This window comes from Syzygium oleosum, unplaced genomic scaffold, assembly GCF_021117445.2.
Source record: "Syzygium oleosum isolate NSW1041296 unplaced genomic scaffold, Sole_v2.1 Sole_v2.01, whole genome shotgun sequence".
In the NCBI taxonomy this organism is placed as follows: domain Eukaryota; kingdom Viridiplantae; phylum Streptophyta; class Magnoliopsida; order Myrtales; family Myrtaceae; genus Syzygium; species Syzygium oleosum.
In genome coordinates, this window is record NW_026607485.1 from 14,768,012 (window position 1) to 14,840,100 (window position 72,089).

At 36.9% G+C, this 72,089-nt stretch overlaps 3 protein-coding genes and 1 pseudogene across 9 annotated transcripts; 3 read left to right on the forward strand and 1 right to left on the reverse strand.

Annotated features, from left to right (window-relative positions):
• The first annotated feature begins 6,574 nt into the window (after positions 1–6,574).
• Positions 6,575–8,041, forward strand: LOC115694111 (membrane protein PM19L-like; annotated as a pseudogene).
• An 18,949-nt stretch (positions 8,042–26,990) lies between these two features.
• LOC115694117 (transcription factor MYB48) lies at positions 26,991–28,473 on the forward strand. The gene is made up of 3 exons (XM_030621240.2): positions 26,991–27,150; positions 27,689–27,818; positions 27,927–28,473. The coding sequence occupies exons 1-3, from the start codon at positions 26,991–26,993 to the stop codon at positions 28,471–28,473; spliced, it is 837 nt and encodes a 278-aa protein (XP_030477100.1).
• Positions 28,474–36,639: 8,166 nt separating this feature from the next.
• On the forward strand, positions 36,640–41,092 carry LOC115694109 (pentatricopeptide repeat-containing protein At3g12770-like). Of its 6 annotated transcripts, XM_056302531.1 has the most exons (4): positions 36,640–38,755; positions 38,854–38,968; positions 39,389–40,024; positions 40,121–41,092. In XM_056302531.1, exon 1 carries the CDS (start codon positions 36,758–36,760, stop codon positions 38,651–38,653), a length of 1,896 nt encoding a protein of 631 aa, XP_056158506.1. In that variant the 5' UTR covers positions 36,640–36,757; the 3' UTR covers positions 38,654–38,755; positions 38,854–38,968; positions 39,389–40,024; positions 40,121–41,092. The 6 variants fall into 6 exon arrangements, with proteins under 6 accessions (XP_056158506.1, XP_056158500.1, XP_030477092.1 ...); XM_056302525.1 differs by lacking the exon at positions 38,854–38,968; XM_030621232.2 differs by lacking the exon at positions 38,854–38,968 and having other exon boundaries at positions 39,422–40,024.
• Positions 41,093–42,691: 1,599 nt separating this feature from the next.
• LOC115694115 (probable folate-biopterin transporter 8, chloroplastic) lies at positions 42,692–46,030 on the reverse strand. 2 transcript variants are annotated; one of them, XM_030621236.2, is made up of 2 exons: positions 45,181–46,030; positions 42,692–44,647 (listed from the first exon to the last, which is right to left on the reverse strand). In XM_030621236.2, exons 1-2 carry the CDS (start codon positions 45,680–45,682, stop codon positions 43,509–43,511), a joined length of 1,641 nt encoding a protein of 546 aa, XP_030477096.1. In that variant the 5' UTR covers positions 45,683–46,030; the 3' UTR covers positions 42,692–43,508. The 2 variants fall into 2 exon arrangements, with proteins under 2 accessions (XP_030477096.1, XP_030477097.1); XM_030621237.2 differs by having other exon boundaries at positions 42,692–44,636; positions 45,181–45,393.
• Between the last annotated feature and the right edge of the window lie 26,059 nt (positions 46,031–72,089).

The window sequence follows — 72,089 nt, forward strand, 5'->3', positions numbered from 1 at the left end:
TAACAGCCTTAATGGAAATTATGATCGCAATCAATTTGCAACAGCTTTGTCACGTTTGATTTGATTTATTTCTTTATTAACTCTATCCTTTATTTGCCTATAGAGAGAATCTCTAAATCACACTAAAAACATATCAAAAATAAGAAATTCTCTTTTTGTTCATGTTCCCTCTATTTAATCAGTGTGGAGTATAGAGGAAAATCTATTGTATCATGGGAAGATAACCGAGTTTCGTACTTCAAGGGGCGGAATTATCCTTAAGAACAATCATTACACGCCTTAGATAATTTCATTATTTTTTTATTTTTTCCAACATACTTTCCTAAGAAGGAGATGATGGATAACTAGTTAAAGCTAGTGGATAGAGAGGGAAAAGAGTCCATAAAACTACCTCCCATAGTCCTAAAAAAAAAATCTGACCAAAAAAAATAGTCCTAAAAAAAAAGGAAATTTGGGAAAATAAACTCAAAAGTCAAACTACGTCGTTTTCTATCCATATCATACGCTAGCTATGTCACATAGGACAAGCGACGCTAACTGAATGTCCACATAAGAATTTCCCAGCCTAAATTAGTTTTAAACATTTTCATGATTTTCCAGTATAGTTTATCTTACTAATTTATGCTCCATTAATTTTAAATTTTTCAGGTTTTTTTACTACAAAAAACCCCAAACTGATATATCTATGACAAATTTACCCTCCATTAGTTTTCGTAAAATTTTACCGTCAAATTGATGAGTTGGATGACACGTAGAAGTTGACCGGTGTACTAATTTGGTGTTTTCCCGCAATTATATCAGTTTGTGATTTTTCATGGTATTAATCAAATTTAACGGAAATTAACGAAGGATAAATTTGTCACAATTGTACCAGTTTTGGATTTTTTGTGGTCAAAAAATTAGTTTGGGGTTAATTTATCACAGGTGTACTAGTTTGAGATTTTTATTGATAAAAAAATTTATTTTGGGTAAATTTATTATAAGTGTATTAGTTTACGGTTTTTTGTGATATTAACCCAAAGGGTAATAATGGTTTTCAAATCCCACTCAAAACCAAATCAACAAATCTTATTCTTGGATTAAACGGACCTACTTGCCCTCCCAACATTAGTGTCATCAAGAAATTTCACGATCTTCATTAAATTTTTGTAATAAGCATATCTCATAGAGCATGGAACTTTTGGAAGATCCAAACAACCCATAGTTATATAGGACATTAGATAGAAGAAGAAGAATTATGTTTTCTCCATCACCAATAGGAGGAAAGTCTTCAATTAGGGAATTACAAGGATAAACATCATTTCTCCGTGTCGATGTTACCCCACGGAGATGATTTTTTTTTCTTGAAGTTCGTACATTCAATTCAATGCTTTTAATTAGTCATCGACCAGCGAATTTTGGGTTTGACCCCAGTCCAATTAATTTGATGTCAATTTTTAGATATAGAACCAGGAGGGATCTTTGTGGAAAAATTAACGATAGAAGAAAAGGACTCAGCAATAAAAATTTCCTAATTTCACAAAGTTGTCAACTATTCTTTTCCACTTTAGGCATTTTTGCCCAAGTAACTCCTCGCTTTTTCTTTTTCCATGTTTTGCCAAAAAAAGAAAGAAAGAAAAGAAAACACTTGTATGGATGTATATGCATATGCAAGGAAAAAATGGAAATTCATAAAGAGATGGAATTACACGAAAAGCATATCGAATATTCATAATTACAATTCTCGTAGAAAATGGTCAAAGGATGCCCAGAATTGGGGGAAGGACACTAGAAGTGCCAAAAGTTGTGTACGGCGCTCACTTTGGTGCCAAAAGTTTCATTTGGATCATTTAAGTGCCAAAATTTTTGAAAAATGATCACTTAAATGCCAACTCCGATCAGTTTGGCTGGAAATCCGATGTGGCATTTTTTTATTAATTTCTGAAGCCGATGTGACTCGCCAGAGATACAGTCAGCACGTACAGTTAGCATTTTTTATTTTAAATAAATTTTTTTATTTTTTCCTTTTTTTTTCTTTTCTTTCTTTTTTCCTTCTTTTCTTTTTTTCTTTTCTTTCTTCTCCCTTTGGTCACCGCCGGTGACCGGAGGCCGGCCACCAGCCGCCTAGCCTCGCCCGGACGAGGCCGCCGCCGGTGGCCGGAGGCCGGCCACCGGCGGTGACCAAAGGGAGAAGAAAGAAAAGAAAAAAAAGAAAAAAATTCAGAAAAGTATTTAAAAAATCGAAATATATACGTGGAAATGCCACGTAGACTAATTTTTTTATAAAAAAAATCCAACTAAGATTAAAAATTTAATTATAAATGCCACGTATTAATTTGGCCAGAATCTCTCGCCGTTGCACCAAAGTGATCATTTTTCCTCTGATTTGGCACTTAAGTGATCCAAATGAAATTTTTGGCACCAAAGTAAGCTCCGTACACAACTTTTTGCACTTCTGCTGTTCTTCCCCCCCCCCAGAATTCGATCCGAAAAATACAAAAAGAGAGGCCGCAAAAGAGAGCCCGTCCTTTCATTTTTTAGGCCAGGCCATCCTTTCATTTGACAAGATATTCATGCGCAATAAAGATAAATATTTAAGAAATTCTTTGAGTCGCACCAAATTTTGAGTGCATCTAGTGCAATCACCTAGCTCTTATACCAAGATAAGAATAAGCGATAGAATTGTGTTGGTGCGACTCAAAATCTTCTCAAGATCGCCTAACTTTGATACCAAGATAAGAATATGCAGAAAATAAAACTGTGTACTGCATGAGGTAATTATAGGTTTTAAAGATGATTATCTAAGGTAACATAATATTACAATATCAATTATAATCAATCATAGATATGCACAATTAAAGAGAATTTATGTACAATCTTGAGAGATATGGAGAATCTCATACCTAACGTCCCCTCAAATTCAAAGTGACGTTGAATAAATCAACTCGAATTTGGAGAAACCATTAAGCCGGTAATAATGCAGAGTATGTTAATTGTTCAAAAAGTTATAAACCTATTGTATAGCGGCCAATTCACTACCAAACCCTTTAATTGTGCCAATATAATGCTAAACCTTTTGACAAATTATCAATTTTTAGTCATAGATCTTTCAATTATACCAATTTAGTCAAAACCTTTTAACAATTTGTCAATTTAGTCCTTTAAGTCAATTTTGGTCGGAAATCACCGACATTGTGGTCTAGTCAATGCTAGCTGTCCTACATGGCATAACCGACATTAATGTAGATAATTTTATATATTTTTTTTATTTTATAATTTTTTTTCTTTTTCTCCTGTCCTTTTCTTTTTCTCTTTCCTTTTCTTTTTCCCTCCGCTGGCCATTGTTGAGCCTCGTCGCCAACCTCAGGTGAGGACTGCCCTCACCTGAGGCCAGCGGAGGAAAAAGAAAAAAAGAAAAGAAACGGAAGATAAAAAAAATTGCAAAAATTGTCTACGTTAACCCTACCCATGCCATGTAGGACGGCCGGCATTGATTAAACCACAACGACATTGATTTTCGGTTAAAATTGGTCAGAAAAGACTAAATTGGCAAATCTTTAAAAGGTTTAGGACTAAATTAATAAGTTGTCAACAGTTTTAGGACTAAATTAATAAGTTGTCAAAAGGTTTAGAACTCATTTATATGCTTTAAATGTTACTATCATCGGTAATAAAATATTACAATATCGATTATAATCAATCAGAATATGCACAATCAAGCTAGATGTATGCACAATCTAAGTGTATATTAAATATCAAGGGAGATATGAAAAATCTCCTAAATATATCTCTCACAATGTAGGCATTTCAAATTACAGTTTATGTACACGTAGATCACCATTATATGTCCATGCCTCATTATCCACGTGTTTACATCATATCCCACACTTCACGAATTCACGCAGTATAATACCATGCAAGCATCATGATAGGTTGTTCTTGCATTTATCCATTGATCAAAATAACACGTCCTTGCATTCACATATCATCCACATGTCCACATCATAGCCCTCACGTGATGCAATTCTGACTCTACGTTTGTTTCACGAAAAATAAATAATTTAGAATTTTTTTTTAGAAAATTATCTCTAGTATAGCTTACAAAAATTAACAAACTAAAAATATTTTCATCGTCCACAAAAATGTTTAGACATTATTGTTGTCGATAATAAAAACATATTCTATTGATTAATCATTTCAAGCGATACAAGCGATCATTTTTAGGAAAATGATTTTTAAATCATTCCTTTTTCACAATACGAATGAACCTAGATTTTGGAATATGTCATAGTTCTTTCAAACCATTTGCTCTTGAGAAATCTCTTTTCGAATATACTTATTTAAAAGTTACAACTAGGAAATCATTTGGTATTTTTGAAGCAGATTACTTTATTTTCATTTTCGAGTTCAAGAATTAGTTTTTACAGGTTCATATCTGTTTCTGACACGGGTTTTTTTACGCTCATGTCTGAAGTGATTTTTACTTTTTATATTTTTACTTAATTTAATTCTTATGACTTATGCACTTTAACTTTTTCTCAAATTCGAAACTCCTGAAACGAGCTCTCAATTGTCATTCTAAGTGGGGTGAAATTGGATAAAAATGAAAACCTAGGCAAACAAATTGGCCGGGCCGGGCTTGGCATCATATTGCTCCCTTTTGGGCTGAAGCAGAAACAAGACCCAGCCCGGTTCGAGCCCGCCAAGCCCACACACTAAGTAGGGCCTTATCAATGTTCTTCAAAACGTGAGAAACGAGACACTGTTGAATTTGTTAAGAATTTGTCCCTGAGCACTGCCATATAGCAATAGGAGGTTGTGGGAATTCTAATGGAAGAATACTAGTCTCTTTTTTTGTGCTTGAAATGAAGAAAAATATCGATAACTGCACTTAATAATAAGGTGGGAACATGCAGTTTCTTACATAGAAGAACCGTGAACCTGTGATAATGTCATGTGAAGGAATCCGGTTAATTTTCCATATGTAAACGATATGGAAAAAACTAATCAATTTTGGAGAATTAGATTCATAACAAAAATGTCCAAATTCATTTGATAATATTTGATCAATTTGGATGATCAGTCCTCAACTTGTTTCTTTTGTTGGTTCTCAAGTAAGATGGTAAGAGATTCCGATGGTAGTGCCCACATGAAAGCATGTTGGATTTGCTATAGTGAAGTTGGTTTGTTTCGAAAGGATATGGATCGCCAGTCTTTTCTTTTTCTTTGTATCAATATGGTGTCTCACATGCATCAAATGTTGACGCATGAAAACCTACTATTTACGTGAATTGTGTGTTTATCCCCTCAATCTCAAACCTACTTTTTTTTCCGACCAAAAAAAAAAAAAAACTCTGCGCCCTTCAAACTCCATCACTTGCCACCATCATTTCCATTCCCTAAGCAATCATTTTTGCGATAACTCAACCTATCGTTGATCTTCAGGAGAATATGTTTTCATATAACGTGACAGTGCTGACGTGGTATAACCGATCAATTACCATTGTCTATGTGTTATGAATCTCATCGTATTTATCAACATACGTGTATGAATCTCATTTTTGATTGGTTGATTATGCCATGTGTCACTATCACGTGATGTATTTGTCACAAAAGGTACCTCCTCCTCTACTGGGTAATAATTATTTTCTCTTTTGTTTACTAATTAGTGAATTACTCCTGCCAACGTCAATTTCCTCTAAGCTAAGTATGTTTGTTTTTAATTTTTTTGTACATTCATACCGAACATTATACCGGTACCACAAGTTCTTTATCCCTTCAATGTAAATGCATATCGGGGGCTCTACCCGGGGCGTTTGTTCTATGAATTTTCCCTATCAGTCAAGGTCCTCAAAATCAAAACTTAGTTATCTAAGAGACTGCGCTTGTTTCATCAAAAATTTTGTGATAAAAGAAAATATTTTCTATGAAAATCATATTTAGTGGTAAAAAAAGTGATTTTCTTCATACTTAAAGAAGTCGTTTTCCTCATATCTAAATTTGTTATTTTCAATTAGTGAAGAACGTTTTTTGTAAATCAATTAATTTTTTCGGAAAACAATTTTCTTTCAAACAAATGGACCTAAAACACAAACTTGGTTCGGTTTTGCAAACACAAACCGCCGATCCTGTCGGCCCCTCTTCATATGTTATGTCGGGCCAAATCATTCTTAAGAGAAATTATTACACGAATGGAGAATAGATACCGTATAATACGGTCGGTACGAGCCGGGTTCACGTTCTCAAGATAAGCGCACTGTCCTTTCATAAACTACACGTACTTCGTCGGGAAAGAAAGCAAAACAAGAATAAAAGCTAAAGCCACATTCGACAGAAGCTCGACAAGTAACCCCGACACCTGCAAGTGAAGAGAACACTTGCAGAGACCAGAAGGGCGACACCTGTTCAGTGCCCTTTGCATGCAGAGAGCCCCTAGGTGTGTCTCATGCCAAAGCATCCTCTTCTTCGTCCTCTATATAGGACCTGTGCAGATGATATCAAGCGATCTTCATGCGTTTCCGCCAGTTGAGAGAGGGTTTTCAAGCTTTTTCGAGTTCTTGTGAAGTTTTGGTGTAAGTGGGGAAGGAGAGGAGAAATGGCGAGGAACATGGCGGGGTCATTGCTGTTCCTCAACCTGGTGCTGTACTGCATTGTGGTGGGCTTCGCCAGCTGGTGCATCAACCGCTACATCAACGGCCAATCCGCTCATCCAGGTAAAGCTAAAAGCACACATTTTCACAGCTGAAACTGCTCCGGGAAAGTTTTAAAGACTAAGGGAAAAGAGAGGGAAAAAATTTGAATTATGACAAAATCTTTGGGAAAGCATCATTCTTTTAACATGAGGGCGTCTCTTAATTTTTCTGACTTGATTTAGTTCTATATGGAGATAACTACGACTATTTTCTAGATAATCTCTTGTAACGAAAAGATGGTACACAGGTTAAATCACGGAAATGGATGAATGATCCTCCATGTCCAGGAAATGAGTAGCTTCGATTATAATGTCTCTTCTTGTTTTTCCCCATTTTAACCTGGAGAGACGACGGGCAGGTGTCGGGGGAAATGGTGCGACCATGCTCTTCCTCGTGTTCGCGCTCTCGGCGGGTGTGGTCGGGATAGTCTCGAAGTTGCCGGGCGCCCTCCACGTTAGGGCATGGCGGGGCGACAGTTTGGCTGCGGCTGCTACTACTTCGGTGGTGGCATTCGCCATCACCGCTCTTGCCTTGGGCTAAATTCTTTAGCCTAATTTAAGTTCCAATTCTTTTTTATTTAGAAAAACGAGATTTAACTTATTTGGCTCCAGATATAACGCTAGATTACCTTTTTGTTTCAATTTCATTTTTTTCTTTTCCTCCGATAGCTGAGATATAATTCGGCTGAGGAAAATAGATTAGGGTCCAAAAAGAAAGGTATAAGTCTGAACAAGACCGATACACAAATTGATTGAGATAAAGTTGGGGCTAAGGAAAACAGATTATATGGGCTTAAAAAGAAAATTTAAGTTTGAATAAGATTTGACGGTTTGACAAGCCACATCAATAGGCAAACTAATTTTCAGACTTTTGAAGCATCGCTATTAAAATTACGATTATTAGAAAAGTCCAGTACAAAAGTTAAAGTTTATAGATAAAGGTACACAACATGTACATACAGAGTATATAAATCCTGGGGTAATTTGGCCCACCATTTTATGTGTAAGTTGAACTAGGAATGACATGTGACATGTTGTGATACCATGTTAGAATGTCCAATTTAGAAGTTAGTAGATGGTAAAAGATCAATAAAGAGCGAATAAATTTATGTGAGAATCATATATAGAATGTCCAATTTTTGGTTTCGTGTTGGCATGTCTAGGTTGGCATGGAAAGAGATAAATGTGGGAGGGTACAGAAGCTGGAGGCTGAGAGTGTTGGAAGCTTTCGTGATCATCGTGACGATCATGCAGTTCTTGTACGTCCTGGCGCTCCATGCGGATCACTTCAGCAGTCAATATGGGCCGGACTACCGAGACACTCCCTACGGCGGAGGCATCGAGCATAAGGGCGGTGGCGGGGCGGCATGACCGGAGCTCGGGTGTAGGGTCCAAGAGTTAGATAAATAACTTATAATATAAGGGTCTATTTGTAATTTGGATTTTCTGGTAAATGTGCGACTTGTGTGTTGTAAGTTCCTTTGTTTTAATCCTATCACTATGGATCTAACTTCACGATCATGTTATGCATGTGTCTGTATTCTTTGTCGGTTTATTCTTCGGTTGTGGATCGGAGTTAGTTTCTTCAATGAGGGATGAAAAAGTGAGGAAAAATAAATGCACATTTATAGATCGCATATGTTCCCGATAAGTTCGAATGGTGCTGAGAAGTTCAAATCGAAGTTGGAATTATAATTACCAAAGCCAAATTCGATATGAGTTCCCTCTTAACATTTCTATGCAAAGAATTCGAGTATTAGGAGTCCGCTGTTAAACCTCTAGATCCAAATAACCCAAGGAGTCTAATATTTATAAAAATAATCCAAGGAGTCCAAGGGTTAATACAATCTTCTAAATTTGTGTGTTCATGGCACTTCGAGAAAACTGTACAAAAAGTCCGAAATTTATTACGCTTTTGCTGGAATTCATATGGCCGGCTTAACTATTACACTTTTGGATTGGAAATCATATGGCCGGCTTATTTTAAATGATATGCTAATATTTTTTTTTTCTTTTCCTTCTGTTTTTCTTCTTTCTTTTTCCCTTTTTCCCTCTTACCGGCCCTAGCTAGTAGAGGTCGCCAGCCTCAGGCTAGACCACCCTCACCTGGGCGAGGGCCGCTGGGTGAGCGTGGGCCACTGTCGCCAAGGGAAAGGGAGACTTTTCAGAAATGCTCAAACACTCCTGCGAGAATGGCTCCACCTACACTCTCTGCACCAGCGATCACCTTCATTTCGACGCCCATTAATTGGTGATTCACTTTGGCTCCAATCCGAGGTCCCTATCTAGCGCCCTTGCTTGTGATCTGCTGCCTTCGTCCCTCAACCGTGGCTCCTCCATCTCGGGTGAGGGCAGCCCTCGCCAACCTAGGCCTAGGCATCCATTGCTCGAGGCCGGTAAGGGCAGCCATCACCTGATGTCGGCTTGGCTACCTCCGCTGGCCAGGCTCAGCAATGGCCGGAGGAGGGAAAAGGGAAGAAGAAAGAAGAAAAAGACAATAAAAGAAGAGAACAAGGGAAAAAGGAAAAAAAAAACGAAAAGAAGGAGAAGAGAAGAAAAGAAAAATATTTAAAAATCGAACAAATATTAAAATATTATTTAAAATTGTCCACATCAGCACCGGCCGTGCCACGTAGGACGATTAGTGTCCATGTCAGCGATTTCCAGCCAAAATTGGCCGGATGGACTTAATTGGCAAAACATGAAAAGATTTTGGATTCAATTAGCAAAATTAAAATGTTTATGACTAAATTGATAAAAGTGAATCTACGATTTTTTTGATAATTTTCCCTAGCACTTCTTATAGCATTTTTTTTATTTACACCTTAGCATTTTAATAGGATATTGGACTAACAGATAGTAGATTTGAATAAGAGGCATTGGTTTGAGACAAACTGATTTTTTGTAACAGTAAACTAGATCGGGAAAAACAATTTCCCCTTCCAGCAAGAAATCACTTTTCCTAAACCACAAATTAAACATTTTTCTATATCATTAAGTTTTAAGTGTAACAAATACACCTTTAGTTTAAAGTAAATATCGCAAAAGGACTATATTTTATATTTAATGGTATTAACCCCATTTATAATAAGTAAGGTCCAAAACTAAGCCACGATCACCAATGAAGATCGATACAGGTGAGCCAACTATTTTGTTAATTAAGAAATGAAGAAGATTACAAGTAATTTTTGCCGCTTGGGCTTTCTAATCCCCATAACTTTCACTTTTAGTCCTTAATTTTTGTGCTTCTGAGCTCCATATATTCTGGGATAACTTGAAATTAGACAGAATCACTCGTCAGCTCGGGTCTAATCAATAGATGCAGGCCCCACGAAGTAGAATAAATGGAAAGTGATGAACCAACCTTCGATTCATGCGGCCCGAATCATGCCTTTATTCAACTCCTTTTTCTTTGCTTTCTCTTCCTTTTCTTCTGAATAATTGCACTGGATAGACCACGATCGCTTGTGAGATCATGCGGATGGATAAAAAAAGAGAAAGCGCGGTTGGGTTTCGATCAGCATCACAAAAGTTATCGAAAGCGATGTTCTTCATTTCAGCCCCCAAAGGTGGGCAACAGAATATAAATAAAATGGAACTTCGGGCCGGCCCCGAGGCTTATCTCGAAACCAACAATCCTCGAGCCATTAATAAATTCATATACGATCGATTTGGTTTATCAAGTATTGTGTCTGACTACGGTATGAAGGCTTAAAAAACGCATTCCAAATCTGCATATTATGAGGCAAGCCAGATTTCATTAGCAGGAGTACTTTTCTTCTTGACATTGTTATTCTTACCGATAAATATGGGATAGGATTCACTCCATTCCGGCAGCTGAGCTTCTCTCTCTTTATTGCGCCCGAGAAAGAAAAGATCCAATTCGGCTCCCCGGGGCAAGCTCTTGCTTTGATGCTGATCGACTGGGAGATCTCGTCAGAATCACAAGACTTTCACGCTGACATTGAGATGGAAAATGGGCTCAATCGATCGACAACATCAAGTTAGTAGGTCACGTGATATGGTGATTATACATCGATTTACTTTCTTGAAGTGACTAGCAAAAGTAAACGAAAGGATAGTGAAGCTTTATGAAGGGCCGTTGTCGGATGTAAGCTTAATTTAGTCTACTGATTAACTTTAAGATAGGTAGGTATTTTTCAGTGATCAACTCCTTAATTATGACGATGTTACGGGAACTCAAAAAGACATTATGGCAATTATGCACGTCTTTGTTAGTTTTCGATTAAATTCAACGAAATTCCACCTTCAAGCCAAGATAGTCAAAAAGGGATGAGTGGTGAAGTTACTAGTGATACCAGCTTATTCTTGCAAATCCAATAATAAGGGTTTAACGTTGTTGACCTACTGTGCATGTCATTAAGCAAATCTTCTAGCACGGATAGGTCCATGTTCGAGCTCAGCGGACTTTTCCCACTTTTTAGGTAAAACTGGGAATGACTTTGCTCAACTTTAGTTGCAGCACTATGAATTCTAAAGTTGTGTGATAGTCAACTATTTGCACTAATTGCACAATTATGTCATTTGTCCTCTTTTTAACAGATTTAGAAGGCAAAGTGCCATGATTTAGATAAAGAGTAAAGTGAAAAGGTAATATATGTCGGAAAAGATTAGATAGAATATATCGTAACCTAGTAGAAAACATCATATATGTTTAAATATCTTAATTTTCGATAATTTATGACGTTTTGCACAACTATACGATGTTTTTTCTAACGCAATTTGATGGCATTGTACATATTTAGATAATGCAATTTTTAATATTTCACGACATAGAACAAAAGTTTACAATATTTCCTCGTATAGTGTCACTTCTCTGTCCCTCAATACGATCAAGTGTTTTTTCGTTTTTTCGTTCTACTTCGAAGGGATATATAGAAGAAAGAATTTGCTGAAATGTGTTCGACTTTGTCGATTGTGATAATGCAGAAAGCTCGGATTCAGATTTGACTATTTGAACAGAAAGATTTGAGCATCGAAGGCCACATGACAGAGTGTCCATTCTGTGTTTGGCTAAGGTTTTGTATATGCTAATGCTGGTAGATACTAACTAAAGTGGGGCTTTCATTGGTATCTACTTCGCGAAGTGAATACCTCGTTGTTTGATTGCTGATATGCTAAAAGGAAGAACCCGGTCTTCATACCTGAACTGGAAGAATCTTCTACAGTTTTACTTCCTGGACGTGCAGCCTAATTCGATCAAGCGTTACTTCGAACTTGATAGTTGAGCAAGGGATGACTCCTCCTCCTTAACATCATGCATCTTTAACATGGGTGGCTTACTTGATGGCTCTGTTTATTAGCTGGCGGGTGTTCTGCGATGCCGAGTAAATAAACGCGTGTATGCTTCTTAGACCAATTGCAGAGTGAAACATGTTCAGATTGGAGAATGTTAATCGGCGCAAGTGAAAAGTTGGCATCAGAGTCATGCAGTTCTGATTTATGCCGAGCAAACCTCATCAGTCACCAATCTGAGATAACAAACATCTAGTCATCATAAACTCCATTAGAGAAAACAACGGCAAAGAAGATGAACAAAGGAGCAGCCTCATTTGATTATTTGAGGGGAACAAAAATGTGTTTGTTGGCTTGTTTAAGGTAGTGGGATACAAGGGAACTGTAATAGAAAAGGCGGGTCATTGTGATGCAATGCAAGATGCACTTTCGGCCATTGAACTTGCAACCTTCTGTTTCAGACCTGATAGAGATGCTACTAGCTTAATGGCTCTTGCACTTACTGATCTTAAACTCATCTTCAAGCAGTCTGATCGCGAAGAAAATTACAGCTTTTGACTGTTTTTTTTTGCGTCCTTCATGTATTTATAGTTTGATCCTGTTTGCATTTGATAAAAGCGGGAGTACGTCGAACTTCTGTTTTCGAACTGGTATCAGTTTGTACATGTATCTTCACTGTTAACTCTATAGCGCTCTTTTGCGACTAAAATTGGTTTCTGAACTTCAGCTTGGATTTTGTGGTTAATGCGAAGCACTCGTTCTGCCAAGCACCAAGTATAACTGCGCAAGCCTCACTTAAACAGTGATGAGTCGTTTAGAGTTTAGCATCAGTTCACCATGGATATGAGCCTAGAATTGTGTCTCCTGGGTGTCTGCCCTGCAGGTTACTAGAGATTTTACTCTGCATTTGTTTAGCTATTCTCAACTGATAGACACAAGTAGCTAGTACAATTACGATGTTCTGAAGTGCATCTCAAATTGTACGTGGCTTGTGCCTTGTGTCTGCAGACTGTTTTAGATTTCATAGCAGCGTTCTCTTGACTGCGACGGGCATTAGCATCGCACCGCCGCCGTCGTAGCGCCATATGGTCGTCGCTCTGATTGAGTGAGGAAAACTTACGACTCGATGAGAGGATTCGCCACATTCAGACCGCATGATCGATTACTCAAACAACCCCCCCTAAAGCGTAGATGACTTGCATGGGCTAGTTTAGTCATACTTGGACGTCTAAAAACTCTTGCTAACGTATTTGACTCTATGACAAATTCGTCGCAGATCAGGTTTCAAATAACCTTCACTTAAATTTGGATAATTTTTACTTTAGATCACTCAATTTTTCTTGCATTCTGATGAGTAATATTGTATTCAAGGCTTGTTTGGTAACACTCTATTTCTCTTATTCTTTTGTTCTTTTGCTTCCCGGAACAGAAAAATAACAGAAATCCGTTTGGTAACGTTAGTTAATTATTTTATACCTCGGAATAGAAAAGTAGCGAGGGAATAGATTTGGAACATAAACAAGAAGTAACAAAAATCTATTTCTTTGTTTCTGGGAAAATTGTTGGAACAAGGTCATTTCTTTTTTTGGCCATGGAGGTCCTCGTCTCTGCCTGGTTGCCGGCCATCGTCGAGGCCCAATGATCGGCTAGAGGAGGAAGAAGAAGGAACGAAAAAAAGAAAAGAAAAAAAAATCAAAAAATCAAAAATACTAGAAAAATCTCAGAAAATTATTAATAAACTAAAAAAAATTCCACATCACAAATTTTTTTAGGATCATACCAAATGCTTTTATGTGAAATTTCGTACAATTACTAAATGCATTCTTCTGCTTAGAAACTCGTTCAGGGAATAAAAATAGAAAAACTATTTCTGAAAATAAATTATTTTCAAAAATAGAAATGTTACCGAAAGCACCCTAAGCGATCACGATAGATTAATAGTAAAATATGCTTCATGAGTTGTCAAATTTGTAATGAGTTGTTGGTGGGGGCTATGACCAGGGAAACCTTATTGAAAGCAAAATTACAGTTGGGCTATTAGGGAAATTAAGTGAATTGAGTGACCTCCAGTGTAATTTTGACAAACTGAAAAGTGGATATCTTCTAGACGGGGAGTAATTGTTATGCACTATTAATGATGTTAGGGATAGAATTGCCAACTTACACTTAGAAAATAGCCTATTGATCACATGAACCAAGTAAGATGCGAGTCAAAATTTAAATTGATGTCTGAAACACAAGATTATGTTGCACTAGCTAGTGTGGAAATGGATACCATGCTGTGCATGAAATCCTCGCATAAAATTCTTATTATTAAGCATTAAACCAAGCCCGATTCTTGATATAATTCCTTGAGTAGCCAATCCCTTGATCATAAACTAGGGTAGAGCAACTGGGCTAATTCAACCAAAGAAGCGAACCGAACCAAATAGAACAGACCTTATCCAATCGGTTCGGGGTTGGTTCACACAGGGACTGGGTAGGTTCTTTGGTAAAAAAAATACAAAACCGACCTTGACCAATTCGATTTCCAATTTTATATTCTCGAGCGGAACTGGTTCTTTTGTTTTTTGTTTTACTTTCTCATAAAATAAAGATAGATATGTTGGAGAAGACTTTCAAGCCTAAGAAGGCTAGGAAATCCATTACTGTCTTAACCATTATGGTTTGAATCTCGATTTCAAAAATCGAGAAGCAACTCTCACAGAATAGGTTTCAAGTTCTTGGTATGGAACCAATCACTTTTATAGTATATCATTGTAATCATGTGTAGTTCATTATAATTCTGAAAAGTGTCATTGCAATAAGTAGAAACTCGAAAAATCTTGAATCGACGGGTGAAACCTGCTACGTTGTGATTCCACGATTATCAATTCTCTAAATATTTCTTTTGGAGATTACAGAAGCACTCTCAAACTAAACCAATTTTTTAAATATACTTCTTCTCGATGATATTTTCTGGTCCGAGCTTATAAAACAATTGCAGAACTATTCCATCGACATGACCCAAACCTTGGACCCAAGATATTTTTCACGATGTTATTGACGAATCCATTCCCGAGTAGACTTTCCCCTCATCGTGCATTCGTTGCCCGTCATCAATCATGACAGCCAAAAGTGCATGGAGAAACAGTCAAAGCGGGGCATGCTCACCTCCTTACATCAACAGATCCACTGTATCCTCTGAGATTTCAGCAATCATGAGAACATTGAGAAGTGCTTCTCCTTCAAAAAAGCTAAGCGGATAACCAAATAAACTAAAGGGAAGTGATCAATGGCGGTGCGCAGCTCCCACTCCTGACCACGGTTCAGCAACCGATAGTGGTGGGTTCTCGCGAGGACGATGACAGCAATGGATGCCTACCGAAACAGGAGCCCCTCCAAGCGTGTTCCAGAGAGGTGAGAGAGTTGACCGGTTGACCAGCCTTTCTCGAGAGAGAGTCCTCCGGCTTCGTACACGTGGGTCAAAAAGCTAAGCTTTTGAAAAAGTGCAGCAAGTTCGGATTGGAGTCAAAGTTTTGAGGTAATGGGATAAGAATCGAATGCCCTTTTGAGTTCGCTCAATTGCTTCAGATTCTTCTTTTGTTTTTTCGGTGAAAGCCGTGCATTAAATTAGTTTATCTTCAGCGGTTTCGGACGTGAATTGGTATACAATCAGAAGCTTTTCTTTTCTTCCCCCCCACGCTGTCCATGTTCGAGGGGACATCAGTTCCATCAATGTCAGCTCAACACAAAGTAGAGAGAGAGAAGAGGAGAGAGTGAGAGAGGGTTTGGGAGATAAAGTGATGGAAGTGGTACATCTACGCGGCAGAAAGTATGTGATGGTGAGAGGAGAGGATAAATTAGAAGTGACTACACTATTGTAAGACAGCAGTGAAAATAAGGATATATCACATATATTAGACATATTAAAAAAACCCAATGATCTGATTATTGTGAAAAATCAATTTTTTTCTAAAAAAAAATAACAAATCCATCTATGCTTTTTTGTTATATTTTGATCAAAAGAATGTATAATCAATCAGGCAAAATCTCTACTTGTAAATATTTTATCTTGAGAATCTTTACCAAGATAATAACAGGATTGTCTACTCATATATAAAAAGCGATTCATTAAACAAATGTTGCCTTCATTGGTTAAGTTGTGTTTGAACTATTTTTCTGGAAACCCTTTATATAGATAATGATAAAGTGCAAGTTGACTCGTAATTGATCATGTTTATTGAATTGTACTTATATAATACAAAGCCAAAATCGTAAAGTTTATGATGAAGAACATCATAAGTGGTTGAATAAGGTAAGGTGATATATCAAAATATAATAAGATGGGCATAATGCAGCCTCCTTATTGTAGAGTAATATGTACATAAAAAAGAGAAAGATGTGTATGTAATTAAAGCTAGAGATCTTATGTGGCAGGCTTCCAATTACATCAATTATCTTTTACCTTGCTTAGTAGTCGCATAGGCTTCCGATTACTATTTGGATTCCGCCATGAGAAAAAAAATGATATTTACTTTCTAATTTTCCAAATTGAAATAAAAAAATCAACCCCTGATTTTAGAAAGACCGCTCCAACGAGATGCGATTCATATTCCCCATTTCATCTTAGTTGAAATTAATTCGTTGTAACATGCGTTGGAATAGAAATTTAGGTTAAAAATGGTAAGGGTATTCACATATTAGTTAAAGAGTGTAAAATAGGACAGGCATCAAAGCTCTATGAAATCTTGATCAAGAGGTAAGATAACTTTTGTACTATTCAAATTCATCTAATATATGAAGTTTCTTTGAATAAATAGCAAATTATTTGACAGTACATATATAACTAAGAATGTAAAAAGTAATGCGTGAAATTAGAAAAAGGAAATCAAACAATAAAAAAATCCTCAACATGCCTTATCTTTTCCTCACTATTTGAATCGACTTTATTTAATATATTTTTCAATGTTTTCCCAAAAATATAGTTATTCTGGGTTGGGTGAAAAGTAGTAAAGTGGAAAATTGAGAGAAACAATTGAAAATTCCTTGTAAATGCCTCCAGAAGCCACATCACCAATTTACTGTTCACACCAATTTCTTCTTCATTAGGGATTTCCAACTCAAGAGTTGGCAGATGTTTACTCAAATCCATTAACTATATGCCATCTATTCTAGATCATGGTCATCTGTACATGTTAAAGTTTTTGATTTAACCGGTTAATGGTGCTTACAATTGTTCAGTGGGTTATTTCTAGGTAGCCGAGTCGACTGCATTTGTTGATTATAACAAAAGCATATATAAGTTCGTGAAATCGAATTAGCTCATGGTCAGAACTTGCAATTACATGCAAATTGCACTAAGTCGGACCATTCGCACAAGTCAATAGTATGAACTCAACCAATTCATAATTTTGGAGGATATTCCATGGATCTTCATGTATCAATAATAAAAATAATGGAATTTCTTTCAACTTCCTTTCATCAGCAGAGGCAAAAGCTTATCTTCTGTGAAAGCACATAACAAAAATATGCTCCCCAAACCCTAGCAAACTCGAAAAAATGAGCCTAATAAATGGGAAAACTAAAAATAATAAATAAACAGCAAATGGCTACAGAACGATGGAGGTCCTTGGGAGCAAATATTAAATAGACTTATCAATTAGGAAGGAATATATGACCACAAAATTCCATGTCAAAAATAACATAAAAGGGTCTATCACTAGCCATCACTAGCTAGGTAGGCCGGCTAGCGAGCACATATGCTTAATGCTTCATGAAAACTCTACATATAAATCATCATGCAAGAATAATCTCAAAAAGATAATGGACATTTCGGTGTCAGTCTTTGTTGATACATTGGCTTAAAGGGTCTTTTTAAAGAATATCTCTAAAGTGCGATTAATCATATCTAATAGAAAAATATTTTCTTTTTCAGTATATTGATGTGTGGAATAGGAAAAGAAATTGTGTTTTGGGCTCCGTTTGTTTCGCGAAAAATGAATAAATTGAAAAATATTTTCCTAAAATATGATTGCTTGGATCTCTTCAAAAAATTAGTTAATGCAAAATATTTTCATTATCTATAACAATTTATATTTAACACTATCGTGAACAATGAAATATTTTCTTTTTATTCAAGCAATTATCTTTAGAAAAATATTTTCCAAATCATTTATTTTCAGCGAAATAAATGCACCTTTACAAATGACAAATGTCACTTATGCGTATGCTTAACAAGTGCCTTTGAGAGACTCGTTACAAAAAAAAAAAAAAGCTTCAACATAAAGGTACGGATTAAAAGAGGGGAAAAAACACCCATAAATTAATAAATTAATAAACCATTAACTAATTGGCAGATAATGCAAACTAAGGATTCCAAGCTGTCTCTTTGGACCACTTGCTAATGAAATTTCATTATGGGAAAAACAGGTACATTAGGAAAGTCAAAGAGATTGACAAAAATTCGAGACTGGTTTTTGAGGTTTACACACGCAAATGAATTTGGACCTTCGAGTGGCTTTTTGGCTCATTGACTCGAGTTCCCTTTTAGGCCTGCCTTGATAGGTACCGTCAACTCCACAATCACCGGTCAAACTTGGTTCAACCCTGAGGCCAGCTAACCTACCTGATCTACAATAATAATATAAATTATTCATTCTGTCAAGCGCACGAAAGACTCTGATAAGAGTGATCAGATTCTATCTCTTTCGGTACCAAAAAGCTCGCATTCAATCATCAATCTATTCTCATGACCAAAATAAATTATTAAATCATTAATCCATTCTTGTGTAAAACATGCTCAGCTCATAAGCTCAGTTTTTTCATTAGGATATTCTCCATCATCTCCGCATTATGGAGCGACCCCAAAAGCAGCTCTTCAGCCTAAGAAAATCTCCAGATATTTTTGAATAATTTTCAAGAGGAATGATAGTGTACTATCAAATAAGGAACACAAAATAGTCATTTAGAAGGATCAACAAAACAATAATTGTTGCATCCCTAGACTTCTCATGAATTGTAAATCTCAATTAATTCTTCCTCTTCGTGTCATAGTTTTATTAGAATTTTTTTCTCGATAAATTGTTGCCAAATCCATTCTTCGAACACTTCATTTACCGTGAAATTTGTGCATACCTATTAAGTTTCATTTCTCGTTATATCTACATATATAATAGAGTCATATTTTCCTCCATCTCTGATTAGAGGAAACTTTCCACCTACCGTTCTGATTGGTGGATTGCCAACATGGATAGAGCCCACATTTATTTTTAGTTAAATTTGCACGTGGGTCATTGGTGATGTCCATTTTAGTAACCCACGAATCAAAGGTCTAGTTGGAGGAAGAAAGTAGGAAAACATAGCCCATTCGTTAACGAGTCATATTTTTCTCCATCTCTAATTAGAGAACACTGCCCTCCATCAGTCCTCACTTGTGAGTTAAAGATAAACGAACGTCATTCATATTTACTCTCAGCTAAGTTAGCATGCAAGTAACATCCATATTTGTAATCCACCAATCCCTTCAATCAAGAATGAAAGAAAACATAAAACCTTTCGAGATCGATATGAATAGTGATTTTTTAAGTTATGCCATTGTTTCTCTATTTCCAATCAAGATATACGGACATCATTCATATTTACTCTTAATTAACATCTATTGTCGTCTCATCCAAGAGCCGCGTCATGGCATGACAACGTTGATCACAGTCGTCATACTGAATCGACACAAGACACGACTTTGAATGAATCTCAATCGCACTATTTTATGACTAAGCAACCAATAAAAGTGCTACCGCAAGCACTATGTGGACACAAAAGTTGGACCAGTGGTCGGCCCCCGAGAGAGTTCTCTAGACATTAATTTTCTAAAACTTAAGCACGTACGCACGTTTCGTTTGTATCTTTTTGGCCATGGACATGTCGCAGACAAGCTCAGTGCGCGGGTAGCGAATTGCTTACTTTTTTGACTGCTCACGCTACTAGGATTTCCTTTTCTTTTTCTTTTTGTCTTGCTTTGTTTCTATCTGGTCATGGACATGCCATGAAGGGAATGCCGAAGTTGAAAACACTCGCCACATAAAACAATTGTCCTAGCTCTACCGTATCGAACGAAAGAAAGAAGTAATTTCCCATATCATAGGTTGACGCCACTAATTCCAACCCAAACTTTCAAAATGACACCCAATTCAATCCTGCCATTGACCGTTCTTGGGTGTGCTTTACAGAGTTTATGCATAATTAACCAACACGATTTACCTTGATTTAGGGCGCTAAGCATTAGTCTAATTTATATTCGGTATATGATATACAACGTATGGTTATCTACGTATAATACACGTTTCAAACAGCCATGTAAGTATAATGATCCGACTTGTTCCATGCAAGCCAGGTCTCTAATTTATATGGACTTTTTTGAAAGGTGAATATCATCAATGGGAGACTTGAGATGTCGCAACCTCCCTGACTTAAAGGAGTGACGCTCTCATTAGTATTGGCCAGTAATTACTCCTATTCGATATGCAATATGATCTATTCCCTACTGTTCGCTTTTTTTAAAGTTTATTAGGAGCCACTCCGATCCACGCCCTCTCAGCTCAACATCTTTTCCCACCCTCATTGAATGGCTCTTGGGCCTACTTCGTTAACAACATTTACTAGAGAGCTTGTGCTCCATTACTATTAATAGAACCTAGTCCATTCCATGTAGACTATTTCTCCAAAAGGAGTATTCAAAATAATCACACAAGACTAGGAATCGAAGTGAGACATGTTTAGAATAGCTAACATCATCCCAAACTCGTCTCATTAACTTCTTATTACTCCCCAAACCCATCCCAAAGCCGAATTTGATATATTAGCCCAAACTCATCTCACCAAAGTATTTGCGTTCCCATCAATATTGCTACCACTCACCATAAGATTTTGTAATAAACACTAATTTTATGTTTACATATGATGAACAACCCAAATTTGCAAACGCAATTATTTATTTGAAACTCATACATTGTAAATATCCAAGTATAAACTAGTGGAGTCTAAAAGTAAGATGAAATTTTTTTTAGATCAACGATCATAAAATCATAGGTTTAACAATAATTAAAAGTTAGGTGTGAAATGATGACTGTCATTGAAAAATGTTATATTATCAGAACTTGATTCTTAGCGTTTGCAAGCTTTTATGACTATGTAACTTCGAGAGTTTAAACAGATTAAAAACGACTTAAAAAATCCCAAAGAGTGTTCAATAGCTATGAATGTGGGGTTCAGCCATCGGATTTGCCGACTATAAAGTCCAAAACCCTATAGGGTTACCAATATCCTGTCTGGTTTCTTCAAACCCGTTGTCCATTTTCGTCTCATTAGTGAATGGTCTATCTTTTTATGAATGATATCACGACCGATGTGAGATTTGGGATGTCATGGTGCAATTAATCATGAATTATGAATTTAGATGGCTGATGGTGCCCCGCATCGCCTCCGCTAGCCACCAAATTTCTTACAAAATGAACTTGATGAACTATATGCTATGTAGGAAGCTTACGTTCGATGGTAAGTGAACGCACTAAGAGCACTTGATGAATTTGATACTAGTACCACAACATCTGATGTGGTGTCAATACTATATGAATCTAGTAATACCACAGCGACAGGGGGGCCAAATTATCACCTAAGTGGTGATAAATGAAATCACCAGAATATAAATGTGTTGATATTTACACAGAAAAATAGGTACACTTCACAAAAAATTAGGGTTAATATCACGAAAAAACCCTCAATTTGTACATCTATGACAAATTTACCCCAAACAAACTTTTTGACTGCAAAAAACCTCAAAATGGTACATTTGTGACAAATTTACCCTAAATTAAATTGAATTAATACTATAAAAAACCACAAACTGTTACACCATGACAAATGGAGGGTAAAACCCCGAACCGGTACACTCGTCAACTGCCACATGTTATTTAACTCAGAAATTTGACAGTAAAATTTAACGGAAATTAATGGATGGTAAATTTGTCACAGATGTACCAATTTGGGCTTTTTTGTAGTAAAAAAATTAGTTTTGGTTAAATTTGTCACATAACCCAAAAAATTAAACTATTTTCTTAACTTTTCCAATAAAATAAGCCAGGCAAATCCCATGAGATCAGACATATCAACCACCGCTACTGTAAAGTTAATAATTTTCCATACGTAATGGTTAATTGCTGTAAAGTCACATCCTTAACTTCTACGCATGCTAGCCTTGTGGTTAGATGTTTTTGTTTGTTCTTTCACTTAGAAAGTTACACATGTTAGTATACTTAAAAGATCTTGTAATCATTCTAATTTTGGCATTCAATCTATTAATCAATTACATGCAAATATTCGCAGGGTCCCACCGGCAACTATCTCGCAAAATTTTAATATTTGTAGCTCCACTGACTTATAAAATATTAATTCTCCGAGAAATATCCCGGCATGCTTTGATTAGTATGTCGAATCGTTTGTTCAAATGAGAATCGGAGATGGCTTTCTTTTTTAACAAGTTTATTTGGTTTCTGGATCTACTAGTGTCTAAGTTTCTTGTAGATGCATGATACCAAGATTTTCTTGCTTGTTTAGCAAAAGATAATTGTCGAAATGTGCGACAGAAAGCCCGATACCTCTATTTTTTGCAGAGATTATCAAGAGATAATCTAAATCCGAGCTAATTGGATCAATTTTTATGTAAAAACTTAAGTTAATGAGTTTTACGCCAACAATGAAATATTATTAATTGGTCTATGTCACTCTACATATCCGATGTAAGACTTCTTTTGCTAAGACCCTCATACATGCATCTTAATAAATGACTAAATTGTGTTTTCTATTTTTTGGGATATGAAAGTCAGTAAAATATAAACTTCCAAAAGAAATAATTGAAGGGGCTCTCTCAGCTTGTTTGTGTTAAAATTGGAGCTATTGACCAATTATTTAAGTAAAAAAGGGTCATACCGTATTCTTTAAAATACGAAATTCACGGTCACAAGAAGTTACATATTTTAATACATTAAAGTTGGTATGTGATTTCACACTTAATTTAACTTTTATCAGATGCGCATGTGTTGTTAATTTCTTGACGTATAACTAACAAAGAGCATTCCTTAATCATTGTATTGGCATCAAAATTATCAGCTAATTCTTATGTTCGTTTGTTGTCTATCACTTTATCTATATGCTTCTAAACTTATTGCGTAATAAAACTGCTTTTTTTAAATTTTTTTTAATAAAAGTAGGTTATTAGCTAGCTACTTTTGATATGTAAATTATCATATTAAACAGGTGGTACTTTGAACTTCTTTTTTATGTCTCAAGTATTGAAAAAATTTGTGCTAAATGATTAAAGAAAAAGAACATAGCTCAATGTATATCTACTTATCTCGTTAATAGAGACAAAAAAGACGTATATCTTAATGACAAATTGTTGCAAAGTATCAAACATTTGCGGGCAAAAATGATATAATTATGATTCATAGATATTTATCATTTTTCCCTCTTAGATGTACATTAAAAGATTATTAATGATACAACTTTTGATATTACAAAAATGGTGGAATTAATTATATTGTTGTTAGTTTCATCGTGCAGAAATCATGAGTTTATCAGCATATGAACTTTAAAATAAGGCTAATACCACAAAAACCCCAAATTGATATACCTGTGACAAATTTACCCCAAACTAATTTTTTTACCACCAAAAATCCAAAACTAGTACACATGTGACAAATTTACCCTCCGTCAGTTTTCGTTAAATTTTACCGTCAAATTGCTGAGTTGGATAACATGTGGCTGTTGACGGATGTACCAGTTTAGGGTTTTACCCCTCTGTTTATCACAGATTTACCAATTTATGATTTTTCGTAGTATTAATTCAATTTAACGAAGGGTAATTTGTCACAAATGTACTAATTTGGAATTTTTGGTCTTCAAAAAATTAGTTTGGGATAAATTTGTCACATGTGTACTAATTTGGGATTTTTGGTGGTTAAAGAATTGGTTTGGGATAAATTTCTCACAGATATACCGGTTTGAGGTTTTTCATGGTATTACCCTTTAAAATAAGCCATGAAAATTTCATCGCGAAAAGTTAGAACAATTAAAAATCCAGAATTCATCACAAAAAGCCAAAAAAAAAAGCATGAAGAAAACTTTTCTTTTAGGTATCTGCTTCAAACTTTCATGGGCTAATCTCTGACTTACTTTATGATGACATATCCGGCCAAAACAAATAAACTTTATATCAGATACGAGAAATCGGATCAAGATTTGTAACTTCGAAGAAGAACTGAAAGGGCAGCAACTTTCGGTGCTCTCTAGGATTATTTTAATAATGTTAGGAAGAGGGTGCTCTCTAGGATTATTTTAATAATGTTAGGAAGAGCTAACTCGGTACCGTCGCAAAAGCGGACTCTTACTGATATCCGGACGGTGCATCACCATACATAAGTAGAGGCCAAATTTAGATGCCGACATGTATACAATTCTCAATTTTGATAACTTTATTACTTTATTAGTAAATGAGAATTTCTATTTTACAGCTATTTATGTAACTTTATGGACGTACCCGGTATTAATCTTTCAAAAAAATATTGATTTTTAAAACACAATAGTTATGCTTTAAGATTTTTTCTTTTCTGGCTTGAAAAAACATAATATTGATTTCTAGCAAAAAAAAACGACAGAAGATAAAGTAATTATAACCCTTCTATAATCCCCGCAATATCTACATATTCATACATTATATTATGATGAATCTTGACAAGACATCTTGGGCAAAGGAAAAAAAGAGAATAAGGTACATCCGTACAAGATTTTGTCCCTTACATCACCACGCAAAACAATTAGTGCTCTTTTGTCTCTGCATCCATAACGTGGTACTTTGTAGGGCACACAAGCTTTAGGAATTCGATAAGTTTTTAAGTATCGACTATAGATTTATTCGGATGCCCACTTTATTAGGAGCACTCATAGTTAAACATATCAATGATACTTACTTACTAATTGTTTAGTAAAATCATTTGATTAATGCTCTGTCCGGGGAACTGGAGAAAATGGGGGGAAAAGATTTTTTTTTGAAATATTTGTGAAGTTTAATAGGAGAAGAATATTAAAAATTATGAGATTCTTTTTTTTTTTCAATTTTTCTTTCCCTCGTGCTTCAAAAGATGGTGTTGGAAGTCTTTGCAATTGATGGAGATCGTGTGTCTTGTTTAGTTTTGATTGATACAACTTTGGTTAAGGCTGACAGGATTACTTGTTTAGGAATCTTACTGGTATAGGAGAGTGATTCTGTTATGTTTTGTTGGTCATATACTAGGAGATGTTTCTTTGAGCTTGTAAGAGATTCAACTCTCCTTAAGCATGTCCTTCTGCAATGAAACCTATTTACATATCAAAAAGAGAATACTAAAAAAGATATGCTATAGATATATTCTGAGAGCAAGCTACATATGACTTAGAAAATTAATAAATCTAATTAATTATTTCATCAAGCGGAATACTTTGTGCCGCTCGACATATAAAGGTGTTATCAATGTTCACGGCAGCAATCATTTAACGAACTACGCAATTTTCTCAATTTTCAATTTCAAAGTGACATGAAATTTTCCTTCTAAATCTCTCAATTTTGGGAAACTTCAAACCCTAGCTACTTAAATTTAATTGTGAGAATCCTAGGGGTAAAATAGAGCTTGGCATGACCGTCAAGTCTCAAAATCAAGCATAGAAACCAATAGGGTGTGAGCTCATTACCAAAGAAGCATGGTGTCCACGGAAACTAAAAGGAAAACAAAAAACATGGCCTCCTAGTTTCCAGAAGCACAAGAAATCACCCAGAATGCACCACCTGTCCCTGCTGATGCAACTAAACTCCATCAATGCCTCATTATTTTAATGCCCACAAAACCCAATCTGGCATCCAACAATACAATAAAATAATAGATTTATTGTAGATTACAGGGATCAATCTCCTTAATTAGTATACAAGGGCACCAGCTGTTCAAGAGACATTGGTGGTCTGGTGGCTTTCAGTATTAAAGAATTCCCCTCCACCTAGTATTCTTTTGTGCACTAGCTTTCCTCAGGCTTTTGCTTGGAAAAATCTTAATCAATTGATTAAATTAGCTCCTAGTGTGTCTAGATGCATAATTTCTAGATCATACGTGGCCTCTTGCCATGAGATTACTCCTTCACTTTGTCTTGCTTTAGCATCATAAAAAATATATGTAAAAAATCAGATATGAGTGATCCTGACAAGGCATGTCACCCAATGCCTCAACAGGTGAATGAATTCTCCTACTGCCCTTCGTCTTGCAGAAATTGGCCCCTATGTCCTTTCGATTGAACTTGAGAAAAATTCATCTGACTAAACTGAGTTTAATTGTTGGTAAAACGATTTCTACATGCCAACAAAACGCTTGCTCAAAGCAAATATTCAAACATTTCCGCTATGCGGAGCTTGCACATGAAACTTTAAAAATTCGCTCCAACTAAAGTAGAACTCCAAATCAATTTCCGTCAAAGCCCATGCTCCACAGCGTCCTAGCTTGTCATTTTCATAAAATTCCACGGTTAAAACAACTCCTAAAGTAAACCCCATAGTTCAATATTCACATAGCTCCAAATTTATGACTTAACTCCGATTATATGAACAAAGGGCTTGAATCATTATCGCACGTTGCGAAATGAAGTAAATCCAGCTTGTCGAGGTCTCCTCCCTATTATCTAATGCCTCAGCAAATGAACCAAACTAACCTAAGATGAAAAGGGGTTAAAAGGGTCATTGTGGATAGTTTACATTTATCAAGAGATCACCCCGTACCTTGAACAGTGGAAAGGATAGGGATGATTCGATAGCGACAGAAAATTTGGTGATGCCATGAAACACATTGCTCAAGTGCCAATATAAATATGGGATGCACGCCAACTCAAATTGCCACAGATCTTTGGAAAGGAATTACACCCAACCAAACCAAAAGAGTCACAATATAGGAACCACCTCTCTCGTTAAGCTAGAATATTTTGCTTCCCTTTCTCTCTTTTAGCCCTTTAGAGCTACATGTCTTGGGTAGCAATGACAGGGAACTTTGGGTGGGGCTCAAACTCCATGGAAGAGATGTGGAGGAAAGGTCCTTGGACTGCTGAGGAAGACAAGTTGCTCATTGAGTATGTGAAGTTGCATGGGGAGGGAAGATGGAACTCTGTGGCTAGGCTCACAGGTAACATATACATATGCATGTTTTTAATTATCAATTAGTACTCAATGAATCAGCATCTCCACATGATAAACCTCTTAATCTTTGGATCTTATTTATGTTTTCTTTTAGTTAGTTGCTTCATGTTTATGCACTGTTAATACTTAGGATGCCCACATAAGCCTCTTGAAAGTTTTCATGGTTTTTGTTTTCTTTTTAGTTATGCGATCCTTACAATCCTCTTAAATTTGCTTACTTCTTTTTTGTTTTCTTTTAGTGGTGTAATCCTTATAATCCTCTTAATTGCCTTCTTGTTTATGCATTATTGGTTCTTGTCACTACTTAGATATCCCCCACAAAAACCTATCAAAAAGTCTCCTTTTGTTTGCTTTTGAGGGGCTACAAACCATACAAGCTTTTTTAAATTTTTCCTGTTTCTAATGGCATGAGCTTTTATCACCAGACTTTTGCATCAAGGGAAAGAAAAACATGGAGTTGAATTTTGAGATTATGGGAAGTGAAAGGAAATTATTTCGGTGTCTTATATGTTTTGTTTGTGCAGGGCTCAAGAGGAATGGGAAGAGCTGTAGATTGAGGTGGGTGAATTACTTGAGGCCTGACCTCAAGAGAGGCCAAATAACCCCACATGAAGAGAGCATCATCCTAGAGCTCCACGCTAGGTGGGGAAACAGGTAAATTTAATTACTCAAAATATTGAAAGTTTTCTGTATTAAGTTTTTCAATAGTAGTAAGATCTTCCTATAAAAACTGGTCGAATGAAAATGAAAAATGAAAAACAGATGGTCAACGATTGCAAGAAGCTTGCCAGGAAGAACAGACAATGAGATCAAGAACTACTGGAGGACGCATTTCAAGAACAAGGCCAAGGCCTCTCCGAGCAACCCTGAGAGATCGAAAGCGGCGCGTCTTCTGCGTCGCCAACAGTTTCATCATCATCAGCAACAGCAACATCAGCAAATGCAACAGCAGCAACAACAGCAGCTGCCCCAACAGCAACAGCAATTGCAACTGACTCCGGTTGACATGAAGAGCATCCTGTCCCTGCTTGAAGAAACCGACCACCACAGAGTCCTGTATGCGCCCCCAATCAGGCCCGAGATTGCGGAGGCATACCCCAATAACTCCGTCTATGACCAGTGCTTGTTCTACTCTGTTTCCAATGCCAATAATGCTTCTCTTCCTGAGGCCTCATCATCAACATCAACAAATGAGGATATCTTGTGGGATGGCTTGTGGAGCATGGAAGATGTGCACGGAATAAACTGTGGTGCTCCGTATGCAACAGGCAAAGCCACTATGCACAATTTGGTCGCTCCCTTCTGTTGAGAATCTTTCTTATTTTGCTGGGTCATCAATTAAATTTCTATTGAAGTACTAATTTGGCCACATATGGGAAAGGCTCTAAAGCTGGAGCTTTATGTTTTGTTGTCCGAACTGTTATAAAGATTTGAGCATAATTTTGTTACCTGTCCAAAATATAGTATCAAATTTTTGCCAGGAGCATTTTGAGCAATCTTTTTTGGGAAGGTGTAGTTTTCTTATTCGGATAGAATTCTCTGCCTTCATAATTTGAAGAATATAAGGGTAAATGACATAAATAGTCTTTAAACTTTGGCCTAATGTCTTGTGGTCCATGAACTTTAAATTTGTTCAATGTGATCCCTAAATTTTAGCATGATGTGCAATGTTGTTTCTGAACTTTTAATTTATTCAATTTGATCCCTGGATTTTTGGTGTATGCTCAATTTAGTCCCGATCTGTATAAAATGTTCAATGTTGTTCTTGAACTTGAATTAATGGAAGGACAACATTGAACATTTTCATACAGTTCATGAACTAAATTGAACATGTACCAAAAGTCTTGAGACCATATTGAACAAATATAAAATTTAAGGATCATATTGCATATTGAGCCAAAATTCAAAGATTATTTGTGTCATTATCCCTTAATATAATAGGGATAGCGCAAATGATACCTGCCTAGGAAGCTACCTTCATTAGATGTCTGCAATGACAAAAAAGGTCAAAAAAAGAAAGAGTTGGCTATCAAATATATAGAATGATTTCCGTGCAAAAAGAGCATGGATTTGCTATTTTTTCGAGAATCTTGGTGACATGTATTCTCATGGCTCTTGTTAAATACATCTGCTAACATTTGCAATATAATATGACAAAAACAGTGTATAAAAAATGTTAAATTTCTTTTACTATAAGTGTCTTGAAATACCCATTATTATATGTTTTTCTTTGATTCTAACTTCGAAATTATACCATTATGCTAATTAGCATATAAAAGCTGAGGTTTTGTGAGTATAACACACTTAAAAATTAACGTTGATATTCCCAAGTCATCTGTTCTGACGATTCTTTAATTATGCTTATGTTCCCTTAGAAAGTGACAAACCTGAAGTTCACTCATCCTTGTTGGAAGTTCATGAACATTAATTTTTTTTTTGGGCGAACATTGACATTTAATTAAGGAATAAGTGCACTAAAAATCCTAAAACTTGTCATGAAAATATAATTGAATCCTAAAACTTTCAAAAAGTATAATCAAGACCTAAAACTTGTCATGAAAATGCAATCGAGTCCTAAAATTTTCAAAAAAGTGCAAACTTATCGCAAAAGTGCAATCAAATCCTAAAACTTTAGAAAAATGTAACCAATGGAAGGATTTGATTGGACTAATTTAACAAGTTTTATGATTTGATTGAACTTTTTGAAAGTTTTAGAACGCAATTGCACTTTACTGACAAGTTTTAGGACTTAATTTCACTTTTGTAATAAGTTTTAGGACTTTCAATGCACTTATCCCTTTAATTAAAAAGCAAGTATTTTTTACATTCTACAGAAGTTTCCCAGAATTTTGTCCATTTATCAGGTTCTTGATTCATGGTGTTGGATTCCATTCTCTACAAAAGAACAGATATGTGGACATCGGCGAGTGGCGACTCGTGCTTTCTACTACTGGAAAATTATGAAAGGACACCCGAATCTTATTCAATCTCAAACTACATGCTTTTGTTTCTACTCTATAATAATAGCAAAACTAATGTTCACAGGACAAGCCAAAGAGATTTTCCAAACGATACGTGTCCGCAATGGCTACTTTTGAAAGGATGAAAAGCAGAATCGTCACTAGGTACGGATCCTTCTGCGCAAGTATCATATATTGAAACTTTTACATGTTATTTATATTCGTTTTAGCATATAACTGTAGTGACTTATAATATCGAGAATGTGCCACTTATGTTATTTTTGTGAATGTGTTTGACAAATATCTGTGCATAAATACTCAAATAGAAAGCATTTTAGGGACAACATCATAAAAAGTCCCAAACTAGTATACTTAGGACATTTTCACCCAAAACTAATTTTCGTGTCACAAAAAAATAATCACACATACCATAAACTAATTTTTGTATCACAAAAAATTCTAAACTGGTATACATGTGACAAATTAGGATAATTGTCCAAAAAAATTCTAAACCCATTGTACGGCGGCCAATTCTCTCCTAAAGTTTCAAGTAGCTATGCTTTAAACTTGCCACTTTAATAGTAGTATTGGATATACCGCACACATACTGACCTCTTCTTTCAACAAGAAGTTTTATAATTTACTTAGCATTATTATGGCCTTGTGCTTGTACCTGTTTCATGAGCTCTTTAGAAAGCAACCTTAACTTTCGTAAGAAGCGGCACCACTTCAAAGCCATATAGGTGAAGTATTGACCACATGTTTCCGTTATTAATAACACGTTATTAATTTGTATTATACTTCATTAAGAATATAATTCAGCTTGCAAAACGTAACAGACGATACTGACTTCTCATGTCTGGGCTAACGTCAGTATCAAATAATGAATTTCAGTAACTTGTTTTTACCCATTAAACCTTATAACTAGTGATTTACTAGTATTAGGTTGAGTTACCATTACTGGTGATTTTAGTCAAAGGTTTAAACCCTATTTCTTTTGAAGTCATATTTACCACTTCTCTTGGTAAATCCTTTGTAAATGGATAAGTCAGATTCTTCCTTGACCTCACATAGACAATTGTTATAGTACCATTTTTAATCAATTGTCTCACGTACTCATGTCTTAGACTGATATGTTTAGACTTGCCATTATAAGTGCTACTCTGAGCTCTTGTCAAAGTAGACAGATTATCACAATGAATAGAAATGTGAGGCATTGCACTAGGCCACAATTTAATGTTCAACAACAAATTTCTAATCCATTCAACCTCTTTCCCAGTTGCTGCTAAAGGAATGAATTCATATTCCATTGTTGAGTGAGTTACACATGTTTGTTTCTTTCTTTCCCAAGAAACAACACCTCCGCCTAATGTGAAAATTCATCCAAAAGTGAAATATTTATCACTCGCACTTGCAATCTAACTAGCATCAGTGTATCCTTCTAATATAGTCGGATAATCATTATAGAACAATCCCAAATTTTTAGTTTTCTTAAGATAACAAAAATTTTTGGTTACAACATTCCAATGTTCTATAATTGAATTCTTGTTTATCTACTCAATTAACGCACGTAAAATGCAATATCAAGTCTACTACAATGCATTGCATGCATTAAAGACTCTATAACACTTGCATTTTCAAGTTATGCTACTGCACTACGGGTATTATAATTCAATTTAATACTAGAATCAAACAGAGTACTCACTTCTTTGAAACCAAGATGTTTAAATTTATTTAACATTTTTTTCAACGCAATCATTTTGGCTCAAAGAGTAACCCCACTATCTTTTTTTAACTTTAATACCCAAGATAGTATCGACTTTACCCAATCTTTCATTTTAAACATGGAAGTTAGATACTTTTTACTCTCAATGATCCGGGTCATACTAGTTCCAAATATAAGTATATCATCAACGTATAAGCAAACTAAAACACCATAGTCTTTAGTGAACTTAGAATAAATACATTTATCAACACTATTATGCTTAAAACCAATAGACATATGACTGAATGTAATTTTCCATGCCACTGCTTAAGAGCTTGCTTAAGCTCATAAGGAGCTTGTTTAAGCCCATAAAAAGATTTAATCAATTTACATACTTTCCTTTTTATTTCTAGGAGGAAAAAAAACCCTTGGATTGTGCCATGTAAATTTTCTCATTTAAATCTCTAATTAAGAATGCAGTTCGACATCCATTTGGACCCGAGTACGGATGACATAGATGAGGATTGCCCAAAAACGATGTGTAATTGAAATAGCTGAAGTGGCCGGTGCGCAGCGCTGGGACTTAACGTCGCGATCGTGGGAGTGGATGGAGGGATTGGGCAGCCTCTGGCGGTGTGGATGAAGATCAGCACGCTCATCTTTGTTCTTCATATGTACGATGCTACAAATACTCCCGTGGTAGCCGCTGATATCAGCCACGCGGATACCCGTGCCGTGGTGAGTTTTCCCTCCCATCGTCGATCCGGTTGCTATTTGCTTTTCACATGAACAGAATTGTTGGACACACGGAAACCGGGAAAAGACAAGGGATGACCTGTTCAACAAAATTGTCGAATCGTTAAAACACTTTGTGAAGAAATTGAATCCATTGATGATTGCCACGTATCCAGGGGCCCATACTCACCCGTCATGATAAGTGGTGGTCAAACCGTCTGACAGATCAGTAAGAACATGGTCTTCTAACGGTGGTAATACCGTTATCTTTTTCAATAGAATGAGGTTAAAGTGGCGGTTTGGTCGGTTGGGTATGCTCGACTCAACTTGCCATCCGAGGGTAATTTTTCCTAGGACATACCCGTTGGGCCATGTCACATGACCAGTCGGGTAATACGAGGACACGTGGCGCAACACCTAGTGGTTAGCCAAATCCATTTCTATAAATCCAGAGTTGTACCGCATGAGTGACTTACACTATTATTTATCTTAGCCAATTAAACCGTTTGACCTCTCTCTTTCTAGTCATTTTTCTGAATCAACCGATCATTTTAGCAAATGATCTTGGGGATTGGTCGATTCAATTTCAGTTTCTTTATTGATTAGGGCTGGTTCAAGTAATACAAAGGGTTCTGATTAATTAAAACTAGAGACACAATTGTGAACACGAACTTCATCATGCAGATGGGATTGCGGTTTTTGGAGGAATGACTGGAACGTAGAAATTCTCTTTCGCAGACTCGCGCCGAATCGGTATGAACAAGATTGGTGGCTATCAACGAACAGTGTATGCTCCCCCCTAGTTACCAACTGTAACATAATTAACTTGTGGGATGCAATGCAGAGCTGGAGACAAAGAATGCTTAGGGCTTGGCTAGGAATCGATGATTTTAAAGAGCAGTAGACCCAACACCTCATGTCAATTCCTAGCGAACTTTATATGGACACTTTCGACTGTGCTGAGCTTGGCTTTAAGGGGTGGTCTTTCGCTTGGTGTAATAGTCGCCACGGTTTGGCCAATGTCCCCTTGTGGAGACAGGGTCATTTGCTCCACAGAATGGCATGAACACTTTTCTCAGATCATGTTCCCTTGCGGCTTAATCTGTTCGCCTTGGAGGGTGGATCGCCCCGACCATTCAAACTCGAAGCAGCTTGGTTTCGAGATGCTGACTTCGAAAGTCATCAAAGATGTCTGGAAAACTGGACAGAGAGGGGGGCCTATGCAGCAACTTGCTAAGAGACTACGCTGGTATTGGAACTTAAGCGATGGAACAGAGAACACTTTGGGTTTTGTTAACCGGTGCCTGCAAGATATACTTGAACAGCTAGATGCAATACAACAAGCTCAACCTACCGAATCTTCGTAGGCCCAGATCAAGGAGTTGGAAGAGCAGCTGAATGAACAATGGGGTGAGAGAGGAAACCATTTGGTGGCAAAAATCTCGGCAAACTTGGATGAGGGAAGGGAACAGAAGTGCCAAGTTCTTCCACTTGTCCACTAGCATTCGTCTCCGCTGTAAAAAATTATGAGGGTCGTCGGATAATGAAAATGGAAGGGGTGAAGAGTTATTTTCTTCAGAAATACGGCGCCTTGTTTACTTCACAGGAACTAATTCCAAACACCATCATCCAGGAACTCTTGAGTATCACAAAAAGAGAATGCGAATCTTATGGTTCTCCCTACCCCGACTGAGATTCATGTCTTAAAGCTGTGGCACCGCTTGAAGCACCGGGCCCAGATGGCTTCCCTGCTCTATTTTATACAGAACTCTAGGAGATTTTAAATCAGGCAATAAATTCTGTTCAACATTTCTTTCAAACAGGAATGTTGTGCTCGACCTATACTGTTTTTTTGTGAGTGTTACAAAATTTTTCAAGATCATCACTAATCCTTTGAAGCAATACCTAGACAGAAATATTTCACCTCATCAATCTGCTTTGTAACGAATAGATATATCTTTGAAAACTCAACCAATGCACGGGAAGTTATGGATTGTATGCAGAAAAGAAGAAGAGGGGAGGTTATCGCACGCTTTAAGGTCGATTTGTTGACAACTTATTATAGGGTCGAACGGAATATACTCACTGCTATCTTGAGAGCCAATGGGCTGCCAAACCTTTCTGCAATTTAATTGAGCAGTGTATTTCTACTGTTGCTATACCCTTCTGCTTAATTGCTGGGTTGCAGGCACCTTCGCACTCCCCCAAGGGCTTCAGCAAGGTGAATCATTGTCTCCTCATATATATTTTCGTAATATACTCAGAGACCCTTTCAAGTATTCTGCAAAGAGCTGAACAGATAAGATTTGTTGAAGAAATTAAACTGGGGAGACTAAGCCTTGTAATGAACCATTTGATGTTTACGGGCGATCTTCTCCTGTTCTCCAAAGCTGACGTTACAAAGATTACTTCCATTGCCTAGGCTTGTACTGCTCCTGCACAGGCCAAGTTGTTAACACAGCAAAATCCTTCATTTTCTTCTCCAGGAAGACGCCACGGGAACGTCCAGAGAGACAGTTCAAGATTCCTTGTCATATGAGCCATGCGTGGCGGTACTAAATACCTTGGCAGTCCATTATTGGCTTCTGATAGAGGCTGGCAGGACTTCAATTTCCTCACGGAGAGAATGGGGGACAATACGGAATTGTGGAAAAAGGAGAACTCTTTCCTATGCAGGACGAGCCACACTAATTCGTCATGTCTGTCCAAAATATCCCTATCTACTCGACTGGCGAGAAGAGTTCCTGGAAAGAATTAGCGACAACCTCAACGCAATTATCCGACCTTTTGGTGGGAAGTAGGAGACAATAAGCAACGTTGCTTGGCCTTGAGAAGCTTAGATGATCTATAAACTAGGGGTGAGCATATTTCAGGTAGAATCTAAGAACCTGACCGGTGGGAACATGTAGATTCACGGTTTCAAAAATTGGAGAACCTGTTTCGACTGATAGGTTCCAGATTCTAGGTAGGTGAAACCTAGAACTTGGAACCTAAAACCTTAAGTAAGTTTTTTGTGTTTTTTCTTTGTCTATGTCTTCGCGTGATCCTGCGATATTCTATGAATTAGATGATGAGTGTATAATATGGAACAACTAGTTTGGACTTTCATTTTATGAATTGTTAATTTTTCATATTCTTTGTATGTCTAAATATAAGTTGTGGTCAGTAAATTATAGCAGCAAGTAGTAATTATTAAAGATGATGATTTATTAATAATACATGTAAAATCTGAGTAGACCTTGGAACCGACCTGAAACCTGTTACAGGGTAAGTTCCAAGTTCTGAGGTATGTAGGGTAGGTTCCAAATTCCAAAAAATGAGGAATCTGTTCCTATGGGTAGGTTTCAAGTTCCAAGTGAAACTTGTACAGAACCTGGTGTCGCTCACCTCTATTCTAAACTCCCCAAAAGCCAAGGAGGGCTGGATTTCAGAAAAGATGGGGACTTTAATGAAGCATTGCTAGCAAAGCTTGGTTGGAGAAGATCAAGGACCGGAGCAACTTGTCGCGAGCTTTCTAGAGGGGCACATGGAAGAACAACAAAGGACCCATAGCAACAGCCACAGCAAGGCACCGTTAGGGACGAGTGAGTGTGGCCTACGATACAGTTTATTGATGCTGAATACTCGAAACTTTATTGTATCTTTTAATTATTTTTTGGGATAAGTGCATTAAAAGTCCCAAAACTTATCACGAAATTGCAATCGAGTCATAAGATTTGTAAAAAGTGAAATAAAGTCTAAAAATTGTCACAAAAGTGTAGTTGAGTCCTTCAACTTTCAAAAAGTGTAATGAAGTCCTAAAATTTGTGAAGTTTGTGTAATCAAATCTTAAAACTCGTTAGCATTTTCTATTTGTCAAGTTATTTATAGTTAACAGAAGGACTTGAGTTTTAGGATTCAATTACATTTTTTGAAAGTTTTAAGATTCAATTGACAAGTTTCAAAATTTTCAGTACGATTTTATTTTTTAAAACTTCTAAGGCAATGCTTTTTAATTCGTAAAATTTGGAAAAATCAAGATTTCTATTTTGTCCTCCTCAGCATAAAAATCAAGAAACCTAGGAATCACATGGTACCAATCAAAAAGAACAGAACACACATACTTCCTCCATGTCCGCCATCTCCCTCCCCTCCCAAAGTCGCACTCGCAGCTCTCTAGCCGGAGCCTTCAGCGTGCGAAGTTCGTTTGTCTCATGATCTCCTTCTCTGGACGGGAAACATTCAGAAACACAACCTTCCGATGCTGCTCAAAAGCCGCTCTAGCCGATTCGCCTTGCTCTGCCTCCACCCTCCTCCATTTCATTCAGCTCTGCGCCGAGGATCGATCTCTGAGACTGACCCGACAGTCCCACGCGCGAGTCCTCGTCAATGGCTTCGCTCGGAACACTTACCTGGGAACCAAGCTCATGTCCGCATACGCCGCCTGCAGGAGCGTGCGGGATTCAAGATTGGTTTTTGACTCGTTTGAGGACAAGAACGTTTACTTATGGAACACGCTGATTAATGGGTATGCGAAGAGTCGTGCGTATGAGGTTGCTTTCGAGCTGTTTGATCAAATGTGTCTGGGGAACGTGGTTCCTGACGATTACACGCTCGCGACATTGTCGAAAGCTGCGGGCGAGTGTGGGGACTTGGCTGCTGGGAAAGTCGTTCATGCGAAGAGCGCGAGGATTGGGTTTGTCTCGGATGTTGTTGTCGCCAATTCCCTAATGTCGATGTACTGTAAATGTGGAGAATTGGATGAAGCAAAGAAACTGTTCGATGAAATGCCCGATAGAAGCATTGCTTCTTGGAATGTTCTGATAACAGGGTATGCGAGCTTAAATGATGATAATAAGGGTACGGAAGTATGGGACGTTGTACAAAACATGCTGAACATCGGCTTAAAACCAGATGCGTTCACGGTGTCGAGTCTTTTGCCTTTGTGCATTGGTGATTCTGAGAAATATAATCATGGGAAGGAGCTTCATGGTTATATGTTGAGGAATGAGTTGGAGCTTCTTCCGGATGCAGATGTTCACTTGGGTTGTTGCTTGATAGACATGTACTCCAAGAATAACAAGGCGGATGCTGGGAGAAGGGTATTTGAACGTGTGAAGTCTAAAAATGTATTTTCTTGGACAGCAATGATCAATGGTTATGTTATATTTGGAGATTCAGAGGGAGCCCTCTCTCTTTTTAGGGAAATGATGGTCATGCATGATATAGAACCCAATGACATATCTCTGGTAAGCATTCTGCCTGCTTGTGTAACGCGTGCTGGTTTATCAGCTGTGAGAGAGATTCACAGTTTTGCCATCAGAAAGAAAATAGATCACGGTGTCTCATTTTCTAATGCTTTAATAGATGCATACTGCAAGTCGGGGGGCTTAATTTCTGCAAGGAGAATATTTGATGCTGCTTCTTTTAAGGATGCTGTCTCTTGGAGTTCCATGATTTCTGGATATGGACTTCATGGGAAGGGTGAGGAAGCCGTGCTTCTGTACAATGAGATGCTACATTTACGAATCAAGCCTGACATGATAACGGTAGTAGGGGTTCTTGCTGCCTGTGGTCGATCAGGAATGGTCAGCGAAGGCCTTAACATATATAGCTCAGCAATAAATGATTATGGGATTGAACCAACAGTGGAGATCTGCGCTTGTGTTGTTGACATATTAGGTCGGTCAAACCAGCTTGACCGAGCACTACAGTTTATAGGCAATATGCATGTGGAAGCTGGTCCGAGTGTTTGGGGGGCTCTTGTCAATGCTTCTGTAATGCATGGGAACCATGAGATGAGAGACTTGGCTTATAGCTTCCTTGTTCGTATGGAACCTGAGAACCCTTCAAATTATGTATTCCTATCTAATCTATACGCTTCCTCAAGAAAGTGGGATGTGGTAGCTGGAGTGAGGAAAATGATGCACGAAAAGGGTTTCAGGAAGGAACCTGGATGCAGTTGGATTGTTATTAATGGTAGGACTAATTGCTTCTATGTCGCTGATAAGGTACATTCTGCTTCTCATTCCATCTATGAGATGCTGGATAGCCTTTTGGTGGTAATGAAAGGAATTGTTAGTTATGCTGACAACGAGAATCAGATATAGATCTTTCAGCATTTCGTAGTTAATGATCTATGCTGAAGGGATTCTCAGCTGAAAAGAAGTCCATACTACAAAAGGGACTTTTGATGTGAGGTATGGTTTAAGGTAATATCAATCCCTCAAATATCTTTATGAAATTCTCCTGTTCCGCACTTAGAATTCTCTAATAAAGTGTACTTAATGGCATTCCTCTGAACTTGTAGGTTCTTATATCTGTAACCTTCTGGTTCTTTTGGAGCCAATTATACGGTTTTAAGACCGCTATATATTCTTTGTCACAATGTGACACAGCTGTGGTTGAAATTAATTATCGTGAAAGTATGTATATTTCGTTAAAGTATATATATTTGAGTTATTGATATATCTTTACAGTTGATTGGCTGTAACTTAAAGTCATCTTTTATGCCAAATCACACTTCCTGTGTGCTAATCAGCAATTGGAAGCAATCTGTAGGAATGACGAAAGAATTGTCCTATCTATCTCAGCATGAGATTCTGATTCAACTTTCCATCTGTAGCGATAGCAATATTTTACAATTTGAAAGCGACTGATTGGAAGTATCTGTACTAGAAATAGATTTCGTTAAGTGCTCGTAGTGGCAAATTCTTCTGGTAACATTCAGGAATGTAGTTCTAGTTTCCAGGTCATGATTTATCGCAAGGTTTTACTTTTATCTTCGAGCAGATGTAAGCACTTGCCTTCACTTATGAGTTTTTATATGAAATGTGTTGCAACAGAGAATGCCAGCTCAATACTGCTATCTTGGACAGGATAAATCTTCTCCATCTACTCGAGAAGTGGCCTGGAGGAAAGAGTGAAGCCATCAAAGGTCTGATTATTTGTACTTCTAGAAGGGAGTTCGATGACGATAACTGTATCTTCTCTGAGACTTATCTTTCTTCTAAGCTACAGCGTTCAACCTCCGCGACCACCTCCTGCATGCTGGATTGTTTTGCTGAGGAATAGTGGGTGCATAATAGAGCCAGTTTGATCATCTCTTCCGCCTCATTCTCGCCATGGTCTCCCTGCGTACTGGGATCAATGAGTTTTTATAACTGTTTATAATAAAGCAACTGACCATCCTGATGAATGATGCGATGTTGATTCCTTTCATAAGCTGCCAAAGATCAATAAAGCTGCAACCACGGATGATTTGAAGGACCATGATCCCATATGCATGCACATCATTCTTGACCGGGCACACCTTGTGGAGGTACTCTGTAGCAATATGGCCTGGTGTACTGAACTAATTCAATCAAAGTCAATACCTTCAGAACAACTTTCTGCTACGACATTGTCCAGTGGACGACGGTGTCCCAATCCTGCCTCGTTGGACCGAATTCAATGTATGACGGTGAATTTTGCCAAAACAGGTAGGAGGGTCAAAATTTGCATCCAACAACATGATTGCTGAATTTTCCGAAGACTGCATTTTGATGAAGATACGATAACCCTCTTGCTATTCCCAGTGTTATGTGCTTCCAGGTGCTCCAATTGAGAGGAGGCTGCGATTAGGGCGATTCCGTAAATGAGAAGCCTCACTTCCGTGGACTATTAATGGGTATACAAGCCAAGGTTCCTGCTGTTAAGTTGCCATGCCAGAGCCAGTAACTTGAAGCAGATTCCGATACACGGCCACTTCGCTGACCTGTAGCTCTGCTCGGAGTTGTGGCAAACCATGCTTTGAGATCTGCTTTTTATTGGCACTAAAGACCCATCACACAGGCATCCGTTGTTGACCCATACAATATACACCTTAACTAAGGTTTGCTCTCATTGAAATTTCCGGGTGCTACTAGCAGTTCCTGGTAAGTAAAGCTCCTAAAATTTCTCTGTTGCTATCCCATAATGAAGTCTTCAGACACATTCGCATCCTAGGATTTCTTCGGTCTCCAGTACGAAATGTTGAACACTGGGGTTGTGAACCCCGAGAGGAGAACCGACTGCAGCTCGACCAGCAATTGCTCTAGTGACGGCGTTGCCGAATGGCAAACAAACCAAAAGTTCCAACCTCATACTGTTAATTTACCTGAGGCTCTACTTGGTCTCGTCAATTTGCACACAGGAGTGCAAGATTTGAGTACAGGGATAAAGCAATGTTTTGAAGTTCACCCACAAGATGCATCTCTCCCTCTTACACAGGCGACGTTGTCCGCGCTTGATTTGAGGGTTTTAACAACCCACCCTCTCACTGACCCTTAGATCAAGGGTCGATAAGACAGCATGTGTAAAGTTTTCTTACACTGGCGGTTTACATAGGCGGTGTATGCTCTAATTTTCCATTTTCCAACGGCTAGCCTATGATCGCATCCATAATACGACAGTACTTATATTCTCGGCCTTCATTTAATATTTCGTCTAGTTCTTGAGAACTTCTTTACATGAGTTATGTATACTATATTTCGTTGTGTAATGATAAGCTGGCAAATTATTTGTCTTAATCTTATGAGTAGCGTTATGCCTATTCGAGCGTTGCAGGAGAGTTCACAGCTTTATTCATGCTTTATTGTTGTAATTCATTTTAGGGTTAATACCACGAAAAACCCCAAACCGGTATATCTATGACAAATTTACCTTAAACTAATTTTTTGACCACCAAAACCTTAAACTGATACATTTGTGACAAATTTACTTTTTATTAAATTGAATTAATATCACGAAAAATTTCAAACTCGTACACCTGTGACAAATGAAGGGTAAATCCCAAAACTGATATACCTATCAACTGTTAAGTGTCATCCAACTCAGAAATTTAACGGTAAAATTTAATGAAAACTATCAGAGGGTAAAATTATCACAGATATACTAATTTTGGGTTTTTGGTGGTTAAAAAATTAGTTTGGGGTAAATTTATCATAAGTGTACCAGTTTTGGGTTTTTCGTAGTACTAACCCTCATTTTAACCAAAATTAAATTACCAGAATCTCCGGCTTTTAAGAATCGGCGCTCCTTAGTATTAAGAATTTTCACGTACTAAAGAAGCCATGAGACCACTTACTTTGGAAAACCTCTTTGGATAAATCATTTTCATGCATGCAATGCAAAACAAAAACATCGATAAAAAGAATAAATTTTGTCTATAGTATGTTCAATACAACATATCCGCGCGTGCGCGGGTCGGGTCGGGTCGATGACTAGTTTTCACTAAATGACCACTCAATTCTACACGTGTTTTTTGAAAAATGAGGTAACCCATGCATCCAAAGTCAGTGGAGAGTTCTTTCCCTACTTCTTGGACGGTAACTAGTTATTAATTAACCCTCACAATGTCTATATACAAAGTGTTAGTAATATTTATAATATGAGACGTGAGATAAGAGAAGAGAGAACTTATTTAACGATAATATTTGAAGTCATCTAAGAGGTTATTGTATTTTGCGAGAAATCTAAATGGTTTGAAAGTTAGGACTTGATTGTAGGGATTTCAAAATGTTCGAGACATTGCATTTTTTTGAAATGTTTTTGACTTGATTGTGAAGTGCAGAGACAAGTTCAAGGAGATGACCAAGCGTGTGTTATAGAGAGGGAGAGAGAGAGAGAGAGCGGAGGGCTGCGAAGTGATGATCAGCGACAGAGGTGGGTGGTGGCGCCAGTGCGGCGAGGCGGTGGCAATGGAGAAGCAAATCTGGGGGCATGAGGCAGAGGGGCTCGAGAGAGACACAAGCGAGTAAAAGAGTCGAAGCATGTTTGAAGGAAGAGAGAGGGACAAGGTACTTTGGTCATGCTACATTGAGGGTGAAAATAGCCACACCCTTTCCTTTACCCTTTTGACATCAAGTTGGGTCGTGCTTTTCCGGAACAACATCGAACACATCATGCTTATCTTGCTTTCATTCTACTATTTACAGAAACAGAAAAGACCTTGTCTTAGGGTTTCCCTAGAGAACTCATTGGAGATGAAGTATGATGCATCAACACTTGACAATCCCAACAAAAAACTTTCTTGTGAATGATTCAAGACAGCCTCGACACATCGGAAAAGATCAGCGAAAGGGACACCCTGAAAACACAACCACAGTTTGTAGCTAATATCACTAGGATTCAGCAGCAGCGCAGAGCCATATCCCTCCAACCGATTTCATTCGTTAATTCGACAAAAAGAAAAGACTCGTGCAAAACAACGAAAAGAACGAGTAGATTTTAAATGGTAGCAAAGTAAAAACTAAAGCTTATTGGCAGAACTGTAACATCTTAAAGACTTGTGTCCTCTATCAGTAGCATGATGACTCCAGAGATCATTTTCTTTGACTGGGGTCTGCCAAAAGATGTTTGGTTGAAGAAGCTAATGCCAGAAATGGATGGAAGCTACAAAAGCTGCAATTCCTTTTCAACTCCAAAATCACCATCCATAACCTCCTATAAGTCAGAAAACTATTTACATCAACAAAAATTTGAGCTCCTCGCGGGAGGATGAAGCCTCAGGATCTCACTTTATACTGATGTTAGGACTCATCTGTCGAGTCCAGCACCCCCCCCAACTTCCTCAGAAAGCTCCTGTGGCAAGTTGAGTTGCTGAAGATCTTGTCGAAGGTTCTCTGGCCTGAAAAAATCCTCAAGCCTTCTTTATTAGGGAACCAAATACCTTCATGAAATTAAGGATCACAAAGAAATAATGCAGTTGTTAGAACATCCAGAAACCTCCCTTTTTTCCTGATAACAGCTTTGAAGTCATGAAGGAGAAGGAAAGTTATCGAAGTTTTTGGGCTGAGAAGCAATCGTTTTCAGAGTCTAAAATGGCCATCCAATCTGAGTTCCTTCACCGGACGACAGATGCCGAGTAATGGTAATCGCGTGCGCACTTCTATTACCGATTCCAAAAGTGCAAAGACATCTCATGGTGATTTCTATCTCAGTGTCTCAGACTCTCTCGCGCCTGTAAGATATTACTGAGCCAAACACCACTCGTCCCACTCTTCTGTTTCTTCGTCTTCGTTTACTCAAGCCTCTTTTTCTGTCCTTCTCAACAGTATTTAGTGACACAGGCAAAAGATGAATCCACGCCATGGGCAGCAAAGCCACCATAAACTGTATCAGAATCCCCACAGGCAGGCTTGAGTAATCGCCGGAGGTGATCCTGATAAGTGATGCTAATCCAACACCCAGAAACCCGCTAAATATTGACGACAAACACAAGGCCGATGCTAAGAAAGATGTCAGAGATCCTTCACAACCCTGTGGACATAAATTAGCAAACAGCACTGAAAACGGAAGGAGCTTAAACTGTGCAATTGTCTCTGCTAGACCAGAAAAACAAAGGGAGAACACATCATTGGGAATTCCCAACTTCAGATTGATCTGCCTCACCAGAACTAGGTCTAGAAGAAGCAAGCACGCGTACAAAACCTGCACCACTCCAATTAATCTCCTCATCGAAATATTTTTCCAATACCGGTCAAAGAGTATTGACGTGAAAAGCAGGAGCAACTGGCCTATTACGCGTGACATCCCGATAACTGTAGGATCAAGATGTAGACATTGAGTTTGAAAGCAGAAAATCGAACCAGACAGAATCGGCACCATCATGATAGAAAGCACGATCCAAGCAAGAGGGCCGGAGATGCTCTCTTCACGAACCGCCCTTAACAAATCTGAGAGTTGATTTCTAATGCTAAGCAAGATCGACTTCTTTTTTAGAGTGTTAACTGACGGCTGAGATACTCCAAGAGATGCTTCTTTTGTCATCAATGACATGGCAAACTGAAGGGAAAGAAGGCACGTAAATATGAAGAACATGTCTTTTGGTGGTGTTCTAAGAAGAATATATCCGCCTAGCAAGTTTCCAAGGATTCCACCAGCTGCTGAAGCCATGAATGCGTAAGACTGGAGACCACGTAAGTTGTGTTTCTGACCATACTCCGCAACAAGAGCATCCATAGCAACTTCACTAATAGATGCACCTATATTGCTGAGAAGAACACATGCCACAAGGTTTGGAAGAGCTTCACGAGCAAGAGGGATCAATGCCAATGGTCCCCAAGAGAGAACCTGTAGAAGCACTGAAGATACGACCATGTTAAAGCTGTCCACAGATTGATATACTCAATAACAGTTGGCGAGATTCTAGAGAATTAAGGAGAATGGCCAATGTGAATAATGTGTTTCAGTAACAAGTGATAGAATGAATCTCTAATATCGACCTCCAAACATTAATATACAACGGATGCTAATACCATTCCATATTACGATAACATATCATAAATCTACAAACATATGACAATAACTTGCTATCTAGCCCTAGTTATGAACAGACTTCTGGAGAACTTAATCTTAAGGCGACATACAATTCATGTCTTCCAATGCAAGAAAAGAACAACCAACATCAGGAAAACGTCACAGGAAAGGTCAATAGAAATAAGGAACTAAAGCATTGAAAAACAGCAAAGGAAGCTCCAAATTCCATTAGAACAATGCAAGACTCTAAAAAACTACAAATTTCCTTCAAATACAAACTGTCAGCAGATGAACATACAGTAGTTCAACTCAGATAGAGAAAGACATATTTAAGAATCAGAGGAATGTGTCAACAGACCTCCTGCCGAAAGATATGGCAACCTGTGAGCACCACCAACGTAAATAGCATCAGACAATATCCCATACAGAGGCTTGGCCACCATGGGCAGATTCCCAGAATACTGCACAAGCTGCAAGGTGGATGGAGGCAGCTTGAGATTGCGGGCCATGTGGAAATTCAAAGCCAACCACGGGAAGCACCTGAAACCCTGAACCCAATACCCAAAACCACACAAGCCCGCCATCTGTCGACCACCCACTTGAAGAAAATCCTTCCTTTCCTCGCATCCCCTGTTTTTCCTTAATCTCCCCTCGGAGACTGGACTTGGGATCACCAGGATAGGGCTGGCGATGGTCACTTTCGGCTTCTTCGATGGCTTGTTCATGGTGTTGGGGTTCTTGTTCTGAGTACAGAGGATAGGCCCGGCGCAAAGGGGCGATGGCTTCGGCGGGGGTTTTAGCATCTTGCAAGCGGTGACCGCCACGGATGGTTTGTCTGGCAAAACCGACGAACAAATCATACTTCCTTCTCTCTTCCTGGGTTCTTTCTCAGGAACCCAAAATCGAGGTGACGAAATCCAACCACAGGGGGGGGGGTCTTATTTCCGGGTGGCAAAACCGGGCAACGCCCTAAACCAGGGATCGAATGGCATGACGCATTAACCATATAAAACAGCAAAAGGGAAGACGACAAAGAGAACAAAGAATGCCTGAGAAAGAACCAGAGGAGAGCAGAGGAATCTCCCTCTATTTCTTCGCATTAGATCCGGAAGAGTCTAGTGGGTCGCTCGGGACTCTCGCGTAGCGTGCAGCGTCTTAGGGAGAGAGAGAGAGAGAGAAGTGAAGACAGAGAGTCTCTCGAAAAACCTTGTTTTGGTGGGTTTCGGACTTGTTCCCTTTCGCCACCCTGGTCCTGTTGCGGGTCTCTTTCTCGCGGAGATCTCGAGGTGGGGGATCCGGCCAAAGATCCGACGCGCGTAGAGTTCAATCTCAGACAACAGGACATAGTTTCAAAAAAAAGAAATACCAATTTTATAATTGACCATTCATCGACTTCCACTGAAATTTCAAATCTGATCCGAATAATTTAAAAATTTTACATCACGAAAATTAGATTTAGAACTCGAACAAAAGTTACTGCTTTTTATTGAGATTAAAAAAACATTTGAATTACATTTAAAGCAAAATTGGTGTCCAAAGAGGAGGCGAAGGAGGAAGTCAGAGTGTCTGAGGCGGGGGTGGATAGAGACTGATCAGGAGTTGATCTGACACCGTTCTTTTTGCTCGGTCTCAGTCTGTATGATTCCATGCTTGATCTTTGCCCATTATGGAGCGCGGGAGAGAGAGTTTGGGGAGATCTTCACGCGCCAGGTTCGTCACGTGCGGCCTTGGTTGGCGCCGCAAGCGGCTGACGGTGGAGTCCAGCGTGAGTGGTGCGAGTGCGCGTCGGCTTTGTTGCTTTCGAGATCTCATCTGCTTCGCTGTCGTTTTATTATCATTCTAAATTGAATCCATATTATGAAAAACCTTAAATTCGATCGTCAAAAATCTTAAATTAATATACTTGTCACACGTATACCCTCCGTTAAATTAGATTAACACTACGAAAAACTACAAACTAAAAGGTAAAAACCCTAAATTGGTACATCCATAAACTGCTACGTGTTATCAAACTCAGTAATTTGACAATAAAATTTAACGAAAAATAATTGAGAGTAAATTTATCGTGGTTGTACATTTTTTGTGATGTTAACCCTTTTAAGTTAATACTAAAAGAAAGAGCTAATTTCAAAAAAAAAAATACCAACTTTACCTTGAGTGACAATTATGATCTGAACTTTTTTTGTCTTAATAAAAAGCACCAATTTTCACTCTAGTCTCAAATCTGGCCTCCGTGATGTAAAATTTTCAAATTGTTTAAGCCAGATTTGAAACTTAAGTGAAAATTGAATTGTCACTCAAGGTAAAGTTGATGTTTTTTTGTTTGGAATTAGACCTAAAAAAACCTAAATTATGTTCATTGGGACACAATACCCTAATTTTTTTTTATGTTGTTAAAATTCCGAAACCATCGTAATGCAAATACCTCAAACTTTTTTGGTGTCATAAAAAAGCTCGAACTTACTTATACCAACATGACAAATATATATAAGTTTGAGTTTTTTCGTGATACAAAAAAAATTAGAGATATTTGTATCATAGTGAACAAGTTTAGGGTTTTTTGCGACACAAAAAAGAATTGGCATATTTGTGTCATAGTGAACATTGTTTGGAGTTTTTTGTGTTATTTACCCTGTTTTTTTTTAGCTTATGCCCATGAAATTTACTTGTACAAACACGGACGCAGGAACTGGGGAGCTTGTATTATTCCTTTATAATCATTCAATCACTAATAAACTAAAATTATGTTTGTTTCGCGGAAAATGTGACATTTTTTAAAAAGCCATTTTTCAGGAAAATAATAATGTTTTCTGGTGTTCGACTAAAACTTAAAAATGAACTAGAAAATATTTTTCGCTGTTTGATAGAGAAATTAAATTTTCCAGGAAAAAGTTATAAAAAATCAATTTTTTAATTTTTAAGTATTTTTATTTTTCTTTCCTTTATTCCTTTTCTTTCTTTTTCTTTTTTCTTCTTCCTCAGCCGATCACCGGCAACGGTGATGGTCGGCAATCGGCCACAAGAGAGCTTGAGCCTCGCCATAGGCCGACAAGTTGCGCGAGACTCGACCTCGCCTGTGGCCAACGATCGACCAAGGAAGCAGCATAAAGAAAGTTAAAGCAAAAAATAAAAATAATTAAAAACTCGATTTATTTAAAAAAAAGATAATATAAAAATTAAAATTAAAAGGTTTTTGGTGGAAGAAAATGCTTGGTCTAGAGGTGAAAGAAAGAGGATGGAAAACGTTTTCCACATCCTAAAAAGCATAAAACATTTTCTCTACTTTTGAAGGTGCTTTTTCCATTGACAAAATTTTTTTTCCTTGAAAAGTTTATTTTTCGAGCACCGAACACTAGAAAATCCGAACAACGTTTTCCTATAAGTCATTTTTCATGAAACGAACGGAGCCTTATTACACCATATTCTTTCATTTCATCTTTAATACGTGAGAAAATGACATAAATGGTTTTTGAATTTTAGCACAAAGTATACTATCATTCATATACTTTTAATTTATTCAATGTGATCCTTGAACTTTTTATACGTGTTCAATACAGTCCATAGACTGTATGAAACATGTTCAATCTTGTTTTTAAATTTGAATTGATGGAAGGATAATATTGAATATTTTCATATAATCAAAGGACTAGATTATACATATATCAAAAGTTCATGGATCACATTAAACAAATTAAAAGTTCATTGAAGACATTGCAAGGGTTAAAGTTCAAGGACAACACTAAACAAATTAAAAGTTCAAAAGAATATTGCACATTGAGCCAAAATTCAGGTATCCCTAATTCATCGACAAAGGTAATATAGAAATTCCTTCATGGGCGACTTGAGGGTTCCGTCGCATTATCAATGGCTCGGAACATCATCCACACTTACGCAAGTCATATGTCTAATGAAGTTATATGTAAAGAAGCGATAAAAGAAGATGAAAAATATACCATCTCGTCATTCAATTTTGGTTATTTAATATTGTCTCCAAAACTTTTTCCATTGATCCCCATATCATATGATTTTTCTGTTGGTGTTGATCTTAACGAAAATGCTAACAGGATCCGTAAGTGGCCTGTTATGGATGGACACTGATCAGGAGTTTGATCTGACACCGTTCTTTTTGCTCGGTCTCAGTCTGTATGATTCCATGCTTGATCTTTGCCCATTATGGAGCGCGGGAGAGAGTTTGGGGAGATCTTCACGCGCCAGGTTCGTCACGTGCGGCCTTGGTTGGCGCCGCAAGCGGCTGACGGTGGAGTACATCGTGAATTGCGAGAGTGCGCGTCGGCTTTGTTGCTTTCGAGTTCTCATCTGCTTCGCTGTCGTTTTATTATCATTCTAAATTGGACCAATATTATGAAAGACCTCAAATTTAATCATCAAAAATCTTAAATTAATATACTTGTGACACGCATACCCTCCGTTAAATTAGATTAACACCACGAAAAATCACAAACTAAAGAGTAAAAACCTTAAATTGGTACATTCATAAACTGTCACGTGTTATCAAACTCAATAATTTGATAATAAAATTTAACGAAAAATAATTGAGAGTAAATTTATCATAGTTGTACTAGTTTGGGATTTTTTGCGATGTTAACCCTTTTAAGTTAATACTAAAAGAAAGAGCTAATTTCAAAAAAAAAATACCAACTTTACCTTGAGTGATAATTATGATCCGAACTTTTTTTGTCTTAATAAAAAGCACTTATTTTCACTCTAGTCTTAAAATCTGGCCTCCGTGATGTAAAATTTTCAAACTGTTCAAGCCAGATTTGAAACTTAAGTGAAAATTGAATTGTCACTCAAGGTAAAGTTGATATTTTTTTATTTGAAATTAGACCTAAAAAAACCTAAATTATGTTCATTGGGACACAATACCCTAATTTTTTTTTTTGATGCTGTTAAAATTCGTAAATCATCGTAATGCAAATACCTCAAACTTTTTTGGTGTCATAAAAAAGCTCGAACTTACTTATACCAGCATGACAAATATATATAAGTTTGAGTTTTTTCGTGACACAAAAAAAATTAGAGATATTTGTGTCATAGTGGACAAGTTTAGGGTTTTTTGCGACACAAAAAAAAATTGGCATATTTGTGTTATAGTGAACATTGTTTGGAGTTTTTTGTGGTATTTACGCTGTTTTTTTTAGCTTATGCCCATGAAATTTACTTGTACAAACACGGACGCAGGAACTGGGGAGCTTCTATTATTCCTTTATAATCATTCAATCACTAATAAACTAAAATTATGTTTGTTTCGCGGAAAATGTGACGTTTTTTAAGAAGCCATTTTTCAGGAAAATAATAATGTTTTCTGGTGTTCGACTAAAATCTAAAAATGAACTAGAAAATATTTTTCGTTGTTTGGTAGGGAAATTAAATTTTCTAGGAAAAATTTATAAAAAATCAAAATTTTAATTTTTAAGTATTTTTCTTTTTCTTTCCTTTATTCCTTTTCTTTCTTTTTCTTTTTTCTTCTTCCTCAGCCGATCACCGGCAACGGCGATGGTCGGCAATTGGCCACAAGAGAGCTTGAGCCTCGCCATAGGCCGACAAGCTGGGTGAGACTCGAGCTCACCTGTGGCCAGCGACCGACCAAGGAAGCAGCATAAAGAAATATAAAGCAAAAAATAAAAATAATTAAAAAATCAATTTATTTTAAAAAAAGAAAATATAAAAATTAAAATTAAAAGGTTTTTGGTGGAAGAAAATGCTTGGTCTAGAGGTGAAAGAAAGAGGATGGAAAACGTTTTGCACATCCTAAAAAGCATAAAACATTTTCTTTACTTTTGAAGGTGCTTTTTCCATTGACGAAATTTTTTTTCCTTGAAAAGTTTATTTTTCGAGCTCCGAACACTAGAAAATCGGAACAACGTTTTCCTAGAAGTTATTTTTCATGAAATGAACATAGCCTTATTACACCATATTCTTTCATTTCATCTTTAATACGTGAGAAAATGACCTAAATGGTTTTTGAATTTTAGCACAAAGTACAATATCATTCATATACTTTTAATTTGTTCGATGTGGTCCTTGAACTTTTTATACGTGTTCAATACAGTCCATAGACTATATGAAAAATGTTCAATCTTGTTTTTAAATTTGAATTAATGGAAGGATAATATTGAATATTTTCATATAATCAAAGGACTAGATTATACATGTATCAAAAGTTCATGAATAACATTAAACGAATTAAAAGTTCGTTGAAGACTTTGCAAGAGTTAAAGTTCAATGACAACACTAAACAAATTAAAAGTTCAAAAGAATATTGCACATTGAGCCAAAATTCAGGTATCCCTAATTCATTGACAAAGGTAATATAGAAATTCCTTCATGGGCGATTTGATGGTTCCGTCGCATTATCAATAGCTCTGAACATCATCCACACTTACGCAAGTCATATGTCTAATGAAGTTATATGTAAAGAAGCGATAAAAGAAGAAGAAAAATATACCATCTCGTCATTCAATTTTGGTTATTTAATATTGTCTCTAAACTTTTTCCATTGATTTTTCTGTTGGTGTTGATCTTAACGAAAATGCTAACAGGATCGGTAAGTTGCCTTTTGATGTCACGTCGACGTCATGCATGGGTAGTAACAAAAGTAGACAAAAGGAAAGGGGGCGCAGGGGCCCGAAATGGCAAGGATCACAAACACGTCCCATTCATGATCGCGACGCGCGTGCACATCGAATCAATCTATTTATCTGAGTTATAGAAATAATTTCTATGTCTTTCATTTCACGTTAATAATTGGTTCGATCAGAACCCAAACTTGGCACTACATAAAAATGTCATGTTAATAGTTTTTTTTAATGTTTGATGAAATGATCAATGGGAACAAAAGAAAACACACAACTGGGAACAATATCAAATAATTAAAATCGCTATCTAACAATGAATTGGGAAATTAGAGGGAGATATCAATTTATTCGACACTATTTTTAGGTGAAGACATCGTATGGAATGTCATGAATAAATTTTGTGAATTATTCTGCTTACCCCCCTTTTAAAAAGCATTACTCACGTAAAGTGGGTCCCACTCAACATAAAATGCAGTTGGCCTTTCGTTTTCATTTTTTTTTAAAATTCTTTCCATATTTTTTTCCTTTTTCAATTATCTTTGTTGAATTGGTTAAGATGGTATTTTTTTTAAGATTCTGTTTGCTTCGCGAAAAATGAATTATTTTGAAAAGGTGATCGCTTGTATAGCTTGAAATAATTAGTCGATGGAAAAAATTTTCACCATCGATAATAATTTATGTCCATATATTTTATACACGATGAAAATATTCTTCGTTCCTGCATTTTTTAAGCGATACAAAAAATAATTTTAGGTAAAGTTTTCTAAATTTTTTATTTTCCGTGATATAAACAGATCCTAATTCTCCGGTTCAAGATTTGCAAAATAAGGAGAAATTGACAGGAAGGGAAACAATGAAGAAAATAGGCACGCCCCTTTCGTTAATGGGACAACGTTAATACCCGGACACGTGGTGGAGCCTGGTGCGTCCACGGTTGATTTTCTCTGCCGGAGCATCGTATAAAATAATCCCTTTTTTGTTAGGCCCACTAAAAATGACTAACATGTTACCGTTGAATTATTGACACGTGAAAGAATTCGATTGTCAAACTAACTTTAATCACACACGTCGTTTATCTGGCTGCGAGTGTGTGAGTTCTTTTGTTACATCGGTGATGCACCTAACCGTAAACACCTCTAAGGCTCTAACGGCCGCCCGTTTGGTTTCAATTTGAAAAACATGATTAATACCATGAAAAACTTCAAATTAATACAGCTGCGATAATTTTACTCTGAACTAATTTTTTGACCACGAAAAATTCTAAACTTACACATGTGACAAATTTACCCTAAATTAATTGTTTGACCACTAAAAACTGCGCACTGATACACATGTGACAATTTTATTCCGAACTAATTTTTTGACCACTAAAAAGCCCAAACCGGTACACCTGTGACAATTTTACCCAAACTAAAATTTTTTTTACCACTAAAAATCTCAAACTGGTATATTTGTGACAAATTTACCCTCCGTTAGTATCCGTTAAATTGGATTAATATCACGAAAAACTATAAATTGGTAAACTTGTGACAAATAGAGAGGTAAAACCCCAAACTGGTACACCCGTCAACTACCACGTGTCATCAAACTCAGCAATTTGACAGTAAAATTTAACGGAAACTAACGGATGGTAAATTTGTCACAGGTGTACCAATTTGTGATTTTTTATAGTCAAAAAATTAATTCGGGGTAAAATTATCACATGTGTACTAGTGCGCGGTTTTTGGTGATAAAAAAATAGTTTGGGGTAAAATTATCACAGGTGTACTAGTTTGGGATTTTTTGTGGTCAAAAAAATAGTTTGAGATAAATTTGTCATAGGTGTACCAATTTAGAGTTTTTTGTGATATTAACCCTTGAAAAAACTTGCTCCGATTTTTTCTTATAAATCATTTCCAGTACTTTGAATTCTCTCTGTGAGAGAGAGAGAGAGAGAGGCAACCGTGAATGATCAATTTTCAAGATCCGTTTCAATAAAAACTTGCTTTCTTGAACATTTTTATTTGCATTTGTCATGTATCGGAAAATCTAATGTTCTCCGATCTTTAGCACATGTATACACGTTTATGTCTTTTTTGCTGTTATACAATAAAAAATTCGATTTTGTTTCTCAGCCTAAGAGAAAATATATATATATACATATATATAAACACGTGTGTGTTTAATAGATTTTCTTCAGCATTGAGTTACACCAATGAAGAATATTTGGTTTTCTATGTAAATTTAATTACAGTACAAAACTTGTGCAAGAACATGTGTTTTTCATGGGTCCTAATGTAAGTATTCACATGTACTAGAACTTTTTTCTATGCGAATGTGATGAAAGCACTAACTTGTCACCGATAAATAACGTCGCGTCAGTATTTTTTATGTTTGGAAAAAAAAATCAACTTGAACTTAAAAGTAAGTAAGAGTGTGAGCAATATTAGATGATTACAATGTTTATCTTAATAATAAGGGTTGATATTACGAAAATTCCCAAACCGGTACATCTGTGACAAATTTACCCTAAATTGTTTATTTGACCACAAAAATTTTCAATTCATACACCTGTAACAAATTTACTTTAAACTAATTTTTTGACCACAAAAAACCTCAAATTGGTACATTTATGACAAATTTACCATTCGTTAGTTTCCGTTACATTGAAAATACCATGAAAAATCACAAACTGGTAGACATATGAAAAACGAGGGTAAAACCCCAAACTGGTACATCTATCAACTGCCATGTGTCAACTAACTTGGCAATTTGACAATAAAATTTAACAAAAATTAACGGAGGCTAAATTTGTCACATGTATATTAGTTTGGAGTTTTCCGTGTTATTAATCCTAATAATAAATTGGGAAAGTCGTACAAATCATAAAGAGAGATATTGATTTATTTGACACTATTTTTATGGGAAGACATCCTAAGGTATGCCATGAAATTTTTTTCAGAATAATAATTGCTTACTCCCTTTTAAAGAGCATAACTCGTGAAAAGTGCGTCCCGCTAAACATCCAATGCAGTTGGCTTTTTTTTTTGAATTCTTTCCATATTTTTTTTTCGATTTTCAATTTTCTTTATACGGCTTTAAATAAAAGTGAGGCTCGTTTTTTAGCATCATTTTTTGTTTTTTCCGCTCTTTTTTCTTTTCTTTTTTTCTTTCAATTTAATTGAAGAGAAATTAACTAATTTGCTCATTTTATTATTCAACATATTGTTATACATATGATTGTACTTTTTAATTTTTATTTCCTAATTAATTTACTCATGTTGTTTTATTCTATTATCTATTCTATTTTTTCTCAAAATATTTGCAATCAAATCCAAATACAAGTAAATGATTCATTTTTCTCAAATCTAATAGAAGGAAAAAAAATTATGATAGAACATATATGTATCTTAATGTTACTGTCAAACGCCAGTGTATATGTAATTAATCTCTATATCATTAATGTGATTGATTAAGAAAAAAAGTTCACATTGAGTCATTGATTTTATGATCACAAAACCAAGCAGCCAAATTATTTTCAACTGATGAGGAGTTTAAATTTCAACATCTTATGTTCCATTTGTTTCGCGAAAAATAAATGATTTAGAAAATATTTTCCTAAATATAATTGATTGTATTGCTTGAAATAATCTCAATGGAACATATTTTCCATGATTGACAACAATTTACGTCTAAAATTTTTTGTGGAGGGTGAAAATATCATTCATTCATTCATTCCTGTAAGTGATCAGTATTAGGAAAATATTTTACAAATCATTCATTTTTTTCCAAAACAAACGAAGCCGTAGGCAGACTTCATATCCATTTGTTTTGCGGGAAATGAATTATTTAGAAAATATTTTCCTAAAAATGATCGCTTGGATTGCTTAAAATGATTAGTTAATGGAAGATGTTTTCATTATTGACAATAATTTATGTCTAAATATTTTCGTTGACAATGAAATATTTTTCATTCATTCATTTTTGTAAGCGATACAATCGATTATTTTTTGGAAAATACTTTCCAAATTATTCATTTTCCGTGAAACAAACCGAGCTTTCGTTTCATTTTCCTATTGTAGCCACTCTTTTCTTCCCTTTCTTTAACGTCTTTGTTTATTTTTTCTTCATTATCTAGCTAAAAAAATAAATATAGAACCTTTTAATCAAGAAACTTAGTTTAGACAAGACTTTTTTATTCAGAAAACAAAGACACATCCTTTTGTTTGCAATATGTGTTACATAAAAAAATTTAACATATCTAATAGGAAAATACTTATGAAATATTCTAAGAGGATAGTTATATAAAAATAAATAGATGAAAATATTATTGGCTACTAATTATAAAAAGTTGCGAGATTTTTCAACGGTTCGAATTATATGCTAATCGTATGATTTAGCTGGTTGGGGCGGTAGTTTCTTTTAAAAAATTTCAAGTTCAAGATTTGCAAAATAAGGAGAGCAATTTTTGAGATATATCAGATTTTCGTTAAGTCCGTAATCGGTGCTTTGGAATCTTGGATGAAGATTGTTGTTTTTAATTGTATATATAATCTATTAACTATTTAAGGAAAGAAATTGACACAAAAGGAAAAAAGAAATGAAGAAGATAGGCACACCGCGTCGGATATTGGAAAACGTTAAAATCCCTGGACACATTGCGATGCATTAGCCGTTGATTTTCTTTGCCAGAGGACCGTAATAAATAGGGTTAATATTACGAAAAATAAATTTACCAAAACTAACTTTTTGACTACTAAAAACTCAAAACTGGTACATCCGTGAAGATTTTACCCTCCGTCAGTTCCGTTAAATTTTATCGTCAATTTTTTGAGTTGAATGATACATGACAGTTGATGGATGTACCAATTTGGGGTTTTAACCTCGGTTTGTCATAGATGTAAGAGTTTGTGATTTTTCGTGGTATTAATCTAATTTAGCATAGGGTAAATTTGTTACAAATGTACCAGTTTAGGGTTTTTGATAGTGAAAAAATTAGTTTGGGGTAAATTTGTCACAGGTGTACCAGTGATATTAACCCTAATAAATAATCTTCTTCTATTACACCGGCTATAAATAACATATATATTTATCTCTGAATTATGTATAAATAACTCAATCACCCATGTTACTCGTTTAACGATAAATATGGAAGTTGCCTTGTTTCATTGGTGATGCATCTAAATATAATCAATTTTTAAGAATTTTTTTGCAAACCACCTCTAACTGCCACAAGTTTGGTGCCAAAAAAACGAGCTCGAGATTTTCCTTATAAACCTATATATCCATTCCCCCTCCCCCCGACCTTCGCAAATCAATTCCAATATTTTGAATTCTCGTATATAAATATATATATGTATGTATATACAGTCGGATACATAGAGAGAGAAAACGAGACAACGTCGCTGAACTGAAATTTGTTAATGCACGTTCGACATATTTCCATGCAATTTCCCCCTTTGAATTACGATATGGATCATGAATTGATACAAATTGTTTGCTGGTTACGTTCGGTAAGTGTACCGCTGCATGATGTTTATGCCCGGATTGGTTCTTTCGTGACGGTGGAGATGATGGACAATAAATCAATCTCACGTCATCACGTGTGAGCTTGCAATATTCCTCATCGATCGTATTTAGATACCTGCTTAATCCAGGCGATTCTTAGTTGACATGTGTCCATATCAGGCAATTTATATATCATGTTCAACATGTGTACTTGCCTAATCCACATGAAAATTTGCATTTAAAAAATGTTAGATTAATGGTGAAATATCTTTCCCCCATTTCGTTTAGCATTTTTTAGGAGGCAATATACTAAATATGGGATTTTAAACACCTTGCATGTTGGTAATTTTAGATCGGGTTAATACTACGAAAAACCTCAAATTAGTATACTTATGACAAATTTACCCAAACTAATTTTTTGACCACGAATAACCCAAAACTGGTACATCTGTGATAAATTTACTCCTCTAATTTTTTTACCACAAAAAATCCTCAACTGATATATTTGTGACAAATTTTTCCTAAGTTATTTTATGTTAAATTGGATTAATACTAGGAAAAATTACAAACTTGTACACACAAGACAAATGGAGGGTAAAATCCCAAACCGGTATACTCGTCAATTGTTACATGTCATCCAACTCGGTAATTTGACGGTAAAATTTAACGAAAACTAATGGAGGGTAAATTTGTCACATGTATATCAATTTGAGGTTTTTCGTAGTATTAATCATTTTAAATTGCATCTTTATTTTTAAAAAAATAGCAAAAATATGGCTAGGGGTGTAGTTAGGGAAATTTAGATTTATTTATATAATTGCTTGATTTATTCTCTTTGGATTGCATTCCTTTTTGGATTACACTTAAGTTTCCATAATTATAAGAAGCTCACTTTAGGAAGTAACGTAAAAATTTTCACATTTCCCGCTCTATCTTTCGAGAACGATAAAGAGCCCTTTCTTTTCCCGCCTGCATCGCTTCCCTCGCCGGTCGCCACCCAATCTCTCTCTCTCCCTCCAACGCCTCCGCCTCTCTCTGTCTCTCGCGGCCACCGGAGACGACGCCGGGCAAGCGGAAGTCTGGTGCCGGAGCAGCTTCCGCCTCCGCCAAGAGGAGTGGGAAGGCGGAAAAGCCGAAGGACGCACCCGCGGAGGTGGAGGTGCAGCGGCTTAGAAGCACACGCGCCAAGAATGGCGTCCCTTTGACGAGGGCTCGTGCCGGTGACTCGGCGTGCGCTTTTGAGCTGCTGCTCCTTGTTAACACCTAATTTTTGCCTATCCGTTTAAGGTCTAATTGCACGAAAATTAGGGATTAATTTTCAACCCCTAAACAAAAATATTTTTATTAAATTACATGGCACATAGACAATAGACGCATTTACATTAGTAGAATTTAGTAGAACATATTTTCCTTTTTATTTTATTTAAAAAAATCATTATAAAAATTTTTAAAAGAAAAAGAAAAAAAGAAAAGTAAAAGACAAAAGGAGAGCTCTTCATGGGCTGATACGAAGGGATTCTTCTCTCTCCCTCTCTCAATCTCCATCCTCACTTTCACAGAAGAAGCAAAAATAAGAAAGGACAAAAGAAAGTAGAGTTTTAGGGTGTATCACTAAAGAAGAAAATGGGACGTCCAATGCAGAGAAAGTCAAAAGAAACCCAAAAAATGGACTATCACACTCTCTCTCTTTTTGGGTTGCCGCAGTACATGTCACAAAAAGAGAAAATAGGGTCTGCATACAGAGGGAAGAAAGACCGAGAGGGGGAAACCGGAGAGCAACGGGAGAGAAAAAACGGAGAGGAAAAGGGGAGGATCGAGGGGTAGTGAAGAGAGCATTCCGACCCCCTTGATCGGCAAGGAGGGGCCGGACAAATCTCTTCCCCCTCTCCGCCGTGCACTGTGAGTTTGCGAAAACCAGAGTCGGACGCCTTCTTCTTTGGCGTGGTTCGACCTCCTCGCACAGGGAGACACCAAGAGAGTGGGAGGGTGGTACCCGAAGGAAGAGAGTTTGGCTCGTTTGCCGGCCATCAACCCGAGTCGTCGTCGGTACCATCAAGTTCTCAGTCGCCGCACTTCATCTCGGTCGGAGACGAACCAGGTGGGTTTAGTTTCAGCTCCCCTGTTTTGCTTCCTCCTCCCCTGCCTCTCGAGTGCCGGGCTCACCGAGCTCATTCGGTGCTTGCCCGACACCACAGAACGAGGAAAATGGTTCTATACTTCCCCAAATGATGTTATTGAACGTTTTTTAACGAGAAATAAGCTCTCAATCCCACAAAAATCGACTTAGAAACCCTTAGTTTTAAGCGCACCCCACCTGTTTGTTGAAATGCCCCAATGAACCTCTTTGAGCTTAGGGCGCCGAATTTGATCTTGCATTTTTGGGTCGTTTTTGTGTAAGCCGAGATATGTTCGTTGTTAAATACGGCGGTTTGGATCTTCATACATCACGTTTAAGCCCTATATTGCTTCGAATCTCGGCCTAAAACTCTCAATGAACCACGCTTGCCATATGCTCGATGAAATGCCCGAATGAAGTTTCTATTCTTTTTGCAAAACCGACGCCCTAAAGCTTTGTTATATGCTTGGTCGGTTCCATTGTAGTTACTGACTTCAAAATTTCTTTTGTTTTCCATGTGATTTTGTGGGGTATTAATGTTGTCCGAGTCGATCGCGTATAGGTGTTCCCTTGCCGGAGACATTTCCAACACCAACGAAGCACACGGTTTGGCACGCCTCAGTTAGACAATTCTTCCTCATTTTTATATGATTATGTTGTTTTGTTCGCTGGCTTAGTCGCGTGGGTCTGGGGGGAGTGTTTTTTGGGCCGGAATAGGTGACCAACGATCAAGAAACTGCCGGTCAGTAGCTGGCCGGCGGTGACTTGGAATCAGTCGATCGACCGGAGGTGATTCGGCCATAGTCTAGAATCTGGGGAAGCTTGCCTCAGAAGGTGGCGTGGTCTCGTTGAGGTTCTGGGGATGGAGGCGTTCGCAGTGACGGTCCTAGCATGAAGACGCCTGGGAAGGAATTCTGGGCAGAGGGCACACGAAGGGGACGTAGAAGAGAGAAAAAAAAATAGAAAAAGAAAAAGAAACAAAAAAAAGAGAAAAGAAAAGGAAAAGAGAGAAAAATAAAAAATAAAAAATAGAATATGAAATCAAATTTTGAAAACTCGGGCGGGTCGGTAACCCGGGTCGGGCAGCCGGGTCGGGAGACCCGGTCCGGTTTTCTTTATTAATATAAATATTCGAAAATTCAAAAAATATTAAAATATTAAAAATTCCAAAAAAATTCGAAAATGTTTAAAAATCCCAAAAAAATTAATTAAATAAAAATATTAAAAAATTCAAAAAAATTAAAATTTTCAGAAAAATTCGGAAAAATTCCAAAAAAAATCAGAAAATTAGGAAATGTTTAGAAATCAGTTTTGGGCTTAATTTCACTAGATTTTAGATTAAAAAACTCAAAAAAAAATGAAAAATGAGAAAAACCCTCTAAAAAATTCTCAAAAATCGGATAAGCCATTAAGGTTTTACCTTAGGGCTTTGATTGCATTTTCTTTTTTAGAGACGATGTTAGGTCGCTGGTTGTTTATTATCTTCATGATTATCTGGTTGCGCACTTTTAATACATTGATTGTTATTTTCTATTTTTAGAACAGTTAGGTGGAATCTTAGTTTTTTCGATAAGCTGCCCGGTACGTTAGTTTGAGAACATTCAAGTTTAGGTACCGAAAGGGCACTAGTTAGATCGCTAGTGTAATTAACTCCTCGAACTTTAGAATCTTTGGTTTTCGCGCGTATCGAGACGACACTCCCGCGTCTCGATCAGGGTTTCTAGCCGACTCTTGATCATAACTAGTGGCGACTCCAATCAAATGTGTAAATTAAAAAATTCTCCTCGCGTGAGGTATGAGGCTTGGGAGTGCCTCGGTCATTGGATTAATGAACCATTTGGTTCACCATTCAAACGAATCAATCGTTGTTCATATCCATCGACAAATACCTCTTGGCCTAAACCCGATCAGGACGGGTAGGTCGCAACACTCCTCCACCTGCGCGGGCGCCTCCTTCGGCTTCTCCGTCTTCCCCCTCCTCTTGTCGGGGGCAAAAGCTGCTCTGGCACCAGATTTCCGCTTGCTCGGCATTGTCTCCGGCGGCCGCGAGAGAGTTATCAGAGAGAGAGAGAGAGAGAGAGAGAGAGAGATTGGGGTTGTGAGAGAAGCGATGCAGGAGGGAGAAGGAAGGGCTTTTCATTGTTCTTGATTTTGGGGGAAGTCTGAGGCGAGTTTGAAAGATAGAGCGGGAATGTGAAAATTTTGCGGGGATTTTGCCGGAGGAGGTAATGGTGGTTGAGGAGTCGGATTGCCGGTTCGCTGGGGCTTCTATTACCAACGTGGAAGCTCAGCCAGAAATGGCCAAGACGGTATCTTGGTTTGGGCAAGCTAGTCTTTCTTGTTTTTTCTTTCTCTTTAGTCGTTTTCTCTCTAATCAGCTCATTGACATGTGATTGGGTTTTAATGCTGATTTGTTTTTGCTTGTTGAAACGCGTTAGCTTGAGACAAAAAAAAAATGTTAATGCTAGAATTGTCACTCAAGTTTGTGCTTTTTTTGGAATTAGCCCGAAAATGGAATGAATGGTGCTTATTTGTCAAATATGCATGATCAAAGACCATCCCTTCACCGCGAACATTCATCAATCCAGAAACAACTTGTAGAACGACCTTCAACATCTGCCTGAATAGCATAGAAAAATCCAGGATCCCTTTTATGATAATCTTTGAAAAAAATTCAGCATCATTTGTGCGTCACCATGCCCATATTATCAATACCTCCAGATTCACTGGCCAAAACCGAGACAACTTTACTTTGTCCGACACCCGATTCATCAAGAATATGAATCAAGCTCTCACTGCACATTGATTTGCTTTTGTATCAATAATGCTTCGTGAAAATAATAAATTGTGATTATGCTCCTTATAAAATTTCATGGCGACCCATGTCCCATTTCTCAATGAAACCATCAACATGGCTTTGCATCCTTCTCTTAGTTTCATCTTGAGGCATCGATACATTTCCCTATTTCAAACGATTCATCGAACACGACCCACCCTTTAGAACGAACGAACTCTTGAGCGATAACCCGTTTGGTTTTTCTAGATTTATGTGCTAGACTTCTCCTAGTGCCAAATCATCTAGATTTTGCATAGTCATTGTAGTACTTTCGAACGTCCTCTACAGATTGAAATTCCATCCCAATGTATGGTTCGGATATGGCAAATGACTGATTTGGTGTTAGTACCCTCCTTTGCATCATCATGCCCGCCATCCAACTCCAACGATTTGGACATCTGCACTGGAATCGTCCTCATGAACTTAATTTGTATCATGGTCAGTCTCTTTCGCGTGTGTACCTTCCATATGGACCTCAAGTAAATCATAACAACAGCAATGTATTAAGTGAGAACAAAATATCCACAATGATGCATATCACGTGCATATGGAATACCTCCTATAACATAAACCAATCTCGTACTAGCTAGCTATACCAATCATATTTGCATGTGTGGTCATGAAACTTGTCCAACAAAACACACTGAGGACTTGCGTGAGAATCACCTCGATAAAGAATTATCAGGATAACAAGAACTTGAACATTTTCAGAAAAGCAAGGACTTCGAAAATCATATTAAGGTTGTGGATCGTGTTAGGGGTGGTAGCAGCTTGCCCGTGTTAATCTTGGGATTACAACTGTATTAGGGAAGTAAATGTTGATTAGAACTTGATACAAATTAGCCTGTGAAAGAGAGAATTTATGGGACCTCTTAATATACTATTTCGAATTCAGAAGACTTCTAAGTCGGGTGATCTTGGATCGTTGTCGAATTAATTGAGGCAGTAGTTTTAAAATAAATTGCTGTTCAAGATTTGCAGGATAAGGAGAGCAATTTTCGAGAGATCTCAGATTTTCGTAACCCTGTAATTGGTGCATTGGAATCTTGGATGAAGATTGAGCTTTTTTCATCGTATTACTCTATTAAGGAAAGAAATTGACTGAAAAGGAAAGGATAAAGAAGATAGGCACACCGCATTGGATATTGGACAGCATTAGTCGCTGTACACGTGGTAGAGTCTGGTACATCGATTGTTGATTTTCTTCGCCAGAGCACTGTACAAATAAACCTTTTCTATTTGGCCTGCTGAAAGTAACCTACAACTCGGTTGCCAAATTAACCCAATCACACACGTCACTTATCTAGCAATGAACTCGTAAGTTCGCGTTATATTGGCCATGCACCTAACCAATATCTTTTTAAAAAAAAAAACTGAAAACCATCTCTAACAGCCATGAATTTGTTGCCAATTCTGAAAAAAACTTGCTCGAGCTTTTCCTTATAAAATTCTCCGTTCTCCCTCCCACAACTTCCCAAATCAATTCCCATACTCAAGATTTGTCCCGCAAAGAAAAGAACAAGCCCCACTTTAAGGAACGATCCCGAGGTTAATGTCTTTTCCATCGGGTGCTTCGTCCCCGTTCGGCTTCGGGATTGTTCCTTGAAGTGGAGCTTGTTCTTTTTCTTAGTGGATGAGGTGGAGTAGAAGAGACGGTGAGTTGTTGGCGGGAGGAGTTAATTTTTTGTTTCTCTTCCTTTTCTATTTCCTGTTTTTCTCAATCTCTTCCCTATTTTGAGAACTTGATATATGTTTGATGACATCAGACAATTTCTCCCGGTACCAGGTACGAGAACCATGCTTTCTTGAATATTTTTATCTGCATCCGTCACGCACAAGACACGCTACTTTTCTCCAATCCATAGCCCATGTATATACATGGGAATGTCTTTTCTGCTAGTTATACAACGGACATTTCAACCATGTCGCGCTCTAGGGGGCTGGCAGCATTGTCGCAGCGGCAGTCGAGGACGCCGAGGCAGGGCAACAAATTCGTCCTCCAAAGAGCCAAGATCGAGCGGCGGCCACAGCAGTGCAACGGAAAAGGCCGAATTTCAAGGTCAGTTTCTCTACACGATTCTCGGGAATTTTAGGTTCATTCACTGGTTCTTGAATGGCCTCTCCGACTATGTAAATAGTCACTAACTTTTTGTTTGGCGAGATCGGTTTTTGCATTGATCTGGTGAATGATAGTTTACTGTCGTTTTTTTTCTCTTTTTCAAATTTGAAACTTTTTGGTTCTTGCAACTAGCTTTGGTCATCCGGTTCTTGAGTGAAGCGAAATTAATCAAACATCAAGTAAAAGAGCAATCGAAGTGGTTCAAGATTTCTCACATGGATGATTGTCATCGTTTTCGCAAGTGAAGCTCTGCCTTTTAAATGCCTACAAGTGGAAGGTTCAAATTGCTGAGGATGAGGAGGAGAGGAAATGGGGAGTCTCCTCCGCTTCATGGGGTCGGCGGTGTCGTTGCGGCAGCAGTTGAGGATGCTGAGGCAGGGCAACAAGTTCGTTTTCTAGAGAGCAAGATTGAGCGGCGGCCCCGGCAGTGCGGAGGAGAGTCGGAATTCCAAGGTCAGTTTGTCTAATCTTTTCAATATGATTTCTGGTGAAGAAATGCCTGATTTCTTTCTGTTATGATCATACGAGTCTTACATGATTCTTGGGAATTTAGGTTCAATAACTGGTTGGAAATAATCACAAAATCTTTGTTTCGTGAGATCGGTTTTTGCATTGATCTGGTGAATGGTAGTCTTCTGTCGTTTTTTTTTTGTTTCTTTTTCATATTGGAACTTTTCGGTTCTTGCAACTAGTCTTGGTCATCTGGGTCATGAGTGAAGCGAAATTAATCAAACAACGAGAAAAAAAAAAGACATCTTTTTGTTTCAATAGCAAAATGTGTTACGTTAAAGATTCAACATTAACTAATAAGGAAAAAATTGAGAAATATTCTAACAGGATAAACATATGAAAATAAATAGATTAAAAAATTACTGGGTGTTAACTATAAGAAGTCGGATGTTAGTTCATCCGATGATTTAATGGTTATCAAGGCTAAACATATGCTTTACTAATCTAAAGATATCAAGATTAGTAATCATGATATCAACTCAAGATATCAACTCAAGATATCTTATACTCAAGATATCAACTCTTTTTTTTTTCTTTTTGGGTCAAATCATGATATCAATTTTAAGGCTACGTTTGGTTGTCCGGATTTGGATTGGGATAGGATAGGATAAAGTAGGATTATAAATCCTCTCAATATCCTCTTGATTGTAAAAAATCCTATCATGTGTTCAGTGTAATCTGGATTGAAATTTTTTAAAAATCTTTAAAAATCGTCCAAATATCTGTCTCTAATCATCCTCCTCCATTCTTCACGCTTTCACTGTTTCACTAACGACAGGAGGAAGCTCCTCCCTCTCTCTCGTAGCCTGTTCGGTGAATGAAACGGCTTCATGTCTGGGCTACCGCGAGAGAAGGCCACTTCATCTCTAAATCCATTGACACCAACTTTTCATTGATGGTAATTACAACCGAGAGTTTGAAGGGCGTGATAAGAACAGTGAAAATAAGAAGAGAGAGAGAGAGAGAGAGAAAAAAGGAATCAAAGACCGCCTTGGAGGATCACACGTATATGGTGGATTGTCCCCAACTTCTTCCTTTTGCTCACCCAAATTGACAAACTTGAGATAAGAATTAGATTTGTGAATCTAAGATTGCATAGAAACATACACAACACCAAGATCCAGGCTTCCGCAGGATGAATATACAATTCAAAAAGCTTGAAAGAGAAATGCAGAAAAACCCATTGAAAAGCCAGAGATAATATAATAAAAGGATTAACTACCCTCAAAGCTCATCACCATCTTGATAAAAAGCCAATATCAAGACTTGCAAATTGGAAAAGTAACCGCTGTGAACGGATTTATTACCTTAAAATTCACAATTTCTTCAAACTTCAAGAACTCTGTATGAACATCCTCGTAAAACTCCTCAAATGAGCGTTCAACCTCTTCGTCTGTGTACTGAAAAGAATCAAAACCTTGATCACCAATCGGAGTGAAGCAGAGTGAATTTCGGGAATTTTTCCAAGCTTTCTTGTTTTCGTGTGGTGGTGGGTGAGTCGTGAACGTGAACAGAGCAGAAAAAACTCGAAGAAGAAGAGGGAGAGAGATGCGGGAAGAGAGGGCAAAAGTTGCAGGGATAGCAATTTGCCGATATTCTGAAATTTAGTTTTCTTTTTTATTAACTTTTTCTATATTTTACATATTCGATCCGGGTCTAGCCCACCCCCTAGGTGGGATTTTTTTACCCGGACTATATTCGGGCTATATTCGATCATATTCGAATTTCGTGTCACTCCAAACACCGGATATGATAACTTTTATCCTATCCGGAATTTTATCCGGCCCACCTAACACAGCCTAAGTCTCTTAAAATGTTTCGTTTTTTGTTTTTAATATAATAATTTATTGGGCTAATATTACAAAAAACCCTAAACTGGTACACTTGTGACAGTTTTACCCCAAACTAATTTTTTGACCACTAAAAACCCAAAACTGGTATACATGTGACAAATTTACCAAAAACTAATTTTTTGACCATTAAAAACCCTAAACTGATACGTTTGTGACAAATTTACCTTTCGTTAGTTTTCGTTAAATTGGATTAGTACCACAAAAATCACAAACCGGTATACCAGTGACAAACGGAAGGTAAAACATAAAACCGGTATATCAGTTAACTGTCGCGTGTCATTTAACAGAACAATTTGACAGTAAAATTTAATGGAAACAAACTGAGAGTAAAGTTGTCACAAGTTTACCAGCTTGGGACTTTTGGTGGTCAAAAAATTAGTTTTGGATAAAACTGTCATAGGTGTACAAGTTTGGGGTTTTTCATGGTATTAACCCTAATTAATTTTCTTAATTTTCCATATTAAATCATATCATTTTTTATATCCCCTAATATAATATTTTGTTTTCATAAAAATACTGCACAATCAATTTCTCGCTATCATGACCTTTCTTGGGGCAACATGAGAAAATCTTTGCGGAAAGTTGAAGGATTACCAAGCGAGTGTGAATGGTTCCTCTAGCAAGGTGGCTCCTGCACCTAGACACGGGCCTTTCAAGTTCTACAGATCATAACTTGATTTTTTCTATTAATTAATTTTGAAAGGTTAGACTCAAAACCTGCCACTAACCTTTTATGAATCAGGGTGTGGTGGATGGAGATTTATCAGGAGTTGATCTGACACCGTCTGATTGCATGCTGAGATTCCTTACAAAGGGCAGTTTGGATCTTTGCCCATTATGGGGCGGGGGAGGGAGAGAAAGAGTATGGCGAGATCTTCGCGTGCCGGGATGCTGTCGTTTTATTATTATTTTGGGTCAATACTAAAAAGAATGGTTAATATAACGAAAAATTTCAAATATGTATCCTTATGATAAATTTATTCAAAACTAATTTTTTGATCATAAAATACTCCAAATTAGTGCTCTTGTGACAATTTTATCCTCTGTTAGTTTTCGATAAATTTTACAGTCAAATTTCTAAATTTGATGCCACGTGGTAGTTGATGGGTGTACTAGTTTGGGGTTTTATCCTCCATTTGTCAAAGGTGCATGAATTTATGATTTTTCGTGGTATTAATTCAATTTTATGAAAGGTAAATTTGTCATAAATGTACCAGTTTTGAGTTTTTTATGATCAAAAAATTAGTTTTGAGTAAATTTATTGCAAGTGTACCAATTTGGGCTTTTCGTGGTCAAAATATTAGTTTTGGGTAAATTTATGACAGGTGTACCAGTTTGGGATTTTCGTGGTATTAACAAAAAAAAAACCTAAATTATGTTCATTGGGACACGAATAACCTAAATGTTTTTATATCGCTAAAATTCTTAAACTCGCCCATTGTAATGGAAAATACCTCAAAATTTTTTTGTCATAAAAAAACTCGAACTTACTTATACCACCATGACAAATATACCTTGGATATAACTGAAATATAAGGTATATATATCACATATGTATAGGTTTGGATTTTTTTGTGACACAAAAAGAAAAGTTAGGGGTATTTGTGTCATAGTGGGCAAGTTTAGGATTTCTGGTGATACAAAAAAAAAAGTTTGGCGTATTTGTGTTACTGTAAACATTGTTTGAGATTTTTTGTGGTATTTATCCTATTATTTTTAGCTTATATCCATGAAATTTACTTGTACAAACACGACGCAAGAGCTGGGAGCTTCTATTATTCCTTTATAATAATTCAATCACTAATAAAGTTAGACTACTGTTCGTTTCGAGGAAAATGTGACATTTTTCAAGAAGCCATTTTTCAGGAAATTAATAATATTTTTCGGTCTTCGGCTAAAATCTAAAAATGAACTACAAAATATCTTTCGCCGTTTGGTAGGGAAATTAAATTTTCCAAGAAAAAGTTACAAATAAAATCAATTTTTTAAAAACTTTTAAGTAATTTTCTATTTCTTTCCTTTTTTCCTTTTCTTTTTGTTTCTTTTTGCTTCTTCCTCATCCGATCCCAACCATGGCGACGACCAGTGATCGGCCACAGGTGAGCTCAAGCCTTGCCACAAGCCGACAAGCTTGGCGAGGCTTAGGCCTCACGCAACTCGGTGGATCCAGCAAGACTTGAGCTCACTGGAATTTGGCGAGGCTCATGCTTGCCTGTGGGCGGTCACTAGCTGAGGAAGAAGCAAAACGAAAAAGAAAGAAAGGAAAAAAAAGAAAAATAATTGAAAACTCAAACATAAAATATAAAAATAAAGGGAAAAGGTGTTTAGTGAAAGAAAGTGCTTGGTCTAGAGGTGAAAGAAAGAGGATGGAAAACGTTTTTCCACATTTTGAAAAGCGGAAAACATTTTCCCTACTTTTGAAGGTGTTTTTTTCATTGACGGAAAATGTTTTCCCTAACAAGTTTATTTTCCGCGAACCGAATGTCGGAAAATCCGAAAAACGTTTTCCTAGAAATTGTTTTCCTCGAAATGAACAGAGCCTTATTACATCGTATTCTTTCATTTCATCTTTAGTCCATGAGAAAATGACATAAATGGTTCTTAAATTTTAATACAATGTGCAATGTCATTCCTATACTTTTAATTTGTTTAATGTGGTCCCTGAAATTTTGATATATGTTCAATATAGTCCCTAGACTCTATGAAAAATGTCCAATCTTGTTTTTGAACTTGAATTAATGGAAGGATAACAATAAATATTTTCATATAATCTAAGGACTAGATTGTACATGTACCAAAAATTCATGGATTACGTTAAATAAATTAAAAGTTCAGAAACGACATTGCAAGGGTTAAAGCTCAAGGACCATATTAAACAAATTAAAAGTTTAAAAATAATATTACACATTGTGCCTAAATTCAAGTACCCCTAATTCATCGACAAAGGTGCTATAGAAATATCCTCATGGGTGACATGAGAGTCCAGTCGCATTCATATGGGCCTTATTTGAGTTGTGACAGACATTATCAATGGCTTCAATCAACATGATCCACACTTATGCAACTCATATTTATAAGGGAAAATTCCAAAAAGGAGCCCGAAGTTGAGTCATTTTTTCAAATAAGGGGCTGAAGTGGACCTTGTCTCAAATAAGGACCTGACCTCATCGGCCAAAGGAAATTTTCGTCTTTTACTTTTCTGATTTTTTTTCCTTCTTCTATTTTTTTCTTTTTCTTTTCCTTTTCCTTTTCTTTTTTTTTTCCTCTCTTCCTTCCATTGGCCATCACTAGGGCCGGCGGAGGTCGCTGGCCTCAGGCGAAGGCCACCCTTGCCTGGGTAGGCGAGGGTCGCCCTTGTCGGCGTCGGGCGAGGCCAACTTAGGTGAGGCGACCCTCGTCCGACGCTAGTGAGGGCCACCCTCGCCTGGGCTAGTGAGGGTGAGGCTAGCCCAGGCGAGGTGACCTTCGCTCGAAGCTGGCGAGGGTTTCCCTTGTAGGATGTGGCAAGGGTCGCCCTCGCCTGGGCCCGGCCCAAGTGAGGGTGACCCTCGCTCAATGCCGGCGAGGGTAGCCCTTGTTGGAGGTCGTCGGCTAGGGCAATGACAATTGGGAGGGAAGAAGAAAAAAGGAAAAAGAAAAAAGAAAAAGGAAAAGAAAAAGAAAGTAAAAATTATATATATATATATATACTTATAATTTTTTTGACTAAAATACCCCTTCTCCGACAACGGGATAGTCACCAGCTGGCCAAAAATCCTTATTTGAGACGATTTGACCACTTCATGCCCTTATTTGAAACGATTTGGCCATTTCAGGCCCTTATTTGAGATAATATCCACTTTAGGCCCTTATTTGAGAAGATATTTTCCTAAATATAATTGATTGTATTGGTTGAAATAATCTCAATGGAACATATTTTCCATGATTGACAACAATTTATGTCTAAAATTTTTTGTGGAGGGTGAAAATATCATTCATTCATTCATTCCTGTAAGTGATCAGTTTTAGGAAAATATTTTACAAATCATTCATTTTTTTCCAAAACAAACGAAGCCGTAGGCAGACTTCAGATCCATTTGTTTCACGGGAAATGAATTATTTAGAAAACATTTTCCTAAAAATGATCGCTTGGATTGCTTAAAATGATTAGTTAATGGAAGATGTTTTCATTATTGACAATAATTTATGTCTAAACATTTTCGTTGACAATGAAATATTTTTCATTCATTCATTTTTGTAAGCGATACAATCGATTATTTTTTTGGAAAATGCTTTCCAAATTATTCATTTTCCGTGAAACAAACCGAGCTTTCGTTTCATTTTCCTATTGTAGCCACTATTTTCTTCCCTTTCTTCAACGTCTTTGTTTATTTTTTCTTCATTATCTAGCTAAAAAAATAAATATAGAACCTTTTAATCAAGAAATTTAGTTTAGACAAGACTTTTTTTTTCAGAAAACAAAGACACATCCTTTTGTTTGCAATATGCGTTACATAAAAAAATTTAACATATCTAATAGGAAAATACCTATGAAATATTCTAAGAGGATAGTTATATTAAAATAAATAGATGAAAATATTATTGGCTACTAATTATAAAAAGTTGCGAGATTTTTCAACGGTTCGAATTATATGCTAATCGTATGAATTAGCTGGTTGGGGCGGTAGTTTCTTTTAAAAAATTTCAAGTTCAAGATTTGCAAAATAAGGAGAGCAATTTTTGAGATATATCAGATTTTCGTTAAGTCCGTAATCGGTGCTTTGGAATCTTGGATGAAGATTGTTGTTTTTAATTGTATATATAATCTATTAACTATTTAAGGAAAGAAATTGACACATAAGGAAAAAAGAAATGAAGAAGATAGGCACACCGCGTCGGATATTGGAAATCGTTAAAATCCCTGGACACATTGCGATGCATTAGCCGTTGATTTTCTTTGCCAGAGGACCGTAATAAATAGGGTTAATATTACGAAAAACTCCAAATTGGTACATCTGTGATAAATTTATCAAAACTAACTTTTTGACTACTAAAAACTCAAAACTGGTACATTCGTGAAGATTTTACCCTCCGTCAGTTCCGTTAAATTTTATCGCCAATTTTTTGAGTTGAATGACACGTAACGGTTGACGGATGTACCAGTTTGGGGTTTTACCCTCGGTTTGTCACAGGTGTAAGAGTTTGTGATTTTTCGTGATATTAATCTAATTTAGCAAAGGGTAAATTTGTTACAAATGTACCAGTTTGGGGTTTTTGATGGTGAAAAAATTAGTTTGGGGTAAATTTGTCACAGGCGTACCAGTGATATTAACCCTAATAAATAATCCTCTTCTATTACACCGGCTATAAATAACATATATATTTATCTCTGAATTATATATAAATAACTCAATCACCCATGTTACTCGTTGAACGATAAACATGAAAGTTGCCTTGTTTCATTGGTGATGCATCTAAATGTAATCAATTTTTAAGAATTTTTTTCGCAAACCACCTCTAACTGCCAGAAGTTTGGTGCCAAAAAAACGAGCTCGAGATTTTCCTTATAAACCTATCCATTCCCCCTCCCCCCAACCTGCGCAAATCAATTCCAATATTTTGAATTCTCGTATATAAATATATATGTATGTATATACAGTCGGATACATAGAGAGAGAAAATGAGACAACGTTGCTGAACTGAAATTTGTTAATGCTCGTTAGACATATTTCCATGCAATTTCCCCCTTTGAATTACGATTTGGATCT

Excerpts from the sequence above, each read along its gene's own strand:
- LOC115694117 (XM_030621240.2), top strand. The coding sequence starts at position 26,991 with ATGTCTTGGGTAGCAATGACAGGGAACTTTGGGTGGGGCTCAAACTCC. Across the intron at positions 27,151-27,688 it reads CTCTGTGGCTAGGCTCACAG|GGCTCAAGAGGAATGGGAAG; the intron begins GTAACATATACA and ends TTGTTTGTGCAG. Across the intron at positions 27,819-27,926 it reads CACGCTAGGTGGGGAAACAG|ATGGTCAACGATTGCAAGAA; the intron begins GTAAATTTAATT and ends AATGAAAAACAG.
- LOC115694109 (XM_056302531.1), top strand. The coding sequence starts at position 36,758 with ATGATCTCCTTCTCTGGACGGGAAACATTCAGAAACACAACCTTCCGA.
- LOC115694115 (XM_030621236.2), bottom strand. The coding sequence starts at position 45,682 with ATGATTTGTTCGTCGGTTTTGCCAGACAAACCATCCGTGGCGGTCACC. Across the intron at positions 44,648-45,180 it reads GCCATATCTTTCGGCAGGAG|TGCTTCTACAGGTTCTCTCT; the intron begins GTCTGTTGACAC and ends TCGTATCTTCAG.